The sequence below is a fragment of the Pinus tabuliformis genome, chromosome 6 (assembly GCF_031772625.1).
Source record: "Pinus tabuliformis cultivar Carrire ecotype Pingquan chromosome 6, CPIR1, whole genome shotgun sequence".
NCBI lineage: Eukaryota > Viridiplantae > Streptophyta > Pinopsida > Pinales > Pinaceae > Pinus > Pinus tabuliformis.
In genome coordinates, this window is record NC_142292.1 from 1318203518 (window position 1) to 1318275606 (window position 72089).

The 72089-nt window shown below is 36.3% G+C and overlaps 1 pseudogene; it reads right to left on the bottom strand.

The window, feature by feature from the left end:
• Positions 1-23505: 23505 nt before the first annotated feature.
• On the bottom strand, positions 23506-43976 carry LOC149263456 (putative glucan endo-1,3-beta-glucosidase A6; annotated as a pseudogene).
• Between the last annotated feature and the right edge of the window lie 28113 nt (positions 43977-72089).

Sequence of the window (72089 nt, forward strand, 5' to 3'; positions counted from 1 at the left end):
GACATTTGGGTACCAACCTGCAGTAGGGAAGCTAGGTCCCCACATGAGTTTTGCATGTTCTTTTGGGCATTGGGTTTCATTCAAGATTGTCATCTAGTGGGAAGTTTCATGCCCCTTTGCTGAATTTGGAGATTATGTTGCTGTGAATTGATAGAAATGGCGGTTTTGTTTTAGTTTAAGAAGTTTTGGGTACCCTTTAGGCTCACTACTGTGATGCAAATGGATGGGCTAGGGAGCTGCATGCAATTAAAACAAGCGTGCATTATGCCCCTGAATTTGAGTGCTACTGTTCAAAAGAATGCTAATATACCCATTGCGTATTTAGATATAGATGGGCTTGTCTTAAAATCAGGAAGGGCAAATGAGTATGATTTAGAAAGTGATATTACAGTCACTGAAGCAGAGGCTCCACCATTCCTAGCGTTGATCAAAAAAATTTTTGGAAAAATAAGGTATAGGTTAAGCTTAACATTAGTAGTTAATGCATCAGAAGATGACAATGCAGGGAAAAATATACTTCAATGTGGGGCTGTCTAGGAGACAAATGCTAAGTTGGGTTTTTCATCTCATCACAATACAGTGAAGGAGTCGACTGTTACTGTGGTTACAAACCAGTCTGAAGATATGGGTCTTGTAAAAGGCATGGATACCCTTTCGAGATGTTCGGAGAAGGAAAATGATGGGAATGTAAACAGTAACCTGAAATCCAATTGGAAAAAACCTCCAAGGCCTCCAAGAAGAGCTAGGGATGCTTCTAGGGAAAGGTATATGAATAGTATTTCTGATACATCTTTGCGAAGAAAAGCAAGGCTAGAAAGAATCAAATCAGCAAGAAACCGCAACTTTGCAAAGCCTTCTTCAGAAAAAACAAGCTTTTGGGCCTTGTTCGTTACTCTTTCCTTCGGTGTTATTATGATAACTCAAGGTAGTCACTGTTCTTTTGCTTCACAATTGTCTCCTTTTAAGTTAAAGATAAATACCTTTATTGCTTAGAGGATCACGACTCTATATTGTTCTTAACCTAAAAGAAAAGAAACTCTAGCCCACAGGAAGTGTATCCATTAGATTGATGTCATTGCAAGGATCATAGAGTTCTGCATGTTGGTTTTGTTTCATCATCTTATTCTAAATGTAAAATGTGATTCTCCATTTTCCTTTTTCCACTCTGGCAATTTGATTTTAAGGTTTTCTGCTGGCAAAACGTCAGGGACCAAACATAACTCCATGCTTATTATGCACCCATCATCTTACTGTACCTTTGGAATAATTGTTAGAGTAGTTTCCATGAAAAGTTTCTGATTTCACTCTCTGTTAGGCATATTCACCAAAGCTTATTCTCTAGTCAATAGTGTGATAGCTTGAAATAGGATTTTGCAATCCTACCGAAATCTTTAGGTAAATTTTGCTATAAGGATTGAAATTTTGCAAGACCTATTTTTACTTCTGTTATGTCAGCTTGATGAATTTGATCAGTGGGAGAAGCTTATGTTTGCTTCCCAGGTTGCTTTTCAGGCATGTTTTCACAAGGCACTGGTACCCTACAAAATTTATCACCAAAATCAGGACAAGCAAGTCAATTGTCTATGCACAATTTCACAAGTCCTGTCTCAAATAATGAATCAGCACCGGCCAGTGTAAGCCTCTCCTACCCGCCATTGCTTTAATTCCTCAGAGTATTGAATGGCTATTGATTGTAAGACTACTAATGTCGATGTTGTAGTTTCACCTCATGCTTTATTGGGTACTGATGATGCTTCTCCTAGCTTTGATAACCACACTATCGGAATTGGGTCCTGACTGCTGAGAAAAATGGGATATACAGGAGGAGGACTTGGGAAAAATGGACAGGGTATTGTTGTTCCTATTTCCCCTATGATGCAAACATATAAAGCAGGTTTTGGATATGATGCTGCTTCTACCTCCTTGCCTACACCTGGCCTTGCTGAGCACAAGAAAGTTTTGTTTGTTGGTGGTGGTATTTAGACTGAAGAGCAACCTATTGTTGATTATTACTGATTGTGATTCACAAATTGATGAGATGGCTATTCCTAATAGGCAAGAACTTGAGAATGTTGTTGTAGCTTATATTGTCACTCATGTTATGACTAAGTTGTTGTCAGAGCAGCCTACTGCTAACTATGCTGAAATAATTGATGAGGTGGCTATTTCAACTCTTGTTGGAAGTGTTGTTTGTCATTTAGAGCTTGAGCCTGAACCCTCTGTTCCTAAAAAAGAGAAATATGAGCCATATCATCACCCTCATAAGACTAAGAGAAGTTTTCCCAGGAATCAGAATTATTAGAATAGTGGAAGGAAATGAAAGCTTCAAACCTGGAGCTTTCCCAACAGGGTATGGTGGGCGTGGGTCGCCAGAAATAAGCTGCCCTAGCTGAAGTGTTTTCCAGCATCATTCATAAAGAAACTACATGATTTGAGTTTGATTTGAGTTGTTTTGAATGGGGTTTTTTGCTTGATCGGGATCCAAAACAAATCAATTCCACAACATACCATGTTACGGCTGGCGGGTATGCACTGAACGTCTAGAAAAATATATCAATATAAATATGAGGAGGAAACAACTGATGACTCGCCCCTTACTTGAACGGATAGAATGGCATAGACATAGACTGAAAAGGCGGGGAGTAATCCCTGCTATATTCTAGCCTACCCCTTTGGACGAAACAACTGATAGAGGCCACTGATTATGCTACCAGCTCATTAGTAGATCCCCCACTTAAAAGAGTAATAGTATGGAGCCCTCTCTTCTTTTTTGAAAGGTAGGGTAGGTAAGGCTGAAAACGATGCAGGATGAAAATGATTCAACTGACATAATGTAAATGTAATAAAAGATGGACAGATTCCCCATGAAACACAGAAATTAATCAAGATGACTTCTGAAAATTTACCTTGAGCAATCTCTAAGAAGCAGAAGCCTCCTACTCTGCACCCAGTAATCTGGCCAAACCAGGTTCGATTGGAGGTCAATACATAAATAGTGGAAAATGAATAGCACAACAAAAAAGAATAACCAGGTAAACCCCAAACTGTACAGTTTCTGGGCTGCAGCAAAGAATGCCTTCCTGCACAAAAGAATGCCCCGCTCTGCAGCAAACGCTAATATCCCTCCGCGGACGAGTTGGTTAGGGTAACAGGATGGGTAATTAATTTTAATTAACTAATCTTACATTAAAGGTTTTTTTAAGATTTTTAAAGGTTTTTAAATTAAATTGGATGGCAGACAACTGTTTAATCGTCTAACAATAGATCTGACGGTTAGGGTTATGACAGAAAGGTAGTTGGGGGAGTTGATTTCAGAGGGGACGCCTTACGGCGTAAATATGGGGACCTTCTTGTTATCAAGAAGCAATGGATGATGTAGATAGAAAAAAGTAGAAAAGGGCTATGGATGAATTCCTTAGCCAAGAAGAAAACCTAGGATCTTGTAGAACTTCTTGAATACAGAAGTGTTGTTGAATGTAAATGTATCTTCAAATTGAAGTGAAATGATGATGGAAGTATTGAGAGGTATAAGGTGAGGCTAGTTGCAAAAGGGTATTCTCAGGTTGAAGGTATTGACTTCCATGAGATTTTTTCTCCAGTCATAAAACTTGTTTCTATTCATATTGTGTTAGCAGTAACGACATTACTTGATCTTGAGTTAGAACATTTAGATGTTAAAACAACCTTTCCACATGGTGATTTGAATGAAGAGATTTATATGGAACAACCAGAAGGTTTTGTACAAGGTCGCAGTAAAATATTAGCTTGCAAGCTTAGGAAATCATTGTATGGCTTGAGGTAATCTCCTAGGCAGTGGTACAAGTCGTGTGACTCCTTCATGGTGACCGAGAGCTTTAATAGAACTGAGTATGATAATTGTGTATATTTTAAGAGTTTCAATGGCATATTCATTACCTTGATCTTGTATGTTGTCGATATGCTTATTGTAAGCAAAAGCATGGAAGAGATTAACAAATTAACGGCTCAACTCTCTAGGATGTTTGATATGAAGGATCTTGGAGCAACAAAACATATCTTGGGCATGGAGATACAAAGTGTTGGCTTAGGGGGTCCTGACCGAGGTTCAAAGTTAGTTGTGCTGACCAAAAAAACCCTACACTACTGGCCCTTTTGGCAACAACCTGTGTAGCACAGGCTGCAGTCTCACCCGAAGCAGTATGGGGGGATGCAAGAACCAAGTTTCTACATCAAGAGACTAGTGTGATGTCTTCCAGTGCCTTAGATCTGCCTCCACACAGATTGATAAAATTCTAGGGAACGTCACTGCAACTCAGTTAAAGCGTCCTTCAGACCTTCGTGAAGGTCCACGATTAGTCCTTACAGGCCCTTAACAGTTGATTTACCTACTTACGCACATCTAACAGTAACCCTAGATTAGAGTTCACGTAGATCTACTTTATTCATCAGAAAACATAAGAGAAATGATCTAAAATTTTGCGGAAGTGGCTAAGAATTCATTTCATACATTGTTAAGATAGATTTAATACATTCACGTAGCATTCAATCACTATTTCATAAAACATGTCATTCATCGACAACATATAACATAAACAGATACAAACGAAAATACTCAGGAATTCTGTGGAAAGTTATCTTTATAGATCTTTAATTCATTGATTACAGACTCAAACTACCCTACACACACAATTGCAGGGGTCTGCGCACTCGGTTATGGACTCTACCTAGGCCTTCACGCACTCAGGTGTAGAGCCTCCCCTTCTCTACTTAAGCGCAGGAAGCAGAGTTTCTTGCCTTAGCACCTACCCAAAACTCTTCAATGAACCCAATTCTCTTTTAAAAATTGTCCTTAGACTTGTTATGACTCGACTATTTATAGACTTTTTCATACAATGCCATGGTCCGCAGACCATGGGTGAATATCAAAACCGACTCAAAAATTTACTGAAAACAAGGGGCTAATCCCCTTTGACTGCTATTCATCTACACACCCTGCTTCCATATATCACGGAGACATTACATCTTTTACAAAACTGTATACAAAATTTTGGTTAATTAACCCCACACTGACCTAGGGGACCCCATCCCAATAGGCCCCCAACACAAAGATCACGACTTTCCCTTGAGTCACTCAGCTGGTTGTTCCATTTTCTGGCGGAGTTCGTTGAAGGCCTTAGTCACCGCCTTAAGCTCTGGGGTACTCTACTCGACTGCTTGTTGTACTTCTTGGACTAGTTTCTTGGTGGTTGACCCTTCTATTGCTAATTGTGTAGTCCATTATGTCTGATGCATTGCCTTCAACTTCTCAATAATGGTTTGTGAAAACTAGATGGCTTCCTCTATCCAAAGCTGAAGCTGTGCGTTGAGAATAGACTTATTCTTTTGCAAGTCCTATATCTGTGCTAATTTTTCTTTTCCTTCCTATAAGCACATGAAATGCTAGACTGGTGCCAATGTCCATGCTGTCGTCCTGATCTCATTGTACTTTTGTTGCGCTTCCCTAAGTTCTATGTTGAATTGTTGCAGTGTAGGATCCTCCTACAGTGTATCCCAAAGGCCCACTGCCTAAGTGAAGAGCTTGTCACATCCTTGAATGGTGACATCTAGCTTAGTCGTGGATGCTTTAATCATTGCACATCACTGTTCACGAACCTTTGACGGTGTGGTCGATTGTAACTTTAACTATAGCTCAGCTATCTGCATTTGTAGGTCGAAAGTCACCTTGTCAACCTTCTCATTTGAAATGTGCATTGCAACAGCCAATTCCCTTACCTTGTTTGAAGCCTCTACATCATCAGGTATACCCAACACAGGTACGGATTTTCAGGCCTGCTCAATCGCTTTGACCAGGTTCTGACGTTGTGTTTGCAACTCCTCCTGCTCCTTCAGGGCCTGAGTCTTTTCTACGAAAAGCTGTTGGTTGTTGAATTTGAACTCACTGATGGAAGTGAGTGTGCGTTGTTCTATGATCTTTAGCTCATCAAAAACCCCTTGATGTAGTGCATGAAGAGACTCAAGTGGTAGCGTGACAAGGTTTAGCCCCATATCTTTTACTGCGTGAAGCACTGCGCGATCCTCATCCGACTCCACGCGGACTAACCCCTCTGGCAGAGGAAAGACTCTAAGATCCAAAGGTCAGTCAATCTCTGTGATAGTGCTACGGCCCTGCATCAAGCTCACTTGCACGCCACTCGCCTTTCCGACATCTTGCTGAATCATGTTCGCCTAGATCTACAGCTCGTGCAGATCCTTCAGGACACTTCCTAGTGTTTGCATGTATTGCTACTCGAACTGTTGCAACACTTCTGTTGTGGTCTCCCGGATCTTTTCGTTGATCTCATCGAGATAACCTTCTATTAATATCATCAGATTGACATGTGTTCATTTATTAGACTTTTATTTCTTCCCTGGTCCTCCAGTCTGTTCCTGCCCTCACTTCTTTAGGATGAACGGTGTGCTCTACCCCTCATTACCACCTCCGCCCTAGTCTGACAGCTCATGTTCTTTTGTTTCGGGCGAAGCTGATTTTTCGCCTTCCTGCAACTTTTGCTACTCTTTGTCCACCTACTCTTTAGCAGCACACTCTTTTGCAAGGTGAGCCTTCTTCGTAGCTACCTTACCAGCTTCCTTCTTCTTTTTCTCTATTAGTGTGCACACAACCTTTTGAGCAGCATCCTTCCGCTTTTGCGCAGTAGAGCTCTCTGCGCCTTTGCTCGTTCCTGCATCTAATTTCATAGGCTCGCACCACTCTGGCGGCCAAAACCCAATAACTTCCTACACATCCATCTCGGACACTAAGTATGGCAGTACATGCCACGTTCCTTCGGGGTCCTTTTGTGCACAGATCGAGACGTTGTGAAAATCAACCTTGAACTCTGTGTAGGCTTATAGTTTCCCAAACAAGGTTGGGTACAACCTTGGTCACTGATTGACGACCATCTGAAGGTCCATCTCCATTAGTACCCAGAACATCTTCATTTATGTGACGCATGCGACATCCTTTGTAGCCCAAAGTGAGGCAAACCTCGCGGCCTCAGGCAATTCTTCCTTGGGTGGAGGAAATTGGCTATCCTCTGGCAACCTCCATGCAACTAATACAATTGATAGTAGAATCCAAGCATAATGGAATGGATTTCTTTTGTCCTAAGATTATCAGAAGTTTGCGAGCAACTCCTAGCAGAGATATCTTGACCAATTATACTGCACGCCCTTCGTGCACTATGCAGCAAGTGCTATAACCGGCGTTGGAACTTCGTCTGCGCGACACTTTCTCATGATATTTCCTGCGAGGATATGTGTAACGAAATGAACTACCTGGTCTTATATGGACAAAATTGAGTACCCTCACTACTTTTTGAAAAGACCGTATTCCGTCTTCATTTTGTCAACTAGCTCCTTTTCTCTTATTTTCCCTACAAATTCCTTAGCAGGGTCCACTCCTTTGTGGGGTAACCTCATTACCCTATGGATCAACATATTAGTTATTGGGATAGGCTTCCCTAGCCATAGAATCTCGTCATGCACCAACGTGAGGAGCTGGCGCACACATACCATATTGATAGGGGAGTGGTGATAGTGCGGTACTAATAACATATTCAGCAGTCCTGACTTCTCAACACTGTGGACCCACTTCATGGGTTCCAACTTTGTAACTCTTGTGTCATCATAGTAGATATTTTTCATATACTTATGCGTCGCCATATGTGGAAATTTGTCCTGATCTGCGATGTCCCAGTCCTCCAATTTCAACAGTGGGATACGCACAAGCTTAGGACCTTCAAATGTGACCTGCTTCGGCAGTAGGGAGTAGATATCCTAAATTTTCCCGAATTAGGATCCTTAGTTACCTTATTTTTTCCCTTTCGTGGAGGGACGTACTCACGTAGCATATAGAGTGGCTGCACAGCCTCGAAATTGACTTCTTCAATGCCTTAGTACTCCTCTTCCTCTAAATCCATGACTTTCTTTGGTTGCTTGTCTTTTTTCTACTTCAGTTGTGCCTCGATATGCTTCCTCGGTGACGAGTGCACCGACACCGACTTCTTCTGTTTTTCCTTCGTGACTAGTTTCTTTTCTTTCATAGCAGGATGCTTTTCTTTAACCACAGTTTGTTTCGGCCTAGGTGACCTCGGTGTCGTGGGCACAGTAGGAATAGCCTCCATACTAGACACTTCTGGTCCTGGCGCGTCAGACACAGCTGCTTCCGAAATAAGGGCTTTGGCGGGGTTAGTGGAAGTCATTTTCTCAATGAATAATTTGCGTTCTTCTGCAGAATAGTCCGCAAATGAGGGACGTGTCACGAATTCCTCCCAAAATGCTTGGATCATATGTGACAGATAGCAAAATGCACCAGCAAGTCTTAGACCGCAAATTGTTCTCTATTGGACCAGTATGCATAATTTATAGGGGGATATGACTTTAAATACGGCCGTTCCCCCCAAATTCTGATAATAAATGTTGTTTTGGCAGTAGATATTCAAATATTTTTGCCTTAATTACTGCCTCCCCACTCCTCTTAACCACTTTCTACCTGTCTCATCATGAATAGTAACTCCAACGGTTATTTTCTTGTTGGGTTACACAGTACCTTTCCCTCTCGCACAACATTCTGAGCGCAGCTCCATCTGGTGCCTCCTTGTTAATCTTCACACAGCCTGGTCACTGCCCTGTTTTCTAGACTGGGCAGTGTAGTTTATAGTCCCATGCTCCCTTGCAACTACCTAGAGCACTAAGATTGTCCTGCTACCATATAGTCATTGCACAGGATCCCTAGTATACAACTTCAACCTGCTGCCATTGACTTTTCCCGCGGAAGGGTTCCCCATTTAGCTATGCAAGTTGAATTGCACCACCGTCTGTAATTTCCTTGACAATATATGGCCCTAACTAATGCATCTGGAATTTGCCTAGAAATTTAGTGAATTTACTATCATATAATAGTACAAGATCATTTACTTTGAATGTGAGAAGCTTGATATGGCGATCATGCCATGATTTTTTGCGTTCCTTCTGTACTTTTTAATGGAATCCTGCCAAAAATTGTTCTTCTTCAAGCTTCATGAGCTATGCGAGCCGTTCTTACAAGGCCTCACGATCCAACATATCCGTTAAAGTTGCTATGTGCAGACTAGGCACAATGTATTCCATTGGCATTACGGCTTCTTTAGAATGAATGGGGTGCTCTTCCCCTCATTACCGCTTCTACCTTAGTCTGATATCCATTGTTCTTCTGTTTCAGGTGAAGATAATTTGTCGCCTCCCTGCAACTTCTTCTAATGCTCTAAGTCCTCTTCTAAATCAAAGGTGCAAGAACTCTCCCAGTCCCATGTAATCCGTCCATCTACCATTGGATTGATCCAATCCTGATCTTGCATTGTTATCTTATAGATATGATCCAGCTCGTCGTCACTTTCTTCATAGTCGCGAACTGGTTCAGTATAGCGCACTCCTTCTGTAGGATCCAGTGGCACTATAACCCGAACCGAATTTCTTTCAAACGATATTGTCCTTTTCTTCAAATTAATGACCCCATTCATATCAATAGCCCAGTCGATTCCTAGGAGTGCGGGGTAGGGATTACTATCATTGACAATTTCTATAACTTCAAAGTCTGCTACTACACTCACACCTTCAATATCGATTATTACTCCATATAACCATCCCACGAGGATGATTTTATGTTTGTTCACCATCCTGAGCTGAATTGGAGACCACTGCAGCGCAGGTCTCCCCATCCTTTCCCATGTCTGTTTCAGTAGAACATTCACATCGGACCCCAGATCCAAGATGACCTGGTCCATTTCATAATCATTTATCTGCGCTGTTAGCCGCATCTCTCGCCCTGTTCGTTCCTTATGCTTACCAATATTTCTGACTGTGCGGTGTTCATCAGGGGCGTTTTATTTACTGGCTCATTTATTTATTAATTCTTGTAGTCCTTCCACAACCTTCCTATTACATAGCGGCTTCATGCAAGTCTCCAAAAATGTAGTGACTATAGAAGGATCAACCTCTGCTAGTGCACTGATTTCTTGCATCTTGTCCTAGCTTCCTGAGGTGGAGGCCTCAGCGAAGCTCTTCTTGGATTCCATAAATGCTTCCTTAGTGTGATTCAGATCAAATCTGGCTTCTTTCTCTAGAGCTTTGCAAACCCATCCATCTTCTTTAGGTTGCTTACCTTTATCAACGCCAATCATCATTCCACTTCTCAGCACAATATCAATGCTTTGATTTTCCTCACGGGGCTCAAGCTTCAACATTTGTAAATTCTATGTAGTCTGCTAAGGCTGCATTTTATTCTATTTCATATTAGCTATTAACACTGGGAATTCTTCTATGATATGGTCGAACTATATACAATATTAACATGGTGGGTGTGTACGATTCTGGCAATCTTGTGCAAAGTGCCCCGACTGTCACAGTTGTAGTAGATAATCTGATTATGACTTCTACCAAGTCCTCCTCCTCGGCCTTGGAAACCTCTGTGTGATCCTTCGACACCTTGATCTGGAGGCCGAGCCTTTGCCTGCATACGGTAAGTAGGGGTTCTTTCCATCATCAACTCATAGCTTCGACAATGGCGCTCACCGTGGCCCATAGATTTGCAGAAATTATAGAACAAATGCTGAGGTGTTTGAACAAACTTCTGAAGCAAGTGGCAGTTATCTGTCACATGTTGCTCAGTAACTTGACAAATGGAACACCATAGTGCAGCCCCCATGCTTGGCCCTACTAGGGCTTCTAGCTTCAGGGGAATCCCCCTCATAATATAATTCGCGAACATGGGAAAATGATCCTTATCATGCCTGTGGCCCTTACACTTTAAACACAAAAATTTTGTGCGCATATCTGGCTTAGTCTCCTTGTCTTTCTTCAAACTCTATAATTCTAGGAGTAGGCTTGCTAATTGTTAGTGGATATGTTGCACCCCTAGGTTCGTGTCCTGAATAGGTGATGTGTGCAGCCTCATCATGATCTCCAAGGCTTTTGCCTATGTATCTATCGTTTGTTGTGACAGAGCGATTCACAAATGGGGCAAAAGTGATGCTATAAACCAGTTGCAATGTTGGCTATCTAAGATCTGTATGCTAGCCTATCTGATTTGGCACTTCAACCTTTGATTAAAGTCCCAAGGCGTCCCCTCAACCATCATCATGATCTCTTTAAATTAAACCACCAACTATGAGTCAGATTTGGATTCACTAAACTCTTTATTCAAATTTGTCTGAGTTTTTGCTAGCGATGCACGAGGATTGTCAGTACAATAATTAATGTACTAGGTTGGCGTGCGATCCTGCAAGGCGGTAACCAGATGAGCCTTCTTTATATTATCATTGGTGATTTTTTGTGTTGTCCATACAACATTTGCAACAAACCTAAAATGCTCTGGATCTTTACTTCCTATGCCCTTGAAGATCGACATCTTTATTGTGTTTGCTATGTTGAATGGTGGTTGTGGAGGTGGGGGTGTGCGTGAAGGTGTATGTGGTGGAGGTAGAGGTGGAGGTAGAGTGGATGGATAATTTGTCCTAGGAATACCCTGAGATATTACCTGAACAACACTTCGTGGTGTAGTCTACACTGCCCTTTCGTCATCGCTTGAGGGAGGTCCAACCAATGCGATATACTTTGTTCCTGATCCTGCAAGATCTCTAAAGAATCTTCCACTTCGCGTAACTCTCAACATCAAGGTAATGGCATCACCCATTTTTCACATAATAGCATTTTAATCCAAGTATTCAATGATATTAAATACTTACCTTGCAGTCCTTTGAAGAATCTTCGCTATAGCTAACTGAAGTGTCAACTACAAATTATGTAACAAATCCTCCCAGCATTCGATCGATCCAATGATTGACAGCCTGTGTGATCATGTTTTCAGAGGCTTCTAGTCATCGCACTAATTCTAGAGTCCACACTATGAGACTATCGAGCTTCCACCTTCCTAGACTCTGTCAATTTAGCTAACCTCTCGTACAATTCAATTGGGAAGGTGCAGAAAAAGATTTCGTGTATCTTTGTATACAAATATCCATTCAACCAATCTTCCTTTGATAGGCATGGATTCATGTTTTCTCGCATCGTGAACCCATGAATCTTCTAATCCAGCCACTTTCAATTTATTTCTTGGTCGGGTTCCAATGATGCGACATCACACATCTCTTTTAAGCAGATCCTAGTCCCAGTAACGAAACCATTTTTTGGATTAGGGGGTCCTAACCCAGGTTCAGAGTTAGTTGTGCCGACCAATAAATCCTACACTACTGGCCCTTTCAGCAACAACCTGCGTAGTGTAGGCTGCAGTCTCACCCGAAGCAGTATGGGGGGAGGCAAGAACCAAGTTTCTGCACGCAGAGACTAGTGTGATGTCTTCCAACACCTTGGATCGGTCTCCGCACATATTGATAAACTTCTAGGGCACATCACTGCAACTCAATTAAAGCGGCCTTCAGACCTTTGTGAAGGTCCAAAATCAGTGATTTCAGACCCTTAATAGTGGATTTACCTATTTACATGCATCAAACAATAACCCTATATTGGAGTTCACGTAGATCTACTTTATTCGTCAGAAAACATAAGAGAAATGATCTGAAACTTTGTGGAAGTGGTTAAGCATTCATTTCATACATTATTAAGACAAATTTAATACATTCGTGTAGCATTCAATCATTATTTCATAAAACATGTCATTTGTCGACAACATATAACATAAACAGATCCAAACGAAAATACTCAGGAATTCTATAGAAAACTGTCTTTATTGATCTTTAATTCACTAATTACATACTCAAGCTACCCTATGCACACTGCTGCAAGGGTCCACACACTTAGCTGCGGACTCTACCCAGGTCTCCGCGCACTCAGCTGCGAGACCTTCCCTTCTCTACCTAGGCAGAGGAAGCAGAGCCTTCCTACCTTAGGTCCTGCCCAAAACTCTTCAATGAACCTAATTCTCTATCAAACCTTGTCCCTAGACTCACTAAGACTCAATTATTTATAGACTTTTTCATACAATGCCATGGTCCGTGGACCATGGGTGAATCTCAAAACTGACTCAAAACTTTACATAAAACAAGGGGCTAAGCCCCTTTGACTCTTATTCATCTACACGCTCTACTTCCATATATCGCAAATACTTTACATGTTTTACAAAACTGTACACAAAATATGGGTTAGCTAACCCCACACTGACCTAGGGGTTTCCATCCCAACACAAAGAGACATGAAAAATTGAAAACTTTGGTTATCACAACAGAAGTATGTGGAAAGAGTAATTGAAAAGTTTGGTATGAACAATGTGAAACCTATTAATGTTCCATTAGCTTCCCATTTTAAACTTTATTGGGTTTTGAGTCCTATAATTGATGAAGAAAAGAAGGATATGTCTCGCGTGCCATATGAAAATGCGGTAGGCAACTTCATGTATGTGACGGTATCTACAAGGCCTAACATTTCACATGCAATTGGAGTTGTCAGTAGATTCATGGCAAATCCAGGAGAAGAACACAGGCGAGCAGTGAAATGGGTGCTTCGGTATTTGAGAGGTACAAGTGACCATTACATCATCTTTAATGGCAGTGAAGGTTCAATCTACGATTATGTGGATGCTAATTATGCAGCTGATTTGGACAAAAGGAGATCTACTACAGGTTATGTCTATACTCTTGCAGGTGGAGTAATTAGCTACATGTCAAAGATTCAAGAAACAATGTCTTTGTCCACTGCTGAAGAAGAGTATATAGTTGCTTTAGATGCTAGTAAAGAAGCAATCTGGTTGAAAGGTCTACTTGATGAAATTGGAAGGACGTGGGTGAAAGTGAACGTATTCTGTGACAGTCAGAGTGTTATTCATTTGGCTACAAATCTAGCTTATCACAACAAGACCAAGCGCATTGATGTCAGGTGCCATTTTGTGAGACATGCAATCAATGGTGGCAAAGTAGGTCTCAAGAAGGTCCATACACAGCAGAATTGTGCAAATATATTCCCAAAGCCAATCACAGTAGAGAAGTTGTGATGGTGTTTGGCTTCTCTTGGCTTGCGAAAGAGATGATGAATGGGCATGAGCAAGGAATTAAGAAAATTATTGTCAAGGTGGAGATTGTTGAAATGTGACAACAAAGTAATGTAAATAGTTAGTTATTTGGGTAAATCCTAGTTTTTACTATCAGTCAGTTGTATAATGATTAGCAGTTATGTAACAAAGTAACCTAGATTTATTGAGATTACTCGAGAGGCTTGTATGATGGAGAATCATCTTTGAGCAATAAGAATTCTAATCCCTTGCCCCATGGAGATTTCCTTAACACACTGTCAAGGTTTTACCATGTAAATTCTATTATGTAAATGAGTGTAATTCAGTTTCTGTTTTATGCATTTCTGGTTTAGTTATTGAACATTTAATAACTCTGAAAGCCCATAAAAATGATGACACAAGTTACAATATTAAACTAAGATGATGAAGATTTTTAGTCAAAGATAATACTGTGATTTTTTGAATTTGTTGAAGGACTATGATCGAGGATTGAGGGGAAGAGATTCGATCCAGGGTTTTCGGTGATGGCGAACGCAGGGGAAAAATGTGCGAGATCCGTTTCTGAGGCTGCGGGTTTGGCGTCGGTCAAGCACAGGAATTTTTTTTTGCATATCGCTCCGCAGGTGAAAGAGGGCTTTCGGGGAAATGCGAGTTTTCGAATGGATCTGGTATCCAGGGGCTCCATTAATCACATTATTTTGACATGCAGCGGTACGCAGATACAGATCCGCGGAAAAGAAACCCATGGCGACAAGACCCCGGAGGAAAGGAAACGAAAACTTGCACATCAGGATCCGGATCCGGTTTTATTTGTCGCAGATCTTGTTGAAAATGCGTCTTTCTGCCCAGATCGGGCATTTCTCTTCCTGATCCGTGGCAAGGAGCTGAGATTTAGGCATGGGATCTTAGCCCTGAAGCTTGAGATCTTCCCTGCGCAGGTAGGGTTTGGGGATCTTCAGATGAGAGATAGACTTAACAGGAGGCCCGATATGGGAAACGGATCATCAGTTAGTGCCAAACTCTGTAGATTCAGGGCGGATCTACCAGATCTGGCCAGATCTAGGCAGAAGCAAAACGAAACTTCGCCAGATCCAGAATACAAATCCGAAAAACGGGATCTGATCAAGCCAAATACAGCGGATCTGAAACAAATCTTCATCAGATCAACAGAAGGCAGGCACGTTTGTGTGCAGATCTGGGAACGGATGAGGGTTTTGGAGCTTAAAAAAGAGATCCAGGACAATCTGGGAATCCCAGTTGCATTTCAAATCCTAATATTTTCTGGGATAGTTTTGTAGGATCAACACACACTCCAGCATTACAAGGTTGCAAAGGACTCAACTATTATCCTCAATCACCGATTGAGAGGTGGATCTAAGGGATCTACCTCAAAATCTACAGGCAACTATCGCGATGCAGCCAAAGGGAAAGAACTTCCAAAGGGGAAAGAATCCACAGCTGTCAATATACCTCCAGGGCAGTATATCGTGGATCAAGTGCCAGAGAGCCCCTCCATCTTGCTGGATACTCCAGAGGTAAACTGCATATTCTCAGATCTACAAAAAAATGCTGTTATTTGTAGATTTAACGGTTTCTGGCCTAGAACGGATGCTTTGTACCAATGGATCCACACGGCCTGGACAAAAAACTGCCAGATCCATCTATGCTGGAAGGATTTTTTCATAGTAATCTTCCTCGTAGAAGGAGAAAGGGAAAAAATTCTCAATGAAGGACCATGGTTCTGGGGCAGTGCGGGATTATTTGTTACCCCATGGTTCCCGGAATTTGATGCAAATACTATGGTGGTATCAAGGATGCCAGTATGGGTAAGGTTGCATAACCTTCCGATACTTTTTTGGCACTACAAGACCCTATCAGCCATAGGGAATACCCTTGGAAGAATGTTAAAGATTGATTCAGCGAGACACATAAAAGGAATTTTTACTTTTGTTAGGATATGTGTCGAGGTAGACCTTAGCCAAGGATTACCTGAAAGCATCATTCTGAATTTCAACAATTCTCAGTGGAAACAGCCTTTGGACTATGAGAATACAGCATTCAGATGCAGGGGATGTCAACAAACAGGTCATTTGTTCAACACATGCAAAAGCCTAAACAAGAGCAAGCCACAACAAAGGAAGCCCAAAGGATGGCAGAACATAGATGATGTCATAAAGAAGAGAGCCGCGGAAAAGAAAGCCCCTTCGGTAACAGAAGACGAAGAAACAGAAGCAGAAGAGGATGATACCACCACAGAGGAAGATGAAATAGAAAACCAGAAGGAAAATATAGCAAACAACAAGGCTTCACAGTCCCACTCAAATCAGGCAGAAACACAGCAAAATCAGGCAGAGATGACAAGCGTGGAGCAAAGCATGGGAGGTATCAAACGGCATCATCACTCAGATACTTCAGACTCAGACAAAGAAACAGGGCCTCCAAATGCAACAACACAGTTAGTCATTGCTTTGACCGAGCCCACTCAAGGAGAGTGGCGCAAGGTCGAAAAGGAAAAGGGGAGAAAAACTTGAAGCGTGAGTTTTACTCACAGCCGGAATTCAGTTTTTCAACCCGTTTTCTTTCTCTTTTCTCTTTTCTTTTCTTATTCTTTGTGCACGTTAGTTTTCTAACGATGCGTGGGGTGCGAAAGCACTTGAGCCCATGTGGCAATTACTGAATGCTTCATTGCATATGCTAGTGTAACTTTTCATTAATTCTTTAATAAAAGGTTACCGTTTTTTTCCTCGGAAAAAAAATTTAAACTAAGATGATGAAATAAATTACAATATGGTAAATATAGAGTTAAAAAACTTAATTTAGTTATGACCCAAAGTAATGCTAAACTACCGATTTTAATTAACCTAGTCCCTTGCCAAAGGACAGGGACTAAGAAGTATGATGACGCTTTTCCTATCAGCTTTGTCATCATAATTGTAATTACTTTCCCAACTACAAGATTTGGAAATGTTCACGCGTAGGTATCACTTCACAAAGCCATCTTAAGTTTTAATTTATTTATTAAGATATATTAAGAAATTAAATATATTAATTATTAAAATAAATTTGAAAAAGGATATTGCAAAAAAAAATTAAGTTAGATTTACTAATTTTTAAAGATCTTTGGATGTTGTTTGTTGTAGGGAAGTAATCTTTTACCTTATGATGTTGTAATGTACTTAAAAATATTTATTTGTTGTGGAAATTTTTTATACATTTTAAATTTATTATTATTATTATTATGAAAGTATAATAATAATTTTAATATAGATTATTTTGAAGATGAATATTTAAAAGGTGAAAATTTTTTTGGATTAAGGAATATATAATTATAGATTTTATGAAAATTATGATTTCAAAATTAGAATTATAGTTTTTAAAATCCATATTTTTGTGTTGAAAATACAAAAATCAATTTTTGTTTAAAAAAGTGGTGTTACATATAACATATTTTTCATCTTTTTCCTTTCAAGGTTAAAATTACCATATTTTACAATTATGAACTTAGTAATGTTGTTGAAAAATACCTTATCAACCACAAATCAAAGAGTTGCACTAAGAATGAAACCATTTTTATTTTTGAGGTTAAAACTACTTTTTGGAACTTTCAAAATTGAAAATTAGAATTGTTGCAACCAAACCATAAAATCAAACCCTAAATAAAAAAGTGGTTCTCCTAATAGCAACCCCTTTTTCTTATAGGAATAAATTTGCAATTTTTGGGAAATCATGGTCTTAACAAATGACACCACTGGAACCAAAATCTTAAGACCTATCATGTTATTGAAAATATACACTAATAATACTAGCATGTTTTCTTTAACTTTTAAAATTCCTAGACCGAAAGTTTATATTGTTGTGAAAGAGATTGTAAAAGAGATAAAAAAAAATGAAAAGTGAATTAAAAAAACACACGATGAAACGCGTCGACAAATGATATTCCATGTGATTTTCACCGAAGAATCTTTCTTAACTAAAAAAAATAATACTCTATTTAAAATTTTAAAATAATAATAATAAAATAAAAATGATATAATTAGGGAAAAAATGGAAAATACTCCATTTAAAATAAAAAGAGGAAATAATAGTTTTTTGAAAACACAATTTTAATGAAAAATTAAAATTTATTTAAAAATTAATAAAAAATTCAATATAAAAATTTGATATAAAATAAACATATTTTAGAAATTGAAAAATTATTTTAAAAACTTAACTTAGAGCTTGCAATGGAAACCCTATTTCCTTTAGTTGTCGCCTTGTTCTTGAGAGAATTTTTGCTTCACGATTATGCCATTTGCCTGAAATCCCCTCATCTTGCTACTAGAGCTACAAATTTGGTAAACAAGAGGATTTTTTTGTAGCAAGGTTTTTCTTACATCCAATCTAAAGCCATTGCTTCAAATCCTTTGAACTTTTTAGTATTCATGAAACCAATTTCAAGGGGCACTTTATGTATTCAGGTGAAAGCCATTGATCAGGTCTCTACACTTGCTGCCAAAATTCAAGATCGAGCAAGCATTCCCACCATTTTCATGTGATTTATTCACAGAGGTGGGTAACCTTAGGAAAGAATTTCACTTGCATATTATGGCATAGCCAAGAGCACTTCAATATTTTTAGTTTCAAACTTAATGATGGACCCAAAGTCTACGATGCATCCTCTGCCTCTCTATCAAAATACTTTAAGGATACTTTCAAGCCATGGCCCACATAGCTAATCCCTAAATGGATCTTAGGGTTAGCCTTCATTTTGGATCAGGTGGAAAATATCCCAACTATTAATATGGATCATCTTCAATCCGAGGATGCTTACATGGATTATTTGACGCATGTTATTTTCTGTCGATTTAATGGGTTATGGGTTATACCATTTGCACTTCAGGAATGGGTGCGACAGACTTCGTCCCCAAATAAAAATATGGTTATTTGCTCGAATTTTTTTTTTGTCATGTATTTTAAATATCTTAAGGATTATCGAAAGGTTTTTGATGAAGGACATTGGTTTTGGGGTCGTGTTGGGTTTTTTTTCAAAACTTGGTTTGTTGGTTTTAACCCTCTGCCAATGCCAACTACAGTCACTCTAGTTTGGGTAAGAATCCAAAATTTTCCCTTTTATTTGCAAAATCTAGACATCTTAGCTGATGTGGGAAGCTCACTCAATCGCTTCATAAAATTAGACACAAAAAGGCTTGAGAAGGGTATTGTGACATTTTCTCAAATATGTGTTGAAATCGATCTTAGCAAAGAGTTTCTAGACAAAATCCTCCTTGAGTGGAATGACATTATTTTTTCACAGTCGATGGCCCTACAAAAATACAACATTTTTCTATAGAATCTGTAAATAATTTGGTAATCTCCAAAATGTCTGTCCCTCTTCTCAAGTGTTCTATCCTCCTCTGAATTTGAGGAATAAATTAGTAGGATGGAAAGATCCAAAAATTCCAAAAGGAGCTAAGACTTCTTTAGCTCCAAAAAATATGTAGCAACAAAAAGAATTTATAGCAAAAATGAGTCCTTCAACCTCTGCTCAACCACATGCGGGGACATATCATCATATAGATGTTGAGATCCATCCCTTGAATGGAGACACACAAGATACAACTATGGTTTTGGATTCGTCAATGAGCGGCCACAAATGCTTCCATGAATCATATCACTTGGATAGTGATAAGCAAGTATCTGAAGTAGCAAAACCTTTAGGTTTGGAATTTGACCAAGGAAATGCAGTCATTGTCTCGTCTAAATATGTTCTCGGTAACTCCTCATAACATAATGGATTGACGTATGAAAGGAAAAAAGAAAAAAAGACCTTTAATAAAATCCATGATCATTCCGGGGTTCTTTTACTAAGAAAGTAGTAAATGTATTAGCATTATCCATAATAAATTAGTTAGTTTTCATGTAAATTCAGATTAGCTTCTTTATTAATATTAGTTTTAGTTAATATTCCTCTAGAAATAATCAAACCAAATTTCATATATATATATATGTGTAAACAACAATTAGAAATGTATATTAGTTTGTATACTAAAAACTCAATTATATACATTAAAAATTTATATATATATATATATATATATATATATATATATATATATATTCTTAACCCATTAAAAATAATTTAAAATCATACAATGAAACAAAAAATAATTTAAACCATATAATGAATACTTCATATTAATCATTTTTAAGGGTTACCAATATAGTGTTTATGCGAGTAACACTCCACTCCATATTGAAACTAGCTGCATTTTCACAGTCAAATTAACCGGTTACAATTTTAAGAAAATGAAATATATATCTATTATATAATTTAAAATAACAAACCTAAAAAAATAATTTAAACCGTATAATGAATACTTCATATTAATAATTTTCAAAGGTTACCAATAGCGTGCTTATCCGAGTAACACTCCACGCCATACAGAAATTAGCTACATTTTCACATTAACGAATTATAATTTTAATAAAATGAAATATATACCTACTATATAATTGAAAAAAAATATATATATATTATAATTTTAATAAAATGAAATATATATCTATTATATAATTTAAAAAAAAAAATCATATACGGTGTGTTTTTTGAAGTTGGTTAAGTTAAGCATTGTTTATATTTTTCATTTTTATTTATTGTAAAATAGACTTTTTTGGTAAATAAAATTTGCTTTTCTATAAATGCTATAAATAATAATGATGAAATTATCATGGAGGAACTTATTAGAATTGGAATGATCTCAAATCCCTAAGGAAATTGGTAAGTGGGGAGCCATTTGGCACGAATCTAATTTACTAAATTTATTAAAATTTAAAGAAACCTAACAAACTTTGTAATACACTACAACTGTTGACAAACATTTCACCACGATGAAGGCATAAGTTTACATACATAAATAAGTACAAATGTATATATGCTACTGCAGAAAGAATAATACTTATATCCATTTGCATATATGAGCTAAATAACACATAAAATCTGAACACCAAACAACATACAAAGATACACACGCCCATCTAAAAGTGAAACAGAAACAAAAAAAACATAAAAAGAAATCAACCCCAAATTCATAAATGTAATAGTTGTATATTTCTTGGTTTTAATATTGTGTTGACCAAGATCAAGGCACCCATGTTTTCATGGTGGGTCCCTTCTTGGTTTTAATATTGTGGTGACCAAGATCAAAGCACCCATGATTTCATGGTGGGTAGCTTCTTGGTTTTAATATTGCGCTGACCAAGATCGATCAAGGCACCCATGTTTTCATGGTGGGTGGCTTGGAGGTCCACATTAACCAGTGATGAATTCTTAGAATTCTTATCACACTATTCTTGATGGTAGCATATTAATAAATATGATAATATTTACATTAAATTATGTATTTTTAAAGATTTCTTTTAGGTGCTTAAGGGATTTTTTTAGGTAGAATGTTACAAAATCTTTAATTGAAAAATTAAATGGGCTTAATTTTGATTTTTTTCAACCAATTTACAACTATATCATAACCTAATCAATTTTTTTATATAAGAGAAAATATCTAACTTTTCGGTCAAGTATGTATAGAGATTTCATCTTTGGGGATCTTAAGATAACTCCCACACAAAATTGCTTTAACTAATTATGATAAAGTCTCACCTTAAATTGTGTTCAACTATTGGGTATTATTTTGTTTAGGAATGGCTATCATTGAAATAAATACTTCTTAACTTTGGTTAACTTACATGGTCACAAAATTTTAACGTCCATAAGGCTAAAGATAGCCTATGGGACCTTTTTTAGAGGGAAAAAACTTGAAAAAAATTATGCACATCAATAGATTTAATCCTTTTCAAAATGGATCTATATTGGTCTATATATACATATAGCATGTGTAACTTTTCATTTTTAAAAGTGTATTTTTGAATGCATATATGCATATAGCATGTGTAACTTTTCATTTTTAAAAGTGTATTTTTGAATGCATAAATGAATACAATGCCTTGAAAGTTTACTTGGACACCTCGATTATGTAAACTGCACCACATAAATTTGCAATTCCAACAAATATTTGCCAAAAAAAAATTAAATTTAAATTTAAAACTGGAATTAATGGCTCCAAATTAATTTAAAATTTTTAAAATGAAATAGCTAAAATTCTAAAACAAACCCCTTTCTTTATGTTGATTTTAGAATATCCTTGAATCTTAAGGTCACTCCAGTGAAAAATGCTCTTGATTTAATCTCATTATCAACAGAGAGTGACTTTCGTCATTTCCTCTGTGCAATTACTTCTTTTGTTGTTTATTTAATTTCATTATCAACACACACTGACATTAGTCATTTCCTTTGTGCAATTACATTTTTTGTGAGTTAGTGCCCACTAGGACCTATGGTAATGTTTCTCCTCATTATGTTGCATGTTATATGGTGAATATAAAATGTATATAAGATTTTGACATAGTGGTATGATTGGGAAAAATGATTTAGTCAAGTGGTTCTAGCAACATTTCTAACATGGCACAAGTGTAGCAACATTTCTAACATGGCACAAGTGAGTGTGAGACTATTGCAAGCCTGAACACATTTCCTCCCCTCCATTCTCCACCCTTTAGACTCTTATTTTTCCTTTGCTGCAACATTTTTACAATAACATTATAAGCGTGATTCGTTCGATATATCTTTACATTTTTAAAAGCGATTGTTAATATTATAGAATAATTTCTCATATTTTTTTTATAATGATCACTTCTAGTTAACGAAAATACTTTTCAAAATCACCAATTTCAAAAAAATATTTAATATTAATGATAAAGGTGCTCAAGGATCATCAACCACAGAATCATCAATTGTTAATATTATATAATAATTTCTCATATTTTTTTAGAATGATCACTTCTAGTTAACGAAAATACTTTTCAAAATCACCATTTTCAAAAAAATATTTAATATTAATGATAAAGGTGCTCAAGGATCATCAACCACAGAATCATCAGGTAGCATAGAGATGCTTACACATCAGCGCAAGGATGTGAAACCTAAGAAGCCTTTATTATTCATTAAATTATTCTAAACAGTTACAATAACAGAGAATAACAGTTATGGTGAGAAACAGAGAGAACGACATATGTAGTCCGAAAGATGCTGACTAGTTTAATCATTTTTTTGGACTTTTCTAACGGTAATCATTTAATTAATTTATATAATTTTTGTGAAATTATAATTTTAATATCGTTAAAATTGTATTTTTACATATAGAAATAAATTACTTTTATAATTTACATTACTACTTTAAAATTATAAAATCTGAGCAATTCATATTTATAATTCGTAAATCATAAAAATTTTATACAAAATTTAAATAAAAATTTCTATTTATGAAAATATAATAGAGTGAGGATTCCCTGCTATCAATTACAAGAGTAATAAGTGACAAGGTCCTTTTAAGATCATCTTCTGAACTACTAAAACTGAGGCAAATACTGCTACCATAACCATTTCAACCAGCCAAAGCGTCTCAACAAAGCACAGACTTCTGGACGCTGTCTACGAATTGGTATGTGCAACTCCCATGACCTGCAACATACAAATTACATAAATGTTCAGCTGATAACAAACCCATATTTGGAAAACGACTCTGATATCTTCTTGACCCGAAAAATGAAATCGATTCAAACCCAAAAACAATTATACATTTAAAAGTGAATCCGATTCATGGAGGGAATATGTATATGACCATTTAAAAGTGAAGCAGATCATTGGCAGAAACAAACACGTGCCCAAAATTTCAAGGGATTTAAGCAGGAAACTAAAAACATCAAGTTTACGAAGCGAAGCAGATTCGGCTTAAAACAAACCTGTCCAGCGTAAAAAGTTTTAAGAGATTTATGTTGAGGATATCCTTGAATTTGATGGCAGATTCTTAAAATATTTCCAAATTTGACTGAAAATCGTTTCACTTTTACTCTTATCTATTGAATTCGCAAAATGTTATAAAATTTACAATTCAATAAATTCTGAAATATTTATTGAATCTGCCATCCAAATAAAAATAGTCCTAAAATATGTTAAGCGCAGATTCATGCCACATTGAGATTAATTTATGTGTATAACAAACATATCCCAGTTCACACCTGATTCAAGGAAAGAGAAATCATACCTCCCGCCTACTCCAAACAGTACTTCAGATTTAAGGTCAAAACAAATGAGCATAGCCTAAACAGTATAGCAGATTCAAGCGAAATGCAAACATACTCAACCCAAAAAACTTATCGAGCAAAAAACAAAGATCACAAAACATACCTAAGATTTATCGCAAGGGCAGACAGGTTGATACTGCAAAGAGCTTCAAAAACAAACAAGCAAAAGCAAACCAGACATGGATAAAGGTACATATTAGATTAATTTTACTTACTGGGGTCCTCTGTGACTAGTTTTGCAGTTTTATTAAAGTCACAGCCGGAATAAATGTTCTTGGATTGCTGCCAATTACTGTTGAATGCATAGGATGCATGATCAATAACCGTGTTAGGCTCATAACAAGGCTCCCTTGTCTGGATGGCACCGCAGGTGTTGTCTCCCTGACTGCAAGCAGAATCAATAGCAGAAGGCAAGACATAAACATCTGCAGTGGGATCTGCAACACACCACAATTTGCCCTTGTAGGGTGGAGGCGGAGGAGGGAGAGGCCCATAGTCCGAATCCTTGAGCTTCCCAGTGAGATCAATCTCATACACCAAGGTTCCATTTGGATACACAAAACCCCAATGCCTCTCAGTCGCCGGTCCAGACTTTTTATCCTCATCATACAATAAAAAAATGTATGTGGGGATGAATTGATTGGGCCTCCGAGGGGTTCCGAAGGGAGGGTCTGCAACCATTCTCCTTATAACCCTCCGGTTATAAAGGGCTGCATAATTGATGTTGGCACCCAACTGACTAATGTCACCGGCATTGGGCCATCCAGTTTCAGCTATGGCCAACTTAATATCGTCCTAACCTAATTTGCTCATTGCAGCTACAACCGCATCAAGCTGCTGGTCCAGCACATGGGTATACACAAGGCCATTGGGGTCGGTGTAATTTTTGTCATGTTCTCCGAAATTGGAATATTCCAAAGATATATCTTCGGGAGCAAATAAATAAGGAAAAGTAAGAATACACATCCATAAAAAATAAAAAAATTAAAACAGGAACTCGTTCTACGAAGAAAATCCACTATGGATTTCATCATAGGTTTTTAATATCTATTAAAATTAAGGAAGACTAGTTATAATCTGAAACATGTAGTTCTGGTGAGCAAATATGTAGCTCTCGTGAGCAAGTCGCACAATTGAAGACGGCATAAAGTCAAGGATGCTTTACGAATTCATTATTCAAATCAGAATATATAAGTTATATAAGTTTACAATATAAGAGGGGGATTTATAATTAGTACTTAGAAAATAGGAACTAATCTTAATCTAGGACACACTTTTAACAATAAAACAAACTTTCTCCAATAATACTTATTCTCCATTAATTTCAACACTCCCCCTTAGTGGAGAAAGGGTTCATCTGTACATCTAACATCTCCTTAAACATTTCAAATTTAATTCCTCCCAAGGAGCTTAGTAAAAATATCTAATGCATTATCATAAGTATTACAATATTCAATAAAATAATCTTTAAACTGAACCTTCTCTCTAGCAAAATGAAAGTGAGTATCAATATGTTTTGTATTTTTGTGAAACACAGCGTTGTTCGCCAACTTAATTGAGTTTTAATTGTCACATCTAATCACTGTTGCATCTTTTTGTTCCGCTCGAGCACCATGGGGAAGTCTCCTCAACCAAATAGCCTCACATGTGGCTGTGCACATTGCCTAATACTCTGCTTCTACAGAAGATAAGGAAACAATACTTTGTTGCTTGCTGCTCCACGCAATTAATCCGGATCCAATGTTGAAAGCATAACCTGTTATGGATCTTCTATCATCCATGTTTCTTGCCTAGTCTAAATCTGGAAAACCTGTCAAATTAACATCAAAGGAATCAGTGTACCTAATACCAAAATCAATGGTTCCTTCAAGGTATCTCAAGAGACCTTTCGCTACTACCTAGTGGTTCTCAAGAGGTTTTGACATGAATTGACTTAACACACTGATTGAGAATGCTAAGTCTGGTCTAGTAGTAGTCAAATAAATTAGACTCCCAACTAGCTATCTATACAATGTGCCATCCACCTCTTTGGAATCATCCTCCATCCGAAGTTTAAGATTCTACTATGAAGGCACTGAGGTAGCTTTGCATTGCTCCATTCTGAACTTTTTCAATAAACCTCTAACATACTTCCCTTGAGTGAGAAAAGTCTACCTAGAGTCCCTCCAAACTTCCAGACCCAAGTAATAGCATAATTCTTTGAGGTCTTTCATTTCAAACAATTGCGACATCTGTACTTTGATTTCTTTAATTAATTCATCAGCATTTCCAGTAATAATTAAATCATATACATATAAAGAAATCAAAACAATTTTCCCTTTTTCATCAAACACAAAATACATAGTTGGGTTGTTTTTGCTCCTCTTAAAACTATGATGCAAGAAATGTGAGTCAATTTTGTCATACCATGACCTGGATGCCTATTTCAAACCATATAATGTTTTTTTTTAATTTGTAGACTAAATGCTCCTGCCCTTGCTTGATAAACCCTTCAAGTTGTTTTAAATAAACCTCTTCTTTCAATTTTCCAATTAAAAATGTGGACTTCACATCTAATTGGTGTAGACTCCAATGATGTTTTGTAGCTAAAAATATCAACATTCTAATAGTGTTTAGCTTAGCTACCAAAACAAAGATTTCCTCATAATCAATTCCTTATCTTTGTGAGTAACCTTTAGCTACCAGGCTAGCTTTGTATTGATCTACACTACCATCAGATTTAAATTTAGGTTTATATAACCACTTGAAAACTATAGGTTCTTTTCCTTCTGGTAGTTCAACTAAGTCTCAATTTATGTTTTTAAGTATTGGCTCATATTCCTCTTCGATGACTACCATCCATTCTTCATATTGACTTGCTTCTTTATAATTTTAGGGCTCAACAACATTTAACATACTAGTTATAAGAGCATGATCCCTATATCTTGTTGGCAATTGAGTTTGCCTACCTGATCTCCTTAGTGGTGGACTTGCCTCAAATCTGTCTTGCTCATTCCTTGGTGGACTTGGCTTGCTGACTGTACCTGCATCACTTGATTCTTCTTTTTGCTACTGTTGCTGCTGCTGAACATGGTTGTCTTTAATTTCCTCACTGTTGTCCTCCATCAGCAAAGGAATGTGCCACTCCTCATTACCTTTGTCTCTATTTCCCTCATCAACTTGCTCATGAAATATAACATCTCTACTTGCAAAGACCTTGTGAGTAGATGGATTAAACAATTTGTATTCTTTAAACTCGGAACAATACCCTACAAATATGCATTTGATGGCCTTAGAATCCAATTTATTCCTATCCTCCTTTTGAACATGAGCAAAAGCTTTCGAACCAAATACTCTTAGATGACTAACTACAGGCTTAAAACCATATAATGCCTCGAATGGAGTTTTAAGATCAAGACTCTTCATTGGACTCCTATTCTTTAAATAAACTGCAATATTTATAGCCTCTGCCCAAAAGCCATTAGATAGGTTCTTACCTTTCAACATGTTGCGTGCACACTCCACTAAAGTTTTTTTCTTCCTCTCTACCACCCCGTTCTGCTATGGAGTGTGGGGTATTGTAAACTATTGAATTATTCCATGGTTCCTGCAATATTTGACAATGTTTCTTAGCTTGTATTCTCCCCCTTGATCTGAGCGAAGAATTTTGATGACTAACCCTGTTTTTTTTTCAATCATACTTCGAAACTCTTTAAAATATTCAAATGTGTAACTTTTCTTTCTCAAAAAATATACCCAAGTATATCTTGTGCAATCATCAACAAATAATAAAAAAATATAAGCTCCTCCTAATGATCTTGTCTACATTGGTCCACATATGTCAGTGTGCACAAGTTTGAGGATATCTCTCTTTCTTTTATTTAAACTTGAGAGAAATTCATCCCTATGCATTTTCCCTAGTCCACATCCTTCACAATCAATATGTGTGTTTTTTAAAACAGGGAGTCCATTGATCATACCTTGTTTTTGTAGCAATAATAAGTCAGGAAGATTGATTTGTCTAAATATTTGATGCCACAGGTTCACTGCTGTCATAGATGTTGAAGTTAACATTTGACGTGGTGTGCTTGTAACATTCAGCTTGTACAAACCTCCAACTCATATTCCTGTCGCAATTGGCTTCAAATGATCCAACATATCTTTATAACATAGTAAGGTTTAAATAACTCTACCTTAAGATTCTGGTCTGTAATCATGGAAACAGAGATGCAATTATTTTTAATTCCTGGTACATACATCACAATCTAAATATCCCTAATATTGCCATCAAACAATATTATAGGAATATTTCCATATCCTTTGGTTTGGTATCCTCTGTCATCACCAAAGTAGATATTAGCACCACTGTTGGTCTCATTAAAATCTTCAAACCAATGTCTATTACCTGTCATGTGAGTGGAAGCTCCTGAACCCACAAACCAAGTTTTTTTTTCATCATTCAAAAGCAAAATCCGAGAAAAATAGTCTGAGATCCTGATTTAGATCTTCATCAGCAAAGTACCATGCATACTTCTTTTGTCTGTGTTGAGTTTCATCAAGCTTCTTCTTATGGAAATTCCTAGCAATGTGACTAGATTTACCACAACAAAAACACTTGATCCCTCACTCATTTCTGGTCGAAGGCATACCTTGAGGTAGATTTCTCTGTGGTGTACCTCTGCCTGTCTGTCCTCTGCCTAGTTTCCCTCTGAAAGGATTTTTCTTCGCCATTAATGAGAGATCTGAATTCTAGGGTTTCAAAGTAATCTGCCTCTTTTCCTCTTGCATCAAGATCCCTGTCAATTCTTCGAAAGTGGTGGCTTTCTCCCTCACATTCAAGTGTGTAATAAATATTTGATAATTATCAATCATACCATTCATGGTAACCATGACAAGATCAGTGTTCAACACTGTTTCCCCTATATCAGCCAACTTATTCCTTATCTCCTTGATCTGAGAGATAAATGTAGTGTGACTAATTCAGTCTCCTCCATTTTGATGGACAGAATCTTGGTCTTTAGGAACAATAAGCGGTTTATATTTTTTATCTCATACAAATCCTTGAGAGTTGTCAAGATCTCATTTGCTGATTTACATTACCTGATGTGAGGAATAATACAGTCTTTCACTGACAATTTTAATACCACTTTCGCTTTGTTCTCATTCTTTTCCCAGTGATAAATTTTTGCAGTTGTTCCGCTTCCAGCTACAGTGGGCTTCAATTCATCCCCATTTGCAATAGCCCGCACACTTTTCCTTTCTAGCCATGTCTACAAGTTAGATTTCCAGTTTGAATAATGTTGGAAATTTCTGGGAATTTCAAACACACAAGAAATTTTATAGAGAAATTCGATTTCATAAAAAAAATTGTTACAAAATAGTCTTCCTCTACAAAGGGATTACAACAGGAACGTTTCAGTTCCAGAAACCAATTTCACTATCTCGGAAAATTAAAATTTCAGCACTGTTGTGTGTTAAAAAAAAAACTCTAACCTTCTTCTAACATGAAAAGAGGAACTGTTGTTCATTACATTTATATGTTAAAAACATATTTGACATTTAAACAATAAAATAAAAAATATCTTCTAAAGCTTATCTGCATATTGAATGCAGCAAGCTGTGATGCCTTTTGAAGAAAATGAAGTCGGTTGTTTGGAAGCTCATAACTGATAAATGCCCTACGGCCAACTCTGCTGTAAGAAACCCATAATCTTTTTTTTTTAATGCACCTGCACATGGCGCGTCCTTCTTGTTCTCAGCCATGCTGTTTATTAAATGCTATAGCTGAGCATTCAATGTGCAGGAGCTGGATCTGATCTTCCTCTTCCTTTGGGAACATAAATAAGTAAATGGCGAAAAGACAGCAATGGCGGTGGCGTGAATAAGCCAGAACAAATAATGGTCGTTGGATCAAAATGGATGGACGGTTGGGATCGTATGCAGGTGAGAGTGCGATCTGCAATGGCTCAGGTCGCATCGCAACATCGAGGAGGGTTTAACGTGTACTGGTGAAAAAAAATAAATTCGCAATCTGCGATCTGCGATAATATCGTATCGCAATATCGCATTGCATCGCATCACGATCGAGAAGCAACAGGGTAAGGCGCGATGGCGATCTGCGATCGCATCGTAAGATCGCATCGCATATTCCAAGGGAAGCAGGCGAAAGGGTAACATTTGCAATTTGCGATGGATCGCATCGCAGGGAAAAATCTGCAGTTTTGAAATTATAATTTTCAACACTCCCCTTTAATTTCAACTGCTGGGTTTTATTGCATACCCAGGCATTTCCTCAAATGATCAAAACTTTTCTTTCGTAATGGTTTTGTCAAGATGTCAGCTAACTGATCCTCTATTCTGCAGTGCTGCAAAACAATCTCACCATTGTTAACCAATTCACGTATGAAGTGAAATTTGGTGTCTATGTGCTTTGTCCTTTTATGAAAAACAGAGTTTTTAGACAATGCTATTTCCGAGCTATTGTCACAGTAAATGGTTGTGCCCTTTTCTTGTTCATGACACAAATCTCTAAGAACTCTTCTCAGCCACACTGCTTGGCATGCTGTTGCTGTTGCTGCCACATACTCTACCTCTGTTGTTGACGAAGACACAACTGGTTGCTTCTTGGAAGCCCATGAGATGGCTCTCGATCCCATATGAAACACATATCCCGATGTGATTTTCCTATCATCAACACTTCGAGCCCAATCATTGTCAGTGTAACCTATCAACATGAAACTTTCAGAAGACGAGTATAAAATACCAAACCCCTTCATTCCATTCACATACCTTAGAATCCTCTTGGCTACCTGCCAATGAGTCTCTTTCGGTCTTTCCATAAATTTGAAGATTAAACTCACAGCGTGCATAATGTCTGGCCTAGTTGTAGTTAAGTACATAAGGCTTCCAACTATGCTCTTGTACAATTTTGGATCAAAATCCTTGCCCTGTCTTCTTTGGTCAATTTCAACCCCATTACAGATGGAGTCACAGCTGCCTTGTTGTTCTGCATGTTAAATCTCTTCAACACTGCTTCTACATATTTAACTTGAGAAAAGAAAACACCATTTTCACTTTGGTCTACTTTAATTCCAAGAAAATATCTTAAGAAGCCCAAGTCAGTCATTTCAAATTTACTTTTCATGACTGCTTTAAAATCAGCAATGAGAGAAGCATCATTGCTAGTAAAAATCAAATCATCTACATATAAAACAACAATAAGAATCTTACCGTCATTCTCCTTTATGTAGAGTGTGGGTTCACCATCACACTTATCAAACCCATTCTCAATCAGATAAGCGTCTATTCTACTATACCATGCTCTTGGAGCTTGCTTCAGCCCATAAAGAGTCTTCTTCAATTTGCAGACTTTACGCTCTTGGCCTTCAACTTCATAGCCTGGAGGTTGTTCAACATAAACCTCTTCTTTTAACACTCCATTCAGGAATGCAGATTTAACATCCATTTGATAAATCTTCCATTTGTGTTATGCCGCAATAGACAACATTGTTTTGATTGTTTCCATCTTTGCCACTGGTGCAAAGGTTTCATCATAGTCTTTGCCTTGTTGCTGCTTGTAGCCTTTTACAACAAGTCTTGCTTTGTGCCTGTCAATCTTGCCTTCAGCATTGCTTTTGGTTTTATAGACACACTTAAATCCAATGGCATCTTTGCCTTCAGGGAGGTCCACTAACTCCCATGTTTTACTCTTCTCAATTGCACCAATTTCTTCATTCATTGCTTCAATCCATTTATCTTGATTTACAGCATCTTCAAAATGAACTGGGTCATCAACATGACAATACAAAGCGAATAATGAATTCAGACCGGTATTGTTACTTACCTCTCCTTGTTCATAAATCTCATTCAGATTTCTGAATCTTGGTCTTCTTGGTGTGCTTGGAGTTCCATCCGAACTTGAGGGTATTTCTGATCCCTGTGATGTGCTTGGAGAAGCACTTCCTTGGCTTCTCAAGGTTGTTCGAATTCCAGCTTGTGGTGTGGTCTGTTGTACATGTTGTGGTGGAGGAGGAGCCACCAAGGAAGGATTATTTGCTGTTGTTCCTTCCTCTTCTTCTTCGTGAGACACAATTGTCTTCACATTCACTGTCTTCTCTAAGCTTCCATCTCAAGCTTCATCTTCAATGAACTGCACATCTCTGCTTACTATAAATTTCTTGGTGGATGGATTATAGAGTTTGTATGCTTTTGACTCATCACAATAGCCAATAAAGACACACTTTTCCCCCTTACTATCAAGCTTCTTCCTTAGCTGATCTGGTACATGTGCGTATGCTACACAACCGAATACTCTCATGTGAGTGACAGTTTGCTTTTGACCACTCCATGCTTCTTCTGGTATTTTGTTCATGACAGCTTTAGTTGGGCATCTATTCAAGATGTAAACTGCGCAAATAACAGCTTCTGCCCAATACTCATACGGAAAGTGTTTTGCCTTCAACATACTTCTGACCATATCAAGAATGGTCCTATTCTTCCTTTCGGCAACACCATTTTTCTGAGGTGTATACTTCGCGGTAAACTGCTTTTGTATGCCATTCTCTCTGCAAAAACGCAGAAAGTCTTTGGAGATGTACTCTCCTCCTCTATCTGTTCTGAGCACTTTGATATAATGCCCACACTGCTTCTCAACAAGAGTTTTGAAGTGGCGGAATTTCTCAAACACTTCACTCTTCTGTTTCAGCATATACACCCATGTCTTTCTGGTGTAATCATCAATGAAAGTTAAAACATATTTATTTCCGGCAAATGATGGTATTTGCATCGGTCCACACACATCAGAGTGAACAATTTCCAAGGGTGCTTTTGCCCTTATACTCTTTCCTGCTGGAAAGCTTTCTTTGTGTTGCTTGCCCAAGATGCAGCCTTCACAAAGGCTGTCCGGTTTCTCGATCAATGGCAATCCCTTTACCATTCCCTTTTTGTGCAACAGATTCAAGCCTCCGAAATTGAGATGTCCAAATCTCAAGTGCCACAACCAATTCTCATCTTTCACTTGTTCCTGAAAGACTTCTTGTGTTACAGCTGCAATAGTTCTTCCTTCCTTCAAATCTTCCCTGAGTTTGAGAGGAAACATTCTATTGCTGGTCATCTGCACCTGTGCAATGATCTTCTTACTTGGAGGTATGTCTCTGATTGTACACATATCATCTTTGAAGAACACATTGTAACATTTGTTAATGAGCTGTCCAATGCTCAAAAGATTACATTTCAGACCAGGTACATAGTATACCTCTGGCACAATCATCTGTTCTCCATTTCTTGCTCGGATACTGACTCTGCCCTTACCCTTGACAGATATCTTACTATCAGTTCCTGTTGTTACCTCAGATTTCACATTTTCATCCAGATTGGCAAACATTGCAATATTTCCAGTCATGTGATTACTACAACCTGAGTCTAAGAACAAAAAATCTTCTTGTTTGTCTTGCGCAATATTACATGTTAACAACAAAATCTTTGGATTCTTATCTTCTTCATTTGCAAAATTAGCATTCTGCCTAGTATTCATGTCATTTTGTTTTTTTCTACATTCATTGGCGTAGTGCCCATATTTCTTACAATAATGACATTGGACTTGGGATTTGTCATACCTTTGTCCATGAGCTTGTTGTTTGCTTGAACCTTCATCTTGGTTCTGATTGCAGCTCCTTCCGCTTGTGCTTGTAGGATTATTTCTGCCTTTGTTTTGGCTTCTTCCACGACCTTTATTATTTGCTCTGCCTCGACCTTTTCTTTGGCCAAAAGACATCTGATTTTTGAATGCTTGCTCAAAAGAGGAATCTGTTCCTCTACTCAGTCTATGTTCATGAGACATAAGAGAAGCACTCAGTTCATCTACTGTGAACTGTGAGAGATCCTTTGTTTCTTCTATTGCTACCACAATAGCTTCAAACCTTGAGGGTAAAGTTCTCAAGATCTTCTCTACAATCCTTCTTTCTTCAAGAATCTCACCATGAGATCTTATCTGGGTTATCAACCCAATAACCTGAGTGAAGAATGAATCTATTGTATCAAATTCCTTCATGCTGAGTGTTTCAAAGTCTCTCCTCAACATCTGCAACTTTGCAGTCTTCACCTTCTCCATGCCTTGATAGGCAGTTTTGAGAATATCTCATGCCTCCTTGGATTTTGTTGCTGCTGCAATCCGTGGAAAAACACTTTCATGTACTGATTGGAAGAGAAAAAAGAGGGCTTTGGCATCCTTCTTCCTGTCGCTCTTCAATTGGTCTCTTTCTGCTACTGTCAAAACAACCAATGTTGTTGCATCTGCAGGTTCAGCATAGCCAGTTTCAACCAGCTCCTATATTCCTTGAGAAGCAAACAATGCTTTCATTGTTATGGACCAATAACTGTGATTTTTCCCATTAAACTGTGGCAGTTGGGAATTTGTCAAACCAGTTCCAGCATCTGACATCTTAACCTGTATAAGTAAAGAAGAGACACTGACTGTATAATTAAAACAAGCAAAAAACTTTCTCTGCTGGAGAAAAAATCTGCTCAATAAGCTTCTTATAGCTCCTACAATGAAAAAACAAACTCCGTTTTTTTGACTCACTGAGTACCTAGACCAGCTTTGATACCATGTTGGAAATTTCTGGGAATTTCAAACACAAAAGAAATTGTACAGAGAAATTCGATTTCATAAAAAAAGCTGTTACAAAATATTCTTCCTCTACAGAGAGATTACAACAGGAACGTTTCAGTTCCAGAAACCAATTTCACTATCTTAGAAAATTAAAATTTCAGCACTGTTGTGCATTCAAAAAAAAAACTCTAACCTTCTTCTAACATGAAAAAAGGAACTGTTGTTCATCACATTTATATGTTAAAAACATATTTGACATTTAAACAATAAAATAAAAAATATCTTCTAAAGCTTATCTGCATATTGAATGCAGCAAGCTGTGATGCCTTTTGAAGAAAATGAAGTTGGCTGTTTGGAAGCTCATAATTGATAAATGCCATGCGGCCAGCTCTGCTGTAAGAAACCCATAATCTTTTTTTTTTAATGCACTTACACGTGGTGCGTCCTTCTTGTTCTCGGCCATGCTGTTTATTAAATGTTGTAGCTGAGCATTCAATGTGCAGGAGCTGGATCTGATCTTCCTCTTCCTTTGGAACATAAATAAGTAAATGGCGAAAAAACAATGATGGCGGTGGCGTGAGTAAGCCAGAACAAATAATGGTCGTTGGATCAAAATGGATGGACGACTGGGATTGTATGCACGTGAGAGTGCGATCTGCGATGGCTCAGGTCGTATCGCATCATCGCGGAGGGTTTAACGTGTACTGGTGAAAAAAAAAAAAAATCGCGATCTGCAATAATATCGCATCGCATCATGATCAGGAAGCAACAAGGTAAGGCGCGATAGTGATCTGCAATCGCATCGTAAGATTGCATCGCATATTACAAGGGAAGCAGGCGAAACGGTAACATCTGCGATTTGCGATGGATCGCATCGCAGGGAAAAATTTGTAGTTTTGAAATTATAATTTTCAACAAATAATTCGACCCATCGAACTTGCTGGTCTCATTCAAGTACACCTTTGCCATATGATTATTCATCGTGATAGGTTAATTGATGGAGTTACCTCAAGATTCTTAGCAATTAATCAAGGAGCCAATTCAATCAACAAATCTGTCACCAATGGATCAATCTCCAGATCTAGAGGAGCGATCTTCGATTATACTATTACAACTTGTAGGCTTTTAAAAAAGAAAAACCACCAGTGATCTCTACAACACGGCGATCTTAAATGTTAAAAAAAAATAACACATCGATTACTAATTAAAACATAAAACCACAAACTTTATTCAATTACTTTGCTCAATTACATCACACTTATATAGGTTAAAACACAAACTAATTCTTAACCACTCATAACTAATTCTGTTTAGCTGCTCACAACTAATTCAGTTCAACTGCACATAACTAATTCTATTTCTACATTATTCTCACATCCTCCCTTAATGGAGAAATGGACTTTCTACAATACCTAACTGACTTCTAGAACTTGTACTTTGAACATCTGCTGTATTCTCTAGATTGATTCTCTAGATTGATCTAGCTACTGCATTAACAGAGGGTAGTTGGAATTAATACCTTTCTACCACTCCCCCTTAATTCCAACTATATAACAAATATATACTATAGCACGATATACAAGAAACTATATTCTTAATCATGACGACTTAAACTTTAACTTGCCTGCTGGTCTAAGTCTCAGCTAGGCTTACAACAAAACATTTCATTTTTGCCTTCTTATTAAAAGGTCCATGCTTGTTCCTTTTCCATCGCTGGTGCAGTTTCATCTTCACCTTTTTGGGTTTCCTTATGAAATTCCTTTGCTCCACAACCTCTTTTGGATTGAGAGGCAATGCAAGATCTCGAACGAGGTAATTTAATTCATGTTCTCCCCACTTTCCATGAGGAACCAACGAAGGAGTCACCAAAATGCATTCATCTTTGAACATGAACGGCCTTCGAAGAACATCCATTGTAGTATCCTCCAAAGTAGCAGTCATCTTGAAAGTAGATCCAATAAAACTTCTAACAACCGGGCAAGTTTTAATCTCAGTGATTTCTTCAACAGCGTGATCCTCAACAACATGAGTGATTTCTTCAGGGACATGATCTTCAACAACATGAAACTCTTTGTCAATGGACTCAAAAACATTGCTAATCCCAAATGGGTTCATGAGAAAATGATCATTAAAAAGATCATTGTCAAAAAAGTCTAAAATAATAGACATATCAGTTAGCTTTATCACACTTCAAACAAAACGCCTTTTCTACGGCCTCTCTCTGCTCTCCTTGGCCCTCCGGGCTCCTCCAATCAGACCAGCTGTCACAAATGGTGCTCACTAACAACACTCTCTTGAACAAGACCCACTTACACAAGTTTTTGCAACAAAACAAAGAAAACCGGGCCGACTGAAAAAGAATATGACCTCGGTAGTACAGACCTCACTTCTGATTAATGAATAAAACAATACCACAGGTTTTCGAAGGGTGGTCATACGCACAACGGTATACGCCACAACGGTATACGCCTTGCTCCTCGACGGTATACGCACAACAGCAACTGCTACCCGAGTTCTTGACAGGGGTCTTGGCACCACGCGGACGGTTCTTGACAGCAACTGCTACCCGAGTTCTTGACAGGGGTCTTGGCAGCACGCGGACGGTTCTTGACAGTCGACAGCACCAGCAAACGGTTCTGGCAGCACGATCCACGACTGCTCACGATCAGTGTGTTCTGGACAGGGCCAACAGCACACCAGTCCACGCAAAGAGTAGAGCAGACGGTAACACGGATGCACTCCACGCTTCAGCGTGGTCAGCACTTGCACCAGAGACGGTCTTCGACAGCACAACTGCAAACGGTTCAATCCACGGCAGAGTGGGTTCTCAACAGCTTCTCGACCAGAAAAACACAAAACTCACACAGTCTTAAAAATGCACCACAAAGACACCTTTAATAATATGCTGCCACTGTGCACCACAAAAACACCTTTAATAATATGCTGCCACTGTTTTTTTTTTTTTTTATAAAAAAAAAAAAAAAAAAAAACTGATAATCCGCTGCCAATTATACAAAGCCTGAAATGGGTTCCAGAAGAAAATGTAAACAGCCAAAGAAAACTACTTGACTGTATTCTCAGGAGCAAAGACTAATGTAATCGATGCACAGTCAGAAAAGTACACAATAATGTGAACTTGCGTCTGGGGAACTTGGAAAATCGAGGCAGTAAAAGAATTTCATTTAGAACCTTATCATAAATTTACTTGCAGAATAAGTTTCTGCTCGACGGAAATACAGAATTGATTGCAGAAGAAATTACGAACTGCTCGGGCTGCGAAATAAGAGAAAAACCCTCGCCGTATATTCAAAGGAGACGGGCTCTCCACACACCTCAGCGCTCACACTAGACTTGGTGGTGTTCCGTTCACGTCGGGTTCACCACTAACACAACACAGGTACCAATCTCGACGTCCTCCACCAGATTCCAACAACACAGCGTAACAACACAGCGTCAAACTGCACAACGCCTCCGGAACTGCACTCTCGAGGACAGTACTCTCCACCGCAACAGCTGCTCGGGTACACACTCATATCCAGCCTCACGCAGACACTAATTGGCCTTCTTCACCTGCGCTCTCACCCCAGCTCAAACCCTGAGCTCTGATACCAAATTAAAACATAAAACCACAAACTTTATTCAATTACTTTGCTCAATTACATCACACTTATATAGGTTAAAACACAAACTAATTCCTAACCACTCATAACTAATTCTGTTTAGCTGCTCACAACTAATTCAGTTCAACTGCACATAACTAATTCTATTTCTACATTATTCTCACATTACTTATGAACTCAACCCACCGAGTTGGAAAGGTGTGGTTGAGTTAAGTGATTTCGGCGTCAAGACATGAAATTCCGCACCGATCCAAATCGCCATTATCTCTGCCACCGATCCACCGCTCCGAAAATAAACGTAGGAACAAACCACTTCGAATCCACCGCTCTTCGTCCATCTGTGGAATTCGGCCAGCTAGCAACACAAAGTTGGGCCGAGAAACGATGCTCATTTCAATTCTACTCTCTCTGCTCCACGCGGGATGAACAACGCACCAGTCCCACATATCTAGTCACACATCGAAAAGCCACATAGTACTGTTGATCGACTCAGCCACCTTATAGCTCTCAGATTCAGTACTGAAACCTCCAACAACACAGCACGGTCTCTTCACACTCACACTGTCGGAGCTCTTCAACCCTCACTGGTCTCTTCAAACAATGAGCTTGATTTATTTTTTATCAGACGGGCTCTGGTTCCACGACTTCATCTTCGAATCCACAGTTCATGCTGGATTCACCAAACCAATGGGCAAGTCAACGATGGCAGATCAACGCCGTGCCTCTCAACACTGCCACTGCAACGGAGTCAATCCACACGGCACCAAAACTGAATTCTACCCGAGTCACGCGAATACGCAGCCAATCTGCGACTTCGGCCACGAATTCATTGGATTCAACGGGGTTGCCCACGCCAATGGGGGATGTTCTCCGAACCAGACTTACGCTGCTTCAGACAGTACTACGCCTTCGAACATGCTTTCAATTCTGCAATCCACCACGATCCGCTGTGCCACTCTAATCACAACATAGAGATTTCCACCACGATCCGCTGCCCGCCAGTGATCCACGCAGGGGTGGTGTCTCTCACACAATTTACAGCACGGCCAGCGTACCAACTCACTACCGCTGCAGCGCGCACTTCGGAGGCCGGATCCGCCCTTCCAGTGCGTGCTGATGGGAATGGCCGTAAGGAACAGGCGATCAACGCGTGAATGCGCCTCAAACCCGTGCTCACCCAGACTAAAAATGTGTAAACTGGACCAAAATGGCGCGCTACCCGCTTCAAACTGAGAGAATAAAAGAAAATTGCCTCTCTCCAGCCACTACAACTCCACGCTTCAGCGGCTCCCCATACACTCTGTCACTAAAGCTCACCAGCAGCGATACCAAACACAATAACCTTATGCTTTAATACCATGTTAAAATTAAGGAAGATAATTTATAATCTGAAACCAATGCTCTAATACTATGTTAAAATTAAGGAAGACCATTTATAATTTGAAACTAGTAACTTGTTAGTATTAAAATTAAGGAAGACAATTTATAATTTGAAACTAGTAACTTGCTCACAGAAGACAATTTATAATTTTGCTCTAATACTTATGTTAAAATTAAGGAAGACAATTTATAATTTGAAACTAGTAACTTGCTTACCGAAGACAATTTATAATGTAGCTCTCAGGTAAGCAAGCTGCAGGAGACTATTACGAATTCATTATTCTGAATATATAAATTTACAACATAATAGGGAGATTTAGAAGTAACCCCTAAAAAAATATGAACTCATCCTAATTTAAAACACAAGTTCATAATGAAACAAACTTTCTCTAATAATACTTATTCTCGATTAATTTCAACAATATCATACCTAAAAGTACCAGCTGATAGAGGAAATGCTGATATTGTAACTGAAGAGCCAAGCATATCCATAGAGAAACGGGTTCCTACAATATGATCCATATTATAATTAACCGGAGCTTGCCAGATGCTCTGCATAGCGGGCACTAGCTGTTACCAGGTTTGTTTGTTGGAATAGTCCGTTAAAATTTCATACCCCGCCAGGATTATATTGATATCGGTTGCAGGATAGAAGGGAACAATATTATCATTGACCCATTTGTCTGCAACTGACTGGCTGGCCGGGGGACCGGCAATATCTTCATTCCTAACCATTACAAAGACCTTAATACCAGTGTTATAGAGGGCCTTGAGGATTATTGGATTGGTACTGTAGATTTTAACCCTGGCAACATACCTTCAATCTCTGGATCAAGTCAATAAATTCTTGTACGGAGGGCAGGTTGTCACCAAACCGCCCATAAGCGACACCGATGGTGTAATCGTCTGCATCTGTGTAACAATGACAAAAAAAAAATATAAAACATCGAAAAGCTAGTGAAAATCATGCAGGATTGGTATATAATCAATCACATAATAATGCTAGTATAAGGCATAACAGAGCCATGGAATTTTATTGAAAAAGTTGAAAACAATTGAAATACTATGGGGGCAGATGTGAGCTTAATCCAATAAATTTTCAGAAAAGAGAAGCCCAATGAATAACAGAGGGAAAAATGTAGGATTAAAATTAATAAAGATTTCCACGATTTTAAAAAATATATATAGTATATATTAAAAGTAATAAATATAATATAATATATATTAAAAATAATAGAAATTTTGGTAATTAATAATAATAAAAAATTATTAAAATGCTTCATATTTTTAAAAACGTCATACTATGTTAGTATTGGCGACAAATGAGGTAAACAAGTATATATATACTCTCCTCGCGTGAAGCTCAAATCAGAATAAAATCAGATACACTTCATTGTTTGATTACCCCATATTGTCAATGGATTCATGAGGTGTAATAAAGTAAACAAGTATATATTTTCTCCTCGTGTGAAGCTCAAATCAGATACACTTCATTGTTTGATTACCCGTATGGCCAATGAGTTTATCAGGTCTAATGCTTGTTGGGTGAAAGTGACTGAGTGGGGCGGTCTAAGCTCAAGGTGTGGTTCGATTCTGCACATACACAGAAGCATAAGCATAAAGCATGGATATGGCCTTAGTAACCTTATTTCACCCACGCTGGTTTGCTTTGGGGGATGAGATCATGGTCGAGAATCTCACTGAATGAACCCTATCCTTTGCGATACGAAACGCGATGGGATAAGAACTCTGAATTGTGGTTACAAACCTAAGCAGAAAAGGATCAAGCGCGCGTCTAATTGAAGTAATAGGCGTAGAGGCCTTTGCTTAGAGTCACGAACTCCGGTTCGAAAAACCCTTTCCCTTTCCGAACAGAGTGCAATATTGCACTCGTAATGGCTATTGTTACCTGCGGTCGAATTTCCAGAGTGACACCAATAAATGTGGTCTGCAACCATGATTGCAATTACTGTGGCATATCCCAAAATGGAGATGCTGGGTATCAATCCCCGTACCCGAAGATGGGAAAGGTTAGAAACGGCGGCGGTAGTGGGATGGGACGTGGGCCAGATGGGATGGGCTTCATGAGGGTGGTAAGGGTAGGAGAACTTCATGAGGGTGGTAAGGGTAGGAGAAAATCTTAGTATGCAGTGAAGGGAGAGGAGAACTTTGCAGCACAGGCGTTTGGATCTTCCACGGTCGAGCGTGAATGTCTCCTTTGGCTCTCCTCCTGCATTTCTCTCTAGCTTTCTTGGTTTGGTGGAGGAGAGGGGATCGCCTGGAATTGCTAGGGTGGGTGGTGTATGAGCAGGTTTGCATTTTTCTCTACCATGCATAGTAAGGCGGAAGAGGGGGGTAATCTGGGATATGCAGGAGAAGGGCTGTGGCTGAGCAGGTCTGGTGAGGAAGTGCGAGGATCAAAGCATAGGTATGTTGGAGAATTGTAGTAGTGGGGCAGAGGGTCAGCCTGAGAAATGTAAGAACCCTATCTAAGCGGAGGGCAACATGACAGAGGGCTTGCTCACCTCCTTTGTCCAGGGGGGAGAGAGCATTGTCTCATGAGAACAACGAGGGTGGTTGGAGTGGGGCAGGGAGGCTAAGTGAAAAGGAAATGCTGATTGATGGGAGGATTGTAGATCCTTGAAAGCTAACTTTTGTTGTTAATAATTGCAAGCAAGAGGCAATAAAGGAGAAAATGGCTCGCCTAGGTAGAGGCAGAGGGCGACAGAACCAGCAGGGCAGAAGTGGCAAGGAAGGAAATCCATGAGGACGGCAGTGCAGGAAGCTGCTCGAGCCTATAGAGAAGGGACAGACGTGGAAATTCGGCAGCTAATTCAGAAAATGGAAGACAATGTAATGGAAGAGGAATCAGAACCAAAGTTGGAGGAATGGGGAGACATTATCCCCGATCTAGGGCATAACAGAGGCCGAATGATGCTTTATCAACAAGCTCTGCATATGTACTAGGTTTTAAAGCATTTATTTGCTGTCTTGCATTTATCAGCAGCGATAGCCCAAGGCATGCCCAATAATAATGTAATGGAAGAGGAATCAGAACCAAAGTTGGAGGAATGGGGAGACATTATCCCCGATCTAGGGCATAACAGAGGCCGAATGATGCTTTATCAACAAGCTCTGCATATGTACTAGGTTTTAAAGCATTTATTTGCTGTCTTGCATTTATCAGCAGCGATAGCCCAAGGCATGCCCAATAATAAAAAAGAAATGAAAAACTTACAGCTAATCATGATAATGCAAGACAGCAAATTGGATGAGATCCAGCCACAGCTGTTTTTTCAAACCAAATAAACACTCTTTTTTTGGTCCTACCTTATCTTAAAACATCCTGGCACAACAATCTCAACAACCACTGGCGTGGATAATCACTACTGCCTTCCAAGACGATAGCCAGACAGTTTACACTGTAAAATCACGGTATTTTACCAGGTAGAGTTGACCTAGTGCGGGATTTCTTCAAGGGAAACCTCATCAACACAGTTCATTGGAAAGTCATGAAATTTACTTGTACAGAGTATTGGTTGAAATAAGGGAAACCCCAAACGCAAACATATGCTAATACCAACGGCAAAAGATAAGGGAACCCGACGCAGATATTTGTTAGTACCAACATTGTCAATTTGATAAGGGAACCCGACGCAGATATTTGTTAGTACCAATATTGTCAATTGGGATTATGTATTGTGGTTGGGTTAAATGTTATTATTTCTTCCTTCAGTGAGACAATGAGTTATATTGTTAGTTTCGTGAACTCTGAAATGATTACACTTGTTAGCAACCTCAGTCTTTATGAACTCCGAAATAATTATACACTTATGAGCTTGTGTGGTATTAGCAACCTTATTTTTGTTGAGATAAAAATTGATTTCTTCTCAAATAATTATACTTGTGAGCTTGCATGGTACTAACAATCTCACTTGAAATTAAATTTTCCTCTGATAGGAAAAGATATAGAACCTATGAAATTCAGCAAAATCAATTGCTGTCAGAAGCCCATAACCAAGAAAGAAAAAACACATTACTGTATCCCTTGAAATTGCTTCAGTACGCAACCTATGGAAATAAGAGAAACCAAAGTGATATCAAAAGAAAATATATACATGAATCACCACTTACAAGCGTGAATTATGACTCCAAGAATGGCCAACAGAAACTAGAAAACCTTTGCTCTTGGAGTTGGCATTGTATCAGTACTTCTCATTTCATGAATAATTGGCGGTTCCCCATGCAGAATTTGTTTTTACTTATGAATGCCTTTGACGTAGATAATCTATCCAGTACAGTTATATCTAAAGCCCTGTAAAGTCCTATAATGGTTCACAGGTGTGCATGTGTACGTCAGTTATCGTTTACTATATCTGCCTATTTTGCGATTTGACCTAAGGAGGGCGGATATTCTAGCTGGCCCCTGCGAAGTAGGCTCAACGGCCTGCTCAGGTCTGGACAGTCTCGGCCCACAATCAATTATATTTTTAATGTAAAACCATTTGATGCATGAACATGTTTGGGTTAGTGCAAAGTATTGCATCTTTGATTTTATTCAACTTAGTATGACACATAGAGAGGTCACTATGGCTAAAGGCAAACAAGGGATTCAACTTAGTATGACACATAGAGAGGTCACTATGGCTAAAGGCAAACAAGGGAGTCACTGCCGTAGCGGTAGTCCCTGCCGGGTTGAGAACCTGGGCCCCCTTGTTTTGCATTGTTACAAAATACTTTAGAAGCAAAATATCTGGTATTTGCATCCGCATTACAGGCCTAATATATTTCTCAATCAATTGAACTATATGAGAACCAACCACTAAAGTGTAAAGATCGTGCACAATAAAGTCTAAACTATTTACACCTGTCCACCGTTAAAGCCATGACAAAGTAAAAAATTAGCGTCAGTCCAAATTTTGATCCACAATTCCCTGGATCGTGACATGGTAAGAAATTAGAGTCAATCCAAATTGTCATGAACCAAATTCCCTAGAGCATGTAACAAGCTAACAACTCATGCAGTCAAAAGTTCCATAAAGAGAGTAATAATAGACAAAATTAAAGTGTTTTGTAGATGCATAATTTGGATTATATTTTAGTGAGTATAGATCAGGATTTCTCAACGCCGAACATTAAATTTAGATTATTATTTTTACATCCCATTAGGCATATTATAGCTGACAACACCGAAGATTAAATTTATATTATTATCTTTACTTGTGGCGAGGATGGATCATGTAGTGTGCCAGCTGTGACCTCATATGCATGTATTACACTTGTATCCCCCTTTTTCATATTAACTATTCGAATTCCGCCAGGTGCCTTATCAACAATAACCTTTAGCTTGCGAGAACTTCAACAGAGGATCTTGAAAACTGTGGGATTGATTCTAGAAATTAAAGAGGTATTTGTTCGATGAAACCTGACTGTACCTATCAATTCTGGTGCTTGCAATTCCGGTAGAAGAAATGATCATCTCATGGCATTTTGAATTAGCATGTAAAATTCAAGAAATGGGTGGTATGTCATGGGAGTCCTTTTTTGTGATTCTTATTCTTGGAAATCTCTAACAATGCATTCACTTGCTCAGATATAATTGAAGATCTGTATAGTCCCCGCACTGCATCCATTGATTTCATCACTGAGCTGGTTCGGAAACGTGGAAAAGAAAACCTCCAGAAATTCCTCAGTTTTATTGTTGAAGTTTTTAGGAGGTAAAAAAATTGTTATTTTCATTGCACTTTCAAAATCTTAGAAATCAAGCTTGCCAACTAACAAACGAAGTAGATTAGAGTTTATATAGTTACTGGAAGTGTGCAAACGTGGAAAAGAAAACCTCCAGAAATTCCTCTTTTATTGTTGAACTTTAATTAAATTTTTTAATTTATTGTACCTTAATTTGGAAGTATTTGCTGCAATATTCTTGATTTTTGTTAGGTTTTTCCTTTCTGATGCAATTGTATTGATGTGTCTTTATTTGCGGTTAGAATCCGATGAAATTTGATTAATTGGTTTCCAAATTCTCTGGCAGAACTTAGGAAGATCATATTTTTATAAGTTAGGAAGATCATCTTTTTGTGTATGTCCCACTGGTGAAATTTTGACTTTTGCTCTTTGTTTTATTGCCTGGTTGAGCAGATTGTCAAGCATATTCAAGAAGCCCCCTTTCTGCACTATGTATTTGACAGAAAATCTTCTTCAACAAGTTTGAAGAAACAAAGGGATTATGCGGATATGTTTGGAAAGGTCGACAGTTGGGCTAGGATCAGAAATTCTGTGAGAGATATATCTCCTGATGCGGTCACATACAAAGTAGTAATAAATCACCACGTTTTACGTTGTGGGCCCACAAATTTACCATTTGTCTAACTCTTTGGGCCCACTACCCTGCAACTTGTCTCGCATGCGATAGCTCAAACTGCAAGATGGACAACACAACATAAGGTGTTGTTTGATGGTTATGGGCTACATTTTATGTAGCATTTGACGAGGATAAGAAGGTGCCTAATGTTTCTGTGCTTTGATTTCAGTATTTCCAAGTCCAATACGTACCAGCTGTTAAAGCCAGAACTTGATATAGTGCTTTTTGAGATCATATTCCCTCTCATGTGTTTCAATGACAATGATGAGAAGCTTTGGCGTGAAGATCCTCATGAATACGTTAGGAAAGGTTATGGTAAGTGGCCATCTTTTATATTTATTAGAAATGCTAATATTACTCAACTGTTGTGTAGAAGAAATGATCATCTCATGGCATTTTGAATTAGCATGTAAAATTCAAGAAATGGGTGGTATGTCATGGGAGTCCTTTTTTGTGATTCTTATTCTTGGAAATCTCTAACAATGCATTCACTTGCTCAGATATATTTGAAGATCTGTATAGTCCCCGCACTGCATCCATTGATTTCATCACTGAACTGGTTCGGAAACGTGGAAAGAAAAATCTCTAGAAATTCCTCACTTTTATTGTTGAAGTTTTTACGAGGTAAAAAAATTGTTATTTTCATTGCACTTTCAAAATCTTAGAAATCAAGCCTGCCAACTAAAAAATGAAGTAGATTAGAGTTTATATAGCTACTGGAAGTGTGCAAACGTGGAAAAGAAAACCTCCAGAAATTCCTCTTTTATTGTTGAAGTTTTCAGGAGGTAAAAATTTGTTATTTTCTTTGCATTTAAAAATGTAGAAATCAAGCCTGCCAACTAACAAATGAAAGTAGACTAGAGTTTTTTATAGCTACTGGAAGTGTGTACTAGCAAATCCTTTTTTTTCAGGTATGATGAGGCAGCTCCAGGCTATAAACTCTATAGGCAGAAAGATGGTGTGCTTTTGGCGGTTAGGGCTTTATGTGATAAACTGAAGCAGACAGAACCATATAAATCTCAACTTGAGAGCGAAGGTTTGTATCTTCTAGTTGACCCTATTTAAGTGTCTTGCAATTAATGCATATTGGAATCTCTTGGCTGGTCTTTAATTTTGCAAACTGAAACTTGATTTTTTTTCAAAATTTGAGAACTTGAAACATTTCAAATCTCTTTTGACTGTGTCGAACTTAGAAATTATGTTTGTTTTTTGGTAAGCTTTCTAATTCATTATTAGAAGTTCATATATGTACACAATACATAGAATACAATTCATTTCATTAACAATAAGGTTGTAGATTAACGAATATAAAGCTGCTGTAAGTGTTTTTTCATAATTCTATTTGCAATTAATGCATATTGGAATCTCTTGGCTGGTCTTTAATTTTGCAAACTGAAACTTGATTTTTTTTCAAAATTTGAGAACTTGAAACATTTCAAATCTCTTTTGACTGTGTCAAACTTAGAAATTATGTTTGTTTTTTTGGTAAGCTTTCTAATTCATTATCAGAAGTTCATATAGGTACACAATACATAGAATGCAATTCATTTCATTAACAATAAGGTTGTAGATTAAAGAATATAAAGCTGCTGTAAGTGTTTTTTCATAATTCTGTTTTGTTTACCTTGTCTTTTGTGGTACAGGCGCAGATGAAAGGAGTCTCCATTTCTGCCACTCCTCCATTGCTGCCACTCCTGCCATGTCAGACTTCCGCTGACAACGAAAACATTTACGGGCTCTGAAGAGAATAGAAACGACCGCAGTTTACCTCAACTCACCGATTAAATCCATAGAAACGATTAAATCCATAGAAACGATTGCATTTTACCTCAATTCACCTGCCATGTCAGACTTCCGCTGACAACTAAAACATTTACCGGCTCTGAAGAGAAAAGAGAATAGAAACGACCGCCCATGTCAGACTTCCGCTGACAACTAAAACATTTACTGGCTCTGAAGAGAAAAGAGAATAGAAACGACCGCAGTTTACCTCAGCTCACCGATTAAATCCATAGAAACGATTGCAGTTTACCTCAATTCACCGAGAACATGTGGCATCAAAGAGTTGTAACAGAATTCAGGGCAACAAGAACAGGTGGCATCCAAGAAAATGGTAGTGGCATCCAAGAAAATGGTAGTGGCACGAACCGAAAGTTACTTTGGATATCACAAAATAGACCAAGAAGAAATGCAATCCAAACTTTGGATAAAAATGCTTTGTACCTCCAAAGTTGCCTCGGGAAATATGAAGTTTCCAATAAGAGGTCGATTTGAAAACTTTGCTTAAAATTTTGGTGCAGCCAAATTGCCAGCAAAAACTTTGCTTAAATATTTGTAAGCAAGCTAAATGTTTGGTCAAAGAAGCATTTGAAAATTTTGGCCAAATTGCCAGCAAAAACTTTGCATAAATATTTGTAACCAAGCTAAATGTTTGGTCAAAAAAGCATTTGAAAACTTTGCTTAAAATTTTGGTGCAGCCAAATTGTCAGCAAAAACTTTGCTTAAATATTTATAACCAAGCTAAATATTTGATCAAAAAAGCATTTAATTGTTAGTCAACGCCGTATCAAATGCTATAGTCCCTGCTGGACTAATAAAGAGCCTACTCACATGTGATAAGAATATGATATGAATATTTAAAGAAGAATATCTAAAAGTTAAATTGACTAAACCTGAATGACGAGTTATAATTAGTTACTTATGGAAGTAAGTTATTTTGAGAATACGTAAAGATTTAATTTGATGTCGAGAGTTATAAATATTGTTGGGTACCATGTGAGTTAAATATAGTAAATTATAAGCCTATTGAATTATTAAAGGAGAAAAGTTTCAATTCAAGTTATACAATGGAAAAGATGAGAGTGAAAACTGTTTAGATAAGTGTAAGTTTTCTTCTCATTCAAATTATATTATTTTGAGTATTGTGAATGGGAGAGATTAAGAATATTATATAGTAATTTATGGGTTGAATTGACATATTCTAACAGTTCATTTTTATTTTTATTTTTTTATTTTATTTATATGGTAAATTTCATTATATTTAGTTCTATAGTATGTGCATATTATGATTGAGAGAGTCATTTTAATTTTTGCTAATTAATTAAAGATTGCTGCAAGAAAGTTGTGTTCATGGGAGTTTAGTTGTTGTGTTAATGGTAGTTTAGTTGAGGACTACCTTAAAATTTTTATGGATATCATTGTTAAGAGTAACAACTCAAGGAGGTGCAAAGAACTATGAATTGGAGGGATTGAGAATGAGAATTGAAGAATTAGATAACAAAAAAATTGGGGATGCTAGAGTTGTAGCAGATTTAGAATTAAACTATGAGATGAAGGAAGAACAAAATGATAATAAAAGAGACCCTACTAAGCATTTGGTCTCATTACTAAAAGATAGAGGTAAGGCAAGGATGAAAATTACTCTCATAAATTAGATAGGTGAACTTGATAGATACTTTGAATATGAAAATGTCCAAAATCCCAATAGATTCCATTTTGAAATAAGAAAGTTAAAAGGGCATGTTGCATTATAGGGGGATGTTGTGATGAAAGACACACTCAATGGGAAGATAAATGCTTTGAAAAAAAATGTTAAGTGATCAAGGAGAAGTTATTGCGTGTCAATTACTAGTAAAGTCTGTGTAGACAAGCACAAAATTTGAAACAAAATAGATATGTCCAAGAATATACAAAAAAACACTTCTTTTAAAACTATCACTTAGATCAAGACTTAAATAACAAGAGTATGAAAGGGTGGTATGGTATGCCAAAGAAATTTCCTTTCTAAGATGAGATGAGTATATTTTTTTTTTTAAATCATGGATGAAGCATATCGTAATGCTTTGAAGGTAGAGGAAAAAATGAATAGAAAGTGGCAACAAAATTGCAAAAGAAAGAGTTTTAGAGGCATAGGAAATGTGAAGGATGCAACGTCACATTCTAAAGTTGCAAGGGGGAGATGTTGTCACATTATATATAAAAAATAATAAATTAATACTTACACTAAGTGTCTGCAATAAATAAAATAATTAAATTTCCATCTTAATTTTACATGAACTCTATATAGAAAGATAAAATAGTTAAAAGTAAAAAGTTAAATTAATTTAACTTCTAGTACTAGGGAGATATGTAATTTCTTCACTACTTAAGTATAGAATTTACTAAAAATAAATTATTGATATTATAACATGTGTAATTCATTTTATGTTTAATTTACATGTAATATTTAAAACAAAAATACATTAATAAAAAAAATTGATATCAAAATATTTCAATGTCTATATTAAATAATATAATTTTATAAAATAAAGTAATTTAAATTATAAAATTTCCTATACTTTTATGTGCTAAGAGATGAGTAAATTACTTAATATGGAGTTGATGTATAAAACTTAAAAAATATATTAATAACAAAGAAAGATATAAGGTGGGCTACAAATCAAATATTTCAATATTGAGTAAAATATTTTAACAAGAAAGAATCAAGGAATTATTATTTCATTAATAAGTGCTTTCTAATTTATAAGGGAGATTTATAATTCTTTAACATTTAAAAAATATTAATAATAAAAATAATTCAATGTATGTATATGTGTGTGTATATATATATATATATATATATATATATATATATATATGGGGAAAATCTTATGGTTATAGAAAGAGAAAATATTATGCATATATGTTTTTTATTTGGGAATATGTCGCTAAAAGCCAAGATAGATTCATCTTAACTATGGATCTATCAAGAACATTTTTAGCCAAGACAGATTCATCTTAACTATGGATCTATCAAGAACATGGGTGGGACAACTGGAAATCGATTCCAAAAACCAAAACTCCAGAGGCCGGAGTTGGTGATGGGACATGGTGATGGGACATGCATTTATTTTGCTTGTATTCTCTTACACTACGGGCCCATGGATGACGCCCATAAATTTGAACATCGGTAGAGTTCACACGAATCAAATATCTCTAAGTGCAAACCTTTCCTCAACCTTTACATTCAGAAAAAAATTGCATCTTAAAATATTTAGTCCCTAAAAACTCAGTAAATTGAAAATTAAAATAAACTTATACTAATATTTATACTTAATTATAAAAAAAAATTATTGTTACACATTATTATTAACCAAAAATTCCAACAAACTACACCAACACACAGGATGCAAGCTCTGAGTAATTACAAACTGTGGGCAAGTGATTTGGTTAATCTACGGAAAATAGGATCCATCCATGTAATCAAAGAAAAGAGGTTTGATGATGATGGCAGTGCAATAGCGATGCAATGCTTGAGGAGAAGAATGGGAAGGCATGAACAAATAAGCTATGAGCGGAAGATAGGGGTCGATTGACAATGTTGTGCGAATTCTGCTATGCTATGCGTAGTTCCTCCGGAGGGAGGAGGATCTAATGTTGTGCACCACAGCAGCTAAATGAGATAAGAGCCCGTGTGTAACTATCCATGCCATCTTCCTACTCGCCTAGACCGACCATGTTTTGTTGTTTTAACTGTGAAATTAATTTTATTAATAAAATGCTTTTTGAAATTATTTATTGCAAATTTTGTATATTCATTAAACCAAACAAAGTCAACATCTTACTTTGCTTTGTGATGGTTGAATGTAAAAACGTGCAATCAATATAAGCTCAAGCATCACTACTACGTTGTTCGGTGGTTAGTGGCAACATAAGCTTTCAAAGTTTTTAACCTATTTTATAAAAAAATTTGCATTATTTGTGGAAAGGGTGATACTTATTCTAAACATTACAAACCTTAGGTTAGTTTTTTACTTTTCCTTTTAAATATTGTTTTAATATATATTTTTTTAACATCTCAAAAAAATCCCAAACAAAAGAAATTTCGCTGCGTGCTATCTATTCACACCATGTAACTTAATTATCAAGTTAGCCCCACACATATATATATATATATATATATATATATATTCGATTTATTTTATGTCATTAAAGATAAAATCAACCTCGTATTTAATCGCATTGATGTTTATCACCATAATGAGCTTGGGTTTTAACTTCATGATTGGTGATTATGACCACTTTAATTATACATATAAATCTTTGTAGCCACATTGGTATAAGTCATGATACGCTATTCTGCATGGTTTAACTTTATTATGATGTACGTACACGCTTGGGTTTCGGGCTAACCTTAAACAAGTCCAACAGTGAGCCATCTGACAAGCAATGTAATAGATCTACAACTCATATATTTTGGGTTTAGATCGATGGCGAGATTTGGAGGGAGTTGGTTAGAGGGTAACGGCCCTCCTCGTCTCTCAACGTTGTATGCCATTCATTTGCTTGGTTTCTTCTGCTGGAATCAGCTCTGCATTTCTCCAGGGGTTTTGGCTTGAATCCAAGTTTGCTTGGTTATGCTCCAGAATGTTTGGGTGATAGGTAGTTATAGTATTCTCATAGTTCCTTTAGTTTGTTATTGCATCAATAATTGCTTACACAACTTCTTGGGGTTTTTACTATATATTATGGGAGTGCCCTGATGGTATTCACAAATGTTGCCATGGTAGTTTACCACCATTCCCCTTTCAACACTTTCTAATCCTTAACACTCAGAGTTATCCAACCCTTTCTTGACTCAACTAGAATTTTCGTCCTTAATTCCTCCATTGCTCCTTCTTGTCACTTGTAATAAGTCCAGAGTGAGGAGTTTATTCAGGTGCGCTACTACAAGTGACCCATTTTTTGAATTTCTTATTTCCTCTAGTTTCAGTCATTTTGAACTTATTAATTCATCCCTAGCAGTTTCCTGTGCTCTGGTTTGTGATAGGTGGGACTCCTGCATTCTAATTTCTTTGTGATCCCATCGCGTAGAGAAGGTGCCCTTATTTTCTATGCAGAGGTGAGGTGATTTATCTTTGACTAATTTAAGTCACATTACCTTCCCGTTATACCATCCAACTTCAATAATTCATACTAGTTGTTGTCACTCACTGCGTTGTGGGTTTCAAATGGTCAAAGTTGCCCAAGAGCAGTGAAGTTTGAAACCCATTTCCTAGGCCACAGAAGATCTCAAGGCTGAATCAGACCATTCGTATTGCGTAGTAATCGAAAAGAGATTTCCAATGGTATATGCAAGTCCAAAAATGGACTCTTGGAGCAGAAGATAAATCATTTTGAAGGTCTACCTTGGAAAAGCCCAACAAACCAAAAAATGGCTAAGTATAGAGAGAAAACCACAATCGGTGATCAACTATCAGTGGATTCCCAGGGCTCACACTTAAAGATTATCGATGGTTCTTGACGCCGAAAGCTGATATCACAATCCCACGAATTGGTTGTCATCGCAGGCACGTAATCACAATGTACTCCAAGAAATCATGGGGGCTGATCTGCGATATAATGTTGTATCGTCGGGGAAGGACTAAAACAATTTAACACAGGAGAGGCAGACAAAATAGGGATGCATAACCCCCTTTCTCTCTACTCCATGTGGTGGTATCCTGCACCCTGCAGTGCTGCATTATCGGCGATCGCAGGAATAGGGAGGCTGCTCCCCTAATAACCTTGCAGGATTGCGACCTTGCGGGGGCTGATTTTGTGATATAGGGTGAAATCATCGGGGGAGGTTTGAATTTTATTAACAAAGGAAATCCCGATAAAAAAAGGGTTGGACCTCCCCTTTCTCTCTCCTCCATGTGGCATCGACAGAGGTTGTTGTTCCAAATGGTTGAAAATCGCCGATATTGTGATATAGAGAAAAATTGTCGGGGAGGGCCGAAAACCAAATACAAAGGAAAAACACAACAAAATAGGGCTGGGCAAGCCTTTTTCTCTCTCCTCTAGGGGGCCACATGGCAGCATGTGATTGGTTCTCGGAGTTGACATGATAGTTGATGTCATCAGTGATGTGGCAGTATGGATGTTGACTTGGCACACAAACACGTGTCAATTGGTTTTGGTGTTTTGAGGGGTCCTATTGGGCCATTTGTAGTTCACACGTGGCAAATATGATGTCATCTCGCATATTGATGATCACAATTGTCTAGTGAAAACACTTAAGAGAAAGTGTATTCAGCGCTGGATGTGGGATTGCGATTGCGATAAGAAAAAGGGCCCCTCGGATGCGATGTCCCATAGGCTATATTTCATGAAGTTTTCATGTCTGGGATATCGGCTGATGCGGTGTAAGGGGTTATTAAAGGCATTTCAAGTAACAAAGGAAAAGGTCCCCCTCACGACAATTGAAAGCCTTAGTGCCCGAAGGGCTAAGCACTCAGTTCAAGCCCCTGATCACATGAAAGAAGAAGTGGAAAGGGGTTGTATTCAGAAGGGCTTAAAGGGCAGTCGAGCTCGCCTATTTCACGGTGTTCCTGTGTTAAAAGGCTAGTGTTTGAAAGACTCTTGGGTACTCCATGAAACATGACACCAGACTTTTCAGGGCACCAATATTATCTAACAGAAAGTTAAAAGGGCATATGAGTTGGTAGCTTTTCTAGAGGCTGTTAAAAACTGAGAGTGACCCGAAACTGGCTGAGAGAGGATTAACCATGACTTAGTAGGAACACGTCAGGACCAAAGGCTAGCAAAGAACAGTGGCATGAAGATATTTTCAAAAACCATCATTGCAGTTGCGATGGATTAATTCTGTTTTAATGTTTTGATCACTATATTGTTATTCTGTTTTGCTTTCAAGAAAGGAATCTTCCTGCTGTAATACTTAGAGGATTTACCCTGAGACAACCATTCATATAGAAAACTGTAAATTTCCACCTGAAGATATTTTTGTAATTGGTTTTCTTACCCTCCCTCTCATTATAAAAGGGAGGAAGAAACATTGAAGAAGGGTTCTGAATTCTAGGAAAAATTGTATGTGCTTCTGAAGTTGTATGGATTCCAGATCTACATCTTTCTTAATATGAATGAAATAGTGGTGATTCCCATGTTCAAGTATTACAGTATGTTGTTTCTCTTTTAAACTTACATTATGTTCGCACTTCCTCTCTGATTTCATGTAATTGTAGTTGCCAGAAATATCTCTTATATTCTTACAGATTCATTGGTGTTAACGAGTTAATACATATGCATGTATGCAAGTCTGAGATTATATCTTTAAATGTGTGCTTCCTGAAATCATAGCATTCACTCTTCTTACATCCACCTATCTATCTTTAGCTCAAATAAGTATAGAACTCTTGATGTTTCAAGCTCTATGTGATGACTTATTATTCTCTTTCTCTTCTTTCATTATTCCGCAAAATCTGATTAAACTATAAATCCTTGATTAATCGGCCTCCACTTGTTTTTTCCTTATTCTTGCGATTTGTATATGTGAAAGGACACTAGAAATACATGGCTTATATCCTTGGATGAAGGAACCAACCCATGATGTTATGTGTATATTTGTATATTTGTAATTACTATGAGTAGAAGATGCATATGACGCCTTTGGTTTCTTGAGGATCATATGAGATACATGGAATTTAGATGTGCCTAGGCACTGGTCTTGTAAGAAATCCAAGGCTGTCTCTGGGAGAGACAACACTAGTCTTGCAAAATTCTTGCTTCTGTGCACAAACTAAAATGTTGCAACTACTTTTAAAGGTTATTCATAGGTGAATGTTTGGTATACTTTGGTTCTTGGTGAATTTTCACAATGTTATCTCCTCTCAGGGCATTCTAATTAATTGGTTTCTTGTGTTGGCCCCTTCAAGTTTGAACCCCTTTGGTTCCAGTTACGAAATTGGTTGGCTCAATCTCGAACTCACTGTGGCTACCAGGTTCCTATGATGTTTCTATCTTTTATAGTTTGGTTACTTCATGTCTTTCAGAGAAGTCATTTGGTTTCCCAAATTCTTAGGGAAAGTTTGATGAACCACAAGGTTCTTGGGCATAACTACTACAACCGAGTGTGTGTGATCTTAACCCTTGTCTAGAAATGTGTGTCACCTCCTAGTGTTTACTACTCTTGGAAAATAAAGAACCTATTTACTGAACATTAAGTGATGTATGATTTTTGAAATTTGTTGTTATGATCTCCAACCCTATTAATAAAGAATCTAATATTACACTTACACGGTGTTTGGGTTGCCTACTCATCAAATTTTTTTTCGTTGTCCTGCATTATAAAGTTTCGGGGCTATTGTGAACCTTTATCCAATTGCAATCTCTTTTTCGCTACCTCATTACCCAAGGGTGTTGTTTTCCCCTTCGGTGTGTTGCTTTTATTTTTTATCTTTTATTATTGAAGGAAGAGACCATCCCCTGGCTAGTTGTAATTCTTGCATTCTTCAATTATATAGTACTATAGAATATCTTGGTTTCTTAGGGCTTGTGACCTCAGTGGTCAAATATGTATTTTGTGATGTATGGTATTTTTGAATTGATCACATTCAATGTAAGGGGGTGTGATACTTTTGCTAGCCTTTAAGGCTTGGTTTTCTGTATTATTCCATAGTTCAATTCTTACTTTTTTTCAAATAGATACATTCCCTACTTAGTTCCAATGCAATTTTTTTTTTAATTGTTATTCCCAAACCACAACGTAACCTATATCTGGCAGGTTGGCTTGTGTCTCTATAGAGAGTTCTCAATGAAATTTATAGACCCAATTATGATTTTCATTAATGGTCTTATTTATAAAGGTATTGTTATTCCATTAATGACTATGGAACGTATTTGCCTATAACCTTGTTAATTTTGGGTTTATGTTATAGTTCTCTATGTATCACATTTTACTTTTTTTTGCACTGTATATTTAATAATGTCACTAATCGCTATTTCTTCTATTTGAATATATTAACTATAAGGATTGTTGCACTTACTCCCACCATTTTTCGCTTTACTTGTATAAAGATAATGACTACTTTACAGGAAAATATTGATTCCAAATGTACCTAGATGTTTTATTCTAGGTTTTCTTTCAAAAATATTGGTTCTGGGTTATGTTCCATAGTGTTAGGATAACTGTCTGTATATGTTGTCTTTTAGAAACACTTACTAGGTCTCAGTCCTGAATGTTTTTCATTAAATTCCGAAGAGTTCTTTATTCCTCTTTGTTTTAATTAATAATGTTAGGAGAGATACTTATTGACTTGTTCTCACCAACTAATGATATTTCATTCCTCTCTCTGTGTGTAGCGATGGATATTGGCCTTTTTGATTATCAAACGTCATCTTTTTCCCACTGCTAATTTTGAAAATAATTTTAGACTTTGTTTACTTATTAATTTTTTCTTTATGAGCCATCAATTTTTTATCTAAAAGGGAATAGGACAGGCACTGTGTTGGGCTAATGGATTAACATTATTTTTGGCTTGAAAGCTAACCCAGTCCAGGTATGATATCCTAAAATGAAACTTAAATTCCATTTTGGTTGACAAAGCATAATAACGAAAAGGAAAGACAAATTTTCAAATAGAGGTAACTTTCCACTTATCTATTCATCCATCTGAGAAACAAATCATAATAACATAATATTAGAAGACCAACTTTCAAAAAAACAAAAACAACTTTTCACTTATGTATTTAGATACATGCAACCAGGGAATTCAACTAGGAGAAACACTACTCCTCCCATCCAATGAGAATGGCAATCACATCCAGTTCTCCCCCTCAGCCTTCTCATTTTCCAGAAAATTTGATCGACAACAACTTAACAAGGTATGTTCTTGGCATCAAGGACACACTAGTCTGGCCAAATAAATCACAGATTCATTATCTTGTCTTGGGGTTTCCACTAGCCACCAACCAATTTAGGAGTTCCCCAACTAGAAACGTCCTTCCTCCCTCAACAACGTCTTGCTGAGGGTCACAAGTTTATATCTTGGTTATCCTCCCTTGGACCTCCTCCAACCATGAACCAAGTCTTCAAGGTTGCCTCAAGTTTTCTTCTTTCTCCCCTCTTGGCTCTGAGAGTCCCAACTGAGATTATTTATCTCTTAGGGAGATGAATAATTGTATGGTAAAATGAGAATTTTCATCTAGGGTATTTTCCCATGAATTCCAAAGCTTGCCATACCTTTTAGAATAAATTAAAATGAAATTTAAACATTATAGATTTTCGCTAGGCTTTCCATTTAGCCCAATGATTAACCAAGTATGTGTAGTAAAATAAATTAAAATACTTACTTTCCCTGAGGGGTGTTACATTTTTTCAATAAATATTTTATGTATTTTTAGTCTCAAGGGTTAGTTAAAGTGGTGTACAACCAGACATGAAGTTTTTTGATATTGTTGCTATTTTTGTGAGTGTATATTTCCACAGCTCGTACTCATGTTTATATAAGTTTTTGGATATAATTTTTTGTGTGAGTTTACTCATGTCCTACGTTTCAAGTGGTCTCACCACCCATCATCAGGGAGTCCTAGATGATGGGTGGTGAGACCACTCGAAAAACGTTTATATAAGTTTCTGGATATATGTTGTGTGTGAGTTTACTGATGTCCTACATTTCGAGTTGTCTCATCGCACATCATTAGGGAGTCCTAGATGATGAGTGGTGATACCACTTGAAACGTAGGACATTAGTAAACTCTCACACAACATATATCCAAAAACATATATCAACATTGTTGCTAGTTATTTTATATTACGTGTTCGACTTTCTGTAATTCCCTTGGGGTGAGCCTTCATAATCAGGGTCAATGGTTTATCTGGTTTACCATCAACAAAATATGGAGAAATACTCTTCACGTGATTTCATTCCAATTAAAAAAAAACAAGCTAACTAACTAAAATTTAAACTTTTGCCTAATTGTTTTTATAATTTTTTATAAATACATTTTTGTTTTTTAAAACCGACCTAGATCCATCTTAACACTGGATCTATCAAGTGCCGAAAGGGATCAAATCTCTCCAGGTGAAAACCTCTTTTTTGAGTGAAAAACTTGAGGAAAGGTTCGCACTTTCAGAGATTTGATCCCTCTTGGTGCTTGATAGATCCAAAGTTAAGATGGATCTAGGTTGGTTATATAATATTATATAATATCTATATTTGTATCTATGTGTCTCTTTCTTATTCCATCTCTCTATCTCACCCCAAAACATACACACTCACTCTCCATATCTCTCTCTCTCTCTCTTCGCTCTCCAACTTTGTCATTATATCACTCCCTCTCTTCCTCTCTTAAATTTGATTCCATGATATTGTGTTTAAGAAAGTATGTAAATTAAAAAACCTCAAATGGTTGTAAAATATTAAGCTATATTTTGGATACATCATGTCAACAAAAAATACAATAATGAAAAACTGAAAACAATCATGCACTACCTTTCCTCTATTATTATTAGTCAATTTTCTTGCTCTCATGGCTTGGATACATAGTTAAGATGGATCTAGGCTGGTTCTTAATAATATTATTTATATTGTATAAATTTCACATTTTATATATAAAAGTATTTCCATTTTTAATTTTATTAAAACCATGATTTAATTTCTATGGGAATCTTTATAGTAAAGTTGAGGATAAAGGGCTTAGATATACCTTAAAAGTAATGATAACCTTTTTTCTTTTAGATTTAATAAAAAAATGTTATACAATTAAATTAAAATGAAATATTTATAAAATATTTTGATTGTGAAATAATCTATGTTTTTTGGGCATGTGGTATTGATAAACCATAGTATTGACCCATGTATTGTAATAAAGGCTATTTACATGTTAATAATATCCACAGTAAAGTGAGGGTGAATATCTACGGTTAAGAATCAAGTCATATTGTTATAAAATGTTTTGATTGTGAAATAAGTTATGGTTTTTGGGCATGTGGTATTGATAAGCCATGGTATTGTAACAAAACCTATTCACAAGTAATAACAAAATCAAAATATAACAAATTGACTTTAGCTTTAGCTTTTTATTATTAATTGACCCAATAATTAAATGTTTACATACATTGGGCTTTATATTACATTTAACTTTTTATTTATTACTTTTAACTTTTTGTTTATTACCTTTTTTTTATATTGAGCCCACATATAAATGTTAAATGTTAAACATTTATGTTTGACATTTACAACATACTAAGTTGTAGAGCTTCTCTTGGCACAATGAAAAAAATGTTATAACATTAATTTTTTCTTTTTTTTTGTAAAATATTTTGATTGTGAAATAAGTTATGTTTTTTTAGCATGTGGTATTGATAAGCCATAGTATTATAACAAAGCTTATTTACACGTTAATAATATCCATGGTTAAGAATTGTGTCATATTATTATAAAATATTTTGATTGTGAAATAAGTTATGGTTTTTGGGAATGTGGTATTGATAAGTCATGGTATTGGCCCACAGTATTGTAACAAAGCCTACTAACAAGTTAATTACAAAATCAAAATATAATAAATTGACTTTAACTTTTTATTATTAATTGATCCAATATTTAAATGTTTACAGGGTTTATATTACTTTAAACATTTTTTTACTACTTTTAATTTTTTGTTTATTACTTTTAATGTTTTATTTTTTTTATTGCCTACATATAAATGTTAAATGTTAAACCTTTAATATTGAGATCTACCCCATAGAGAACCTCTCCACACAATTAATTTTAAAGGTTTTATTTTTTATTTTTATAATTGTAATGTTATATATATATATATATATATATATATATATATATATATATATATATATATATATATATATATATATATATATATTTTTATTAAAATTTTGGTGGAATTTCTTTTAGCTTTTTTTTTTTCTTTTAATGATGTTGAATTTTTGAGAGGTGGTTTTTAGAATGTTATAAATTTAATTGCTAAAAATGAGGATACTACTAATAATACTTTTTCGATTTCATGATCAATCTTAAAATTTTGGTTTTAGGGATACTAGTTGTTCATGTCACTATTTAAAAATCTTATAATTTTCTTGTTATAGAAAAGGGAGTTGCTATTAAGAGCACCATCTTTTGATTGGAGGGATGATTTTAAGGTTTTGGTTGCAAATGTACTAGTTTTGAACTCTTAAAGTTTCAAAGAAGTTGTATTTTTAGCCTAGAAAAAAAATGTTGTTGTTGTCTACCCCACTTTTAAATTTGATGGTTAAAGCTAAATGTTGTTAATATCAAGGTTGAAAAATGTAGTAATTTCAACCCAGTAAAAGGGAAAATGTATTCTTAGTTGCGTATTGTTTTGAAATGGGAGTTAAAAAAGCCATTAAGTGTGACCTCTAAAAGCAAGAACTCTGAATGGTTCTCTTCAAGTTGGTAACTATGTTCAGACATATATTTGATGTAAGAAATTTCAATGGTTGGATAATTTTTTTTTTTTAGCGAAAGGGGTAAGGGTATTATATTAATAAAAGACTGTAATTGGGGCCAATACCCTTACATCTTGAGTTAGATAAAAAAGGTAGGTCTTCAGAAGAGTTGACAAAATGTTTACTTCCTCCCTGACTGATTAAACTCTTGAGACAAAAGAGATGTTTACCATAAACACTACAAAAGGAACCCAACAAAAAACAAAATTTGCAAACCAACATTACAAATCCATATGAAGGAAGAATAGACTTAGACAAACCAAAAAATTGCCTCTTTAGAAGAGATGTGAAGTCACCACGACCCACGACCATTATCCTCCAAATATATAACATGACGAGATCTCCTTCATCCAACATGAACATCGGCAATGATGCCTTCATCTGTAGCTCTTGCCTCTTGGACAATGGAAATCTCCAGAACTGCCACTCATGAAATAAGATGACAAAACTCCTCACTAAGCCTCTCCAGTGAACCCCCCATGTCTGTGTGGTGCACCAATAGATTGGTTTCAACAAAACTAAAATGAACTTTGTTGATACTTGACCATGTCTTCAAGATTGTTAATTGAGGCAACTAGGGCTTGGGTGGAGTCCAATAGCTTATCAATTAGCTCTGAAGCACTAATATAACCTTAGAGGTTATATTTACTGGAAATCCCATCCATGAAGCTTGGAGAACAAATAAATGCAATGAAATTCCACCTAACCGAGGCATAGGTTGTTAAGAGTAATAAACAAAGTGCCACCACCAACAAAGAGGGAATTCCAGCCACTGACAAGATAAACCTGAAAGAGAGAATGATGGAGCAAACTATCTATGGAGAACCATAAATAATTGAACCTTAAACCATGGCACGAGTCGATCTGAAGGCATTGAGACTACATCACTATGAAAATATTTCTAGGATAGAAGATAAATGACTTAAATCCAATGTAGGACAGGGGACTTAAATCCATTATCAAACATTCTGAGGGAGATGTTGCAGCCAAGAAAAAATGCCATCACTTGGAACCAGTTGGAATTAAATAGATAATATTGTAGTGGATGAATTAGGCCAAAGGAAGATTCCACCTATTCACCGAAATGAGCCATAGAAAAAGATCGATGTTAAAAAGGAACTGAGGAAAAGATGAATCCGACCAAAGATGGGCCCGACATTCCAATAACATATGAAAGTGAGAGCCTCCAAGGATTCCATTCAATGCCTTAGCCTAAAGATTGAAGAAATTAGATCACCCCTTGATGATCCATAAGCCAAAAAAAATAGATTCATTTAGGGGACTAGAGAGAGACTTAATCTTGTGTTTATTTCTATTTTCCCTTGGCTCATGTTGGCCCCTTTTTTTGCTAGCTCATCTACATTAAAATTTAAATCTCTGTAGATATGAAAAAATTTCACTTGCTTAAATTGTGAAATTGAGTCTTGGATCCATTGAATCAATGGAGGGGAGAGAGAACAAATAGTCTTCTTCTTCAACTTTGCAAATTGGCGAATGACTAGTAAGGAGTCACCAAAGATAGTAAGACGATTAATTCCTCGATCACTAGTGAGCTCCATAATTTTCCATAGGGAAAGGTACTTTGCATGGTAATTTGTATCCCTTCCAAGACCCCACACATATTTCAGAGCTATGTTTTCCCCATAGCCAAAGATGACCCCCCCCCCCTGCCTCCCCCAATGGCTAGACAAGTTTTTACTGAAATCATATTAGAACATTACTCAGATTTGTACCCCACCCATTGAATGTATGAAGAAGAGATAATTAGAGAAATTTTCAGGTACAAAATGGGCCTCCTAAGGAATATTATAAAATAATAGTGGAAATAATAAAATAAGATTAGATTATATCATCAAATTTTAGAGGGAAAAAGGAAAAAACTATTTTTTAGCTCACATTTTCAACTTATCTCCCAATGGTTTTACTCAAATTTTGAGTAGAGGCACTTGTTGGATGAAAAATTTAATTCCTCATCCGATGAGTACCCATGTTTCATATTTTCAATGGACCCTACTACATGAAAAATGAGAAATACATGAAAAAAAGTTTTTGCGATCACATTTTTCATGTATTTCTCATTTTTCATGTAGTAGGGCCCATAAAAAGTATGTAACATTCATACTCCTTGGATGAGGAATTAAATTTTGCATCCAACAAGTTCTCCTGATTGAAATTTGAGTAAAATTGTAGGGAGATAAGTTGAAAATATGAATTGAAAAATAGTTTTTTTATTTTCTATTTTTATTTTTACCTTTACTCCAAAGATGGTGAATCATCCCCCATGCTTGACATCATCGTATTGAATCCTATTGGTTCTTATAAAGTTTATTTTGGTTGTACGTTTTTGAATTGAGGCCCATTTTAAACCTTAAAATGTCTCTAATGACATTCTAGTGGACAACAATAGCATCGAGTGTTATCAATTTCAGTTTTCAATAAGGTATTTCAAATCATTTATGATGTAAGAAATTCAAAGATTATGGTATTCTTGAGTCAAGATGGTAAGATGATATCATTCTTTAGTAAGAATTTTAATAATGTTAAGAAAAAGTGTTAAGGTCATGATCAAGGATTCCATGCCATTAAATTTCAAGCCATCAAGAAATACAAGCACTATTTGCTACCAAAGGAATTTGTTTTCTTTACAGAATAAGGCACTATAATACGTAAATAGTCAAGGTAAGATAAATCAAAACTTTTGAAATCGGTGGAATTTTAGAGAGTTACTCATTTGTTTTAAAATAGAGTTTTGGAAATGTAATAAGGTTTTTGAGGCATTAAGCCAGAGGGTGATGTTGTTAAATACCATACATATTTAAGTTTTTAATATGGATAGCATGAAAGAGTTGTATGCAGAATACATAGATCTTTTATATGTATGGAAGTATGCAAAGAACCATGGAGTATCAATAGGGTGCCATATTTGGATTTCCACATCTAATAGGGAATTTTGTTCAAGCATAATTTATTTTTTTATTCCATGGAATTCTTTGAGGCTAAACCTCATTCAAGAGCTACATAGTGGAGGTTTAAATGTGCATTTTAGAGTGGATAAAACCAATGCATTGGTGGATGAGAGGTATTTTTTCCCCAGTGTCAATAAATATGTCAAGAAAATTGTTGAGCGTTGTAGAATCATAGATTTTCCAAGGGGGAAAATTAGACCACTTGATTATACACTCGTTTACTTGTACATGAAAAGGCATGGGAAGATATAAGCATGGATTTTATTTTTGGATTGGTTAAAACATAGAAATTTCACAATTCAATTCCATTGGTGATGAATAGATTTTCTAAGATGGCACATTCCATACCATGTAATAAGATCATGATGTTACACATGTGGCTATGTTAATTTTTCAAGAAATTGTAAGGTTGCAAGGGCTACATAAGAGTATCACTTTAGATAAACATACTCAATTTGTTGGACATTTTTATAGGACTCTTTGGAAGAATATGAGTTATAGATTGTAGTATAGTGCAACTTATCATCCATAGCTAGATGGCTAGATAGAGATATTTAACCAAAGTATGGGAAACTTGTTTTAGATTGGAGAAATGTTAGGTTAATAGGATATTATTATAGCTCAAGCTGAATTTTCTTACAGCAATCCAATGAATTGGTCCATTTATTAAAAGTCTAGTTTAGGTAGTAAATCGAAAGTATCTAATGGGTGTTGTAGACTTGCTTAAGTTTCAACAAGGTGAGGATAAGAGGAGCATTAATGGAGACAATTATGTTGAAAGCATGCATGACATTCATGAGCAAGTTAGAAAGAAGTTCCAACAAAGTAATGCTAGTTATGAACAAAAGGAAGATTTTCATAGGAAGTTGAAGGCTTTTCAAAAGGGTAATAGTGATGGAACATTTGAGGAAGGATATATTTCCCAAATAATTTTACCACAAAATCTAAGTGCAAAAAGATTGATTCATCTAGTATTTTGAGAAAAAAATATGATAATGTCTATAGGTCAGATTTTCCCAATGTCTTTTACACCTCTCCAACATTTGATGTTTTTGAATTGTATGAGTTTCATGAAGAAGAAGAGGATGGTGAATCAAGAACCATGAAAAAAGAGTTATTTTGGAAGATTCTTGAGAATGAGATCAATATAAGTATTTAATCAAATGTAATAATAGAAATTAGAAGGATGCATCATGGATTGTAGAGGAGGAATTGAGTCACCTTTAGTGACCAATATTACTCGAAAGGTCCCTGACTCCATCCATATGAGTTGGATGCTCATATTTTCTTTTCAAGTGTGCTTAATGCGAGGGAATCAATTGGTTCATGTAATTGAAATCAAATATTTTATTTTAATTTCGATTTCCTTTTATTACTTATTTAACTTAGTAGGAGAAATAAAGAGGCCACTATTACTAAGTAATTTATACATAAATGGTAAAGGACAAATATTGAAAGGTTAAATTGGGACAATCAATAGGAAATGGACTACAAACTACCAAGGGAATCCATAGATACATCTCAAGAGGAAGTGAATAGTTACAAAGCCTGCTGGGTTATCATGTGAACTAAAGATTCTAAGAGAAAATTATAAATTTGTTGAATTATCAAAGGATAGGGATTCCAATAGTTTGAAATAGGAGAAGAGAAGGTTTAGCTCTAGATTTGTAACATAGAAGAAGAAAGTGAATACTAGCTTGTGCCCAAGGAAGTATGAGATTGTATATCATTCTAATCATACTAATTTGAACATTGTCAAACATGGAGATATTAAGGCCTCCAAATTGTAATCCATAGGCCAAATTGACATATTATTCAATAAAGAATTAGATTCTATCAGCTTCCTTTTGTTTCCTATCATTTGCATGGTTATTTCTTTCATATTTAGTTTTGTAGCATGTGCATACTATGATTACCCAAATAAGCTACTTCCATAGGTGTTGCACGTTAATAGTGCCAATCCAATACTATTAGATATTAGATATTATAGATATTGTTAAGTGCATCACAATTGCTCTCTTCAAACCCTAACCAAAAAGTGAAACATTCATAGTCAATTTATAGCTGTAATATTTCAATGTTGAATGAGGTAATCTTATAATCAATATAATTTACCTTTTAGTGATTCTTTGAAATATAGTTGTAGGAGCATACATATGTTATGTAAATTATAAATTTCTTATTGAAATTTTAATATGAAATTGTTCCCATTTAAATTTAGGTTAAAATTTTATTTATTTTATAATATTAAAAGTTACGAAATAGTAGAATTTCATGGTTAAATTTATGATTTTAAATATTGTTTTTGGTAAATTGACGGAAGATTATTAGAAAAGAAAGGAAAATAGTTGCAAAGCAACTAGTCTCTACTTTTATAGCATGATTCTTGATTTTGTTTTGAAATCCATTATGAAGAAAGAAAACTATGTTACAATTTGTCTACAATAGACTAGTTACAAATTTTGTTATAGAGTATATGCACCTAAAAGCATGCAAAAAGAAACATAGCATATGCATGAAAATCATGCAACACCGACATGAATTCAAAAGTAGTAAGTTCAATCTAAGTTCAATTTAATCATTTAATCAGAAGAACTATTCAGATCGACTTGTTTAGTGGCTAAAATAAAACAATTGTAAATGAAAATACAATTCACTCAAATACATCATTAACACACAAGATTTTTCCTTAATGCTTAAATTAGAATGGAAGTAATTAGTTATTAGAAACTAATTTGAATTATACATTGTCACAAATAAATTAATAAAATATGAACTTTTCAATAGTGTTAAGTCTACTTTATTGGAAAAATCTGAATTCTTTGTTCAAAGTCATCTTGCTCTTTAAATAATATTACGAAATAGTTGGTAGCTATTCTACTATCATTTCAATAACTAATTTGGTCATCATAAAGTAACTATGTGGTTTGACCAAATATCTCGAGATACAGTCTAGGTCAATGTTCTATATTTGTGCAATTTTTCTGTGATACTTCTGTGTGTTTTCCTTTTCCTTCTTTTTCAGCGCATCTGCTTCTAGTGGCTTGTCCTTTGAAATATTTGGTTCTAATCCTGTATCTTTGACTATCTGCATTACAAATTGTATCAACGGGGAACAACTTTGTTCAACAATTTTAATCAGTTCCTTGGACCTATGCAAGTGAGCCTTCCATGATTTTTAATACTATTTTATTTTGAATCACAGTAATTTTTGGTAGGCCGGGTTGGTTTTCGTGTAATTGTTTTTTGTGAAAATTAACTTAATGAATTTATTATCTACCTCCTCATACTCTGTTTGTTTATCAATCATATTATTCAACTATATATCTATGATGTTTTGGTGAGCTTGAACTAGACTTAGCTTATTATATAACTATTTCTTGTAAATGAAGAAATTGATGGGTGATGTTAATGAATTCTTATCGAAACCTTTCCAACTCGACTACATTATTGGCTACTTTATGAATATCCAATTGCAATTCAACTAGATCGAGCATCCTCCTATTGGAGAGTGACCTTAAACCCATGATTTAGTCTATTAGTCTCATTTTTCAATTGTTGTTGCAACTCCTTTATCTTCTAAACATGTTGTTGTTCAACTTCATATTCTCATAATCTCAACTGCACTTGAAATCGCTTTCCTTGTTGTAGAAATTATTGTTCCAACTCTAATAATTTAGCATCCTTTTCCTTCAGGACGTCCATTGGTCTACTAACATGGTAAACATTGGTGTTTGTTTGTGCTCTGATAGAGTGAACTAATTATTGAACTACCTTCTTTTCATTCAATTGTGAACCATCCCATACCACCTATGTAAGAGCTTTTATTTTTTCAGTTATTCTCTTATTTTTTCTTGTTTTAATGATGCCATTGTTTTGCAGTCTAAAATAGAAATCTAATGGAGGAATATATTCGATTTCTATTGATGATAGGGAATAGACCAATATTTATTCTTGTGAATTGTTACTGAAAATAATGGTAATGGGAGTTTTCAACAAGACTTCAGAGGTCACCAAGTCAGTCTCGGTTTGGAAAATAATATCTGGTTGTTGCTAAACATGTTGATTTGGAGTGGAAGTCCCAACAAAAGCTTCAAACTTTGTGCTATTCAATAACACTTGTTGTAGGTTTTAGGAATTCTTGTGAATTGTTAGTGGGAACAATACCAATTGGATTTTTCAACAAGACTTCAGGGGTGACCAAGCCAATCTCATTACGGAAAGGGATCTTTAAATTTTTTTTAGTATGTTGCTTAGGAGTGGAAGTCCTAGGAGGAGTTTCAAGAATTTAATGGTATTGAGGAACATTTATTGTAGTTTTTAGGAATACATTTGGTTGTTGATATGTTTTCTTTACAATGGAAGATTTTTCAATAATGTCCTTCTTTCAAAGGTCATCAACAACGTTTGTGAACACTTGTTCAATTTCTTCTGAAACTTCGTCAGGGATGACTATAGGAGTTTTAGAGGAAGAGTCATCTGCACTATGAGTTGCACCACTTGCTTATTATAAAAGCAAAGGTAAGGTTTTTTTTCTTCATTGAATACAGGAAAATTTTGGTACTCATTAGTAGAAAGTTCTCAAACCTTTTGGAAGGTCTAATCGTACTACCAGACTCTATGAAAGATATCATTGTAGGGATATCTTTTATGTAAATATGTTCTCATAGCGACTCTAATACAATGGTTACTTACAATCCCTAAATGGTCCCGATTCTTTAAAGTAATTTGGGCTAGCTCAGTGACATTAAAAGTCAATAATTCATGCTTGGCATCCGTGACATTTCTAAGATATAAATACTAACTCGTATGGGAAAATAGGCCAAATTCTATTAGATATTTTTTGTAAGTCATAGGAAATTCATGTGTCGAATGTCTAGTAAGCTATTTATTTATATATTAATCTATCAGGAAAAAAAGGGGCAAGGAATGGTGCGATCCTTGAAAACCATATATTCTTAGATAGGAGAAATTTTCTTCAAAATACCAATCACCAATTAGATCAATGTGAAGTTTGGCTTCTTCTTAGATTTGGATAAGTTTTGAGCAGAACAACTTTTCATAAATGGGAATTATAACAAAATGGTAGATGGCAAAGAAGTGGTCACAATAATTTTCTTCCTAAAGTTTTGCATGGTAAATGTGAATTAGGTATGGCTCATAAGGTGTCCATTTCCATCCCATGGCAGGAAAAGAAGTTGGGATGAAAATGGGATCCATAATGTAGGTTGGCATGTAAAAGGGAGGATTGAATTTTGTATAAATTCCTTATAGATTCAAAATTGCTTATGTAATTTGCTAAAAAAAATGACTTGAATCTACTCTACTCATCAGCGGAAAGTAATTAATAGATTGAGAAATAACAACATAAACATGAGACAAGATTGAATCACATTTGCTCAGAGATTTATCTAGGGGAAATCAACTGCTCAAAACCCATTCCTATATGTATTGCATTAATCAGATAATAGAGGAGAATACAATGATTGCTAAAGCCTGAGGAACCTCTGCAATAGTATAATCCATCTCACTTCTTCACAAGCTTCCTCTGGTAAATACTTAACAAAATTCCTACTTTCCCAAGTCCCTATTTCCTTGCACTATTCAATCACGAATTAGCCCCTATTAATTAAGGAAATTTCTCATTGGGAATTCCACAATTCCTATAGGCCCTTCTCTAACTACATGCACCACCTGTACAACTTGGAATAGTCTACCACTGATAGTACATAACCCTTGAACTCCAATCTCAACTGGATAACTCAAGTTATCTACATGCATTAATTATTATGTGTTGATTAATGAGTTAACTAGTTGATCACAAGTGAACACACCCCACTACTAGACCTTCCATTAGTTATTAATTAGCTAGAACAAGTTCAAATCACAACAACTCATTAACTAAAACATATTGCTATAAATGAGCAATTAGTCATAATAATCATAACTCAAGTGTCTCCAACTTGAATTAACTGAGTTAACTGAGTGATAAGTTCCATATCACCTCATTTAACTACCTCCAAGTATTTTACTGAAATTGAAATTCAAACATTAATATAGTTTGACCCAGGCAAAGCCAAAATTAGATTTTCTTTCTGCATTTTCAACACTCCCTCTCAAAAAGAAAGGGATTATTTGATGATATGGTTGGGTGACTAAGTTCACTAGATTGATTTGCAGGCTTGGATGAGGATGACCAATTGTTGTGATGGGTCTACTTAGTTGGACAACATGGGCAACTTGAGTCATGGACATTAGGTTGGAAACATGGAGCATAGTAGTCTTATGCAGGGACATTATGCACAAGCACTTGTAGAGGTGTCACTTATGGGCATCCAATGAGGAGTGCCAAGGCAGGGATGTTGTGTAGGTGGATTTGCTGATGTGACTTGAGGAACACACTATAAAATCCTCATGGCATGATTCCAAATTTTCTGTCTATTTTAAGACTTTCCTATCTCTCTATTGTCATTAACCGCGTTGCACTGACTTGTCGTTAATCAATAAATTCTTACATGTAGTTCCATGGAGGGACATCCAAACTTTCTATTAATTGATGTATAACGCCACATCTCACAGCTCATGTGTAAGAGAACATGGAACACATGTGCTGAGAAAATGTCTATGCAAAAAAAGAAACGCATTTCTTTCGCACCATGGAATTTAAATTATTATGTGCATATTTCCACAAATCTTTTAGTTATGCAGGTATTTATTTCGCACATATTTCAATTTTGCACAAGTTCTTATTCTATACAGACTTCAACTTCACACAAAGTTTAGGTACAGTTGTGCAATCTTGTAAGAAAAATCATTTCTTGGATAATTGCATTAAGACTTGATAAGGTTTTTTCAAAGCGAGGAATTTAGGGCGCGAGCCCAAGGAACACATTAAAGCTCTTCGATGTGATGTTTAATTTTCTTTTTATTGTAAAGTTTCCTATGTGTTACTTGCCCTTAAACATTGTTAATTGTCTTACTATTAAGCTATAACTGATTACAGACACTCCCGTGGCCAGACATGAAATTGTTTAAATGACAGAAATCCACATCTTGTGGGTCCTGTGCAGGAGAACACGTGTGTGTGGAACAAGGAACACATTTCTTTCACATCCATGGAATTCGACCCTACTAATTACAATTATCACTATGTATGTGGATTTGCATGATTAGTGCATCAATATACTAATGTTGTTGTAAATACAGACTATCTTTTAAATCTAAGTAACAATGGATCATAATAAATAATAATTATAAAAATTTCACTTTTATGTATCTAGATAAAAATAGCATAGAAACATAAGAAAAGATAGACCAATGACTAGATAATAAGCTGCTTCGAGGCGGAAACCTCCATTTACATCACATGAATGAACAATTCCTGGATGATTCAAATTACAAGACCTCCTTGGTATATATAGGAGTCTAAGGGGTCAAAATATAATTTGAGCCTACATAACAATAATAATGTAAGGGCACAATAATAACAATATTGGGCTTCTATGGGGAAAAACAATAATAACATGGGGGCTATACTAGTATTATAGGGACATAACATGCCCCTCTCCTTTAAAAAAGTGGTGTCCTCAACGCTTGAGTAGTTTTGGACACTTTTGTATGAAATATTCATCCTCTAATATGGAATCTTCAATAAGTGATTTCTTTCACTTAATGAGATAATCTAGAATTGATTTATTTTGTAACTGTCAGATCCTTGTTTTTGTGATTGCTTTAGGTTCC